The sequence below is a fragment of the Adiantum capillus-veneris genome, chromosome 3 (assembly GCF_014529385.1).
Source record: "Adiantum capillus-veneris isolate H3 chromosome 3, ASM1452938v2, whole genome shotgun sequence".
Lineage (NCBI taxonomy): Eukaryota > Viridiplantae > Streptophyta > Polypodiopsida > Polypodiales > Pteridaceae > Adiantum > Adiantum capillus-veneris.
The window spans coordinates 167,840,595-167,912,683 of NC_140933.1; the positions used below are offsets into that span (position 1 = coordinate 167,840,595).

The 72,089-nt window shown below is 41.9% G+C and overlaps 3 protein-coding genes and 1 pseudogene across 7 annotated transcripts; 3 read left to right on the forward strand and 1 right to left on the reverse strand.

Moving 5' to 3' along the window:
- Positions 1-11,506: 11,506 nt before the first annotated feature.
- On the reverse strand, positions 11,507-12,401 carry LOC147462147 (uncharacterized). Its single transcript, XM_086509562.1, has one exon. The coding sequence runs from the start codon at positions 12,263-12,265 to the stop codon at positions 11,627-11,629; it is 639 nt and encodes a 212-aa protein (XP_086365688.1). The 5' UTR covers positions 12,266-12,401; the 3' UTR covers positions 11,507-11,626.
- Positions 12,402-12,748: 347 nt separating this feature from the next.
- Positions 12,749-34,258, forward strand: LOC147462148 (uncharacterized). Of its 5 annotated transcripts, none has more exons than XR_015187672.1 (4): positions 12,765-13,408; positions 17,045-17,300; positions 34,069-34,130; positions 34,243-34,258. XR_015187672.1 is itself a non-coding variant. In XM_086509563.1 (2 exons), exons 1-2 carry the CDS (start codon positions 13,247-13,249, stop codon positions 18,339-18,341), a joined length of 306 nt encoding a protein of 101 aa, XP_086365689.1. In that variant the 5' UTR covers positions 12,749-13,246; the 3' UTR covers positions 18,342-18,407. The 5 variants fall into 5 exon arrangements, 1 of the variants encoding a protein (XP_086365689.1); XR_015187674.1 differs by lacking the exons at positions 34,069-34,130; positions 34,243-34,258 and adding exons at positions 17,927-18,124; positions 18,198-18,381 and having other exon boundaries at positions 13,269-13,408; XR_015187673.1 differs by lacking the exons at positions 34,069-34,130; positions 34,243-34,258 and adding an exon at positions 31,285-31,398.
- On the forward strand, positions 34,137-37,037 carry LOC147462149 (uncharacterized). The gene is made up of 6 exons (XM_086509565.1): positions 34,137-34,305; positions 34,509-34,955; positions 35,485-35,519; positions 35,969-36,049; positions 36,552-36,676; positions 36,754-37,037. Exons 2-6 carry the CDS (start codon positions 34,718-34,720, stop codon positions 36,800-36,802), a joined length of 528 nt encoding a protein of 175 aa, XP_086365691.1. The 5' UTR covers positions 34,137-34,305; positions 34,509-34,717; the 3' UTR covers positions 36,803-37,037.
- A 326-nt stretch (positions 37,038-37,363) lies between these two features.
- Positions 37,364-38,235, forward strand: LOC147462150 (putative protein S-acyltransferase 7 pseudogene; annotated as a pseudogene).
- Positions 38,236-72,089: the final 33,854 nt, after the last annotated feature.

A 72,089-nucleotide genomic window follows, 5' to 3' on the forward strand; every position in this document is an offset into this window, starting at 1 on the left:
TAAATGCAAGTTATTCTCCAATCCAAAGCTAGAAGCTAATGACTAAGTTATTGCAAGATGATGATACTTAGTTTAGGCATATATTGAAAATTGTATCGGTTATCTATGCATCTAGATCCTACAATATATTGGTATCCAAAGAGTCAATTGATAATTCCTTAACCCATGTGCTAGTTGTATCTCTATTAGGTAGTCTTGTCATTGAGTACAAGAATTCGTTATTACTTTCATCTATCTCAGAGGTGGAATTGTAGTAACTGATTGCTTTTACTTTTTCCTTGATTTTTAAGCATCCTCAGCTCGATGCTTGGTTTTGGCACTAGTGTTTACTTCATGGGTAACTTATATAATTTTTACTTCTAACAGTGCTCGTTGTCAAGGGATATGTGTTCAAGAGGTGAGCCAGGAAGGCATGGGGCCTTTGGCTATTATGAGAGATGGAAGAGAGAGAAAAAAATAGACACAGATAGATGAATGCCAATTGGAACCCAAAATGAGTACTATAACATTAAAATTGGAATAAATTGTACAAGATGTGGTCTAATTGACCTCTAACAATCACCATGATGTAATAAATACTTAGAGTAAAGCTTAATCAATAGCTCTAGCTTTGATAGTCAATTAAAACCATTGCTTGGCTCCTAGTCGATCATAATATTGGAGTCTTCTCGATGCATGTCCAAGCACTCATAGCCGCATGCACTCGAGCACCTCAATGAATGTAGATTAGCCCTTACTCAAAACATTGGTAACTGCCCATCTGCTATCTAGCTCACCCTTTATTTCCCAAAGCCACTCTTTTCTTCTTTGTCTTTAGCATTATTGCACCCTTGAACATGGAAATTTCTCTTCAACCCTTTGCTTCTTTGAACATGCAACCCTAGCTTAAATCCTTTGCAACCTGATGCCCTTGTATCTCCAAGTATGATATAGATAGATATTATCCTCTCCCCTTCTTACCCTATTGCTCCTCATTCCTTGATAGAATTTTACATGAGTTCCTTTTCCCACTCCTCTTTTCTGCTCCCTAAGATAATCCCAGTTCCACATTATTCCATTCTCTTGACAAGGTTGAAAGAGAGTGTGAGCTTTTTGCCTTGCTTTTTATCCCCTTCTTCTGCTCACCCTTCCCTTCCTTTGACAAGGAGGGGGGGGGGGGGGGGGGGGGGGGGGGGGGGGAGAGAGAGAGAGAGAGAGAGAGAGAGAGAGAGAGAGAGAGAGAGAGAGAGAGAGAGAGAGAGAGAGAGATTTTGCTTCGTATCTCCCTTCCCTCCTTCATGCCATCCTTGAAGATCCGAGCTCCTCTCATAACTCTTGCTTCCCCCAAATCAAGAGAGAGTGATCTTGCAATCCTTCCTCCTTCGAGTCGACAGAGAGATAGCTATCGAGGATGAGAGAGAGAGAGAGAGAGAGAGAGAGAGAGAGAGAGAGCTTGAAGGCCTCCGTGCTCTTCTTTGCTTCTTGCTTCCTTAAGTTAAGAGAGACAGAATAGCTGAGCTAAACCCCAAGCTCTTCCCCCTTTGCTTTTTTCCTAAGATTAAGAGAGGAGAGTGTAGCCAACCTTCTTCTCCTTCCCTTATTCCTCCTCTTTCATCCCTTATCCCCTTAGCCGAGAACACCCCCCTTTTCCCCAACATCGGTCATATGCCGTGACTAACGTGGCATGGGAAAAGGGTTGATGACATGAGATTAGGGCTTATTGGGGTTTGTCGTTTCCTCTTTGAGTTGGACCAAAAACGGGTCGCCCTCACCCGTTGAGAAATTTTTCCTTCTTGCCTGACTTCATTTGAGCTCTGCTTTGGCCACTATAAGTTCATCTTGCACCCTTTGCTACTTGTTAAGGTTCTCAACGTCATTCTCCTTCTCTATTTTCATCCCTACTCACACTTAAAAACCTTTGGGGCAGCCACTTCCTAATAGGTACCCATACCCTTTGCCCATTTTGATGGCCATCATAAGGCCAATTGCCTTCAAGGTGCAAGCACAAGTGATAGAATTTGGTGGAAGTCCTTTCCTTTGGATTTGGTTAAAAGAGCTAGAGATTCTTGGTCACAATTATAATTGGCATATTCAACAATCAACGTGTTCCAATAGATGACATTTTGAACTAAAAGCCATCAAGAACTATATGTGCTTTTGTAAGGGCACCACATTTGACATACATCTTGACCAAAGCATTGTCAAGCATAGCTCCAACAGCCTCTCATGAACTCTCTAGCCCATGTGAAGGTCTTACATAAGGCCACATGCCTTCAAGGTGCAAGCATAAATGAATGCATTGAAGTTTGATCCGGTTAAAACAACGCTTCCCTACTACTGCTATATTGGGCATAATCTTGCAATCAATGCACTCCATGTGACAAAGTTTTGGGTAGTTAGCTCCTTGAGTACTTACTATGCTCCCTGAAGTGCCACATTTGGCATAAATACTAGCCAAAGAAGTGCCAAGCACAACATTTTCTTCTTTTACATCAATTTTCCATGCTCATGAAAGCCTAAAGCCGTAGAGAGAGTTGTAGCACCCATAATCTAAGCAATTACTGTCCGATTTGTGCACTGTAAAGCACTTACTCTAGTCCATGTCAAACATTATCATCCAAAACCCTATAACATTGAAGCCAATCAACTAAGCATGCATCTCAAGTTCGGTCCAAAGACAACAGATCTGGCCCGTGAAAAATATCAAAATGCCTATATATTCTTCATCTGGACTCCGATTAACAAGCCGTAAAGATTTCCTTGTAGAGAATTTTGAGTACTACATTATTAACCCATAAACTCTCACTTTGGTAGCTTTTGAGCATATTCAATTGCAACATAAAAAACACAATTATTGGCTCTTTAAGACCTCATTTGGCATACAGTTAACAATGCATTAGCTAGTTATTGGGCCTTGCTCACTACTTAATTAACTTGTATAATTCAATCACATTCAATTTGCATCTTTCATTCCTATTTTCCATCATGGAAGCGGAGTGACACGACACCATGCTAGAGGTATCAATAAAATCTCCCTCATTTTGATGTCAATGAATTCATTGGGTATGTTTGTTGTGTCATTGATTTATTCTCTTTATGTTCTTTGAGTCTTTGTCCATAATAGCTAATTGGTGTGTATGTGCAAATACAAGGCAAACGTCATTGAAATATTCTAGTTGAAAGTTCTCAGATGCCTCCTAAAGGGCCAATAGGCCAACATTTTTCCACCTCATAATGCCTGCACATGCCTCTTCACATATAGACTTGATCAAACTTTGAAATGGTAGCTTGGGCACACATAGCTCGATGCATTTTTTTGCTTTCCTAATTTCCCTGTAGTGCCCCAAGCTTCTTTTCTTTTACTCATTTGTAGTCCCTTCAAAATCTTCATTGGCTTTTCAGTCCCCTTCTTTTTGGTGGTTAATCCAGTCTCTAACTTCAAAGCTAAACTTGGCCCTTTCCTTGCCTTTCTTCTTGAATCTGGATCAATATCTCTCTCTCTCTCTCTCTCTCTCTCTCTCTCTCTCTCTCTCTCTCTCTCTCTACATTGACTAGCATTACGACATGTGAGGGAGTGTTTAGAATGAATCAAATGTAACCCACATGCCATTAGGACAAGAAAACACTAGTATGTGCGGTAGGGGGTGTGGGGTAACAATCATTTTTTTCTCTCTACAAAGAGTGGAATTATGGCGCACTGGGGAGCTTTTGCAATGAATGGAAGCTCACCCATGTGCCATTAGGAAAAGATATGTATGGACAATATATACACAAGGTGTTTGATATGTATGGAATGTCATATATGAATTATGTCTTTGTGTTTTTGTGTTTTTGTGTATGTTTAAAACTAGAAATATGTTTCTTATACAAATACAACATTTGTGGCTATACTGAATTTACAAATACAACATTTGTAAATCTTTTTTGTGATGCATGGGACATGTATTGGTCATTTTGAGATAAATAATGATACCACAATACTAAAAAACTAAAACTTTGCATTTCAAAAAGTTGAGTACTAGCTGGGTTGTGGAGCTTGTGAGGAAAGTCAAATGCTCATTCAAGTGATCAATAATGTAGATTACCTCTCTGAATAAATCCTTCCTCAAATAATTGGAGGTATCGTTGCTCCCATGATGTGATGGAATACTCTCTCTCTCTCTTTCTCTGGGTTTTGCTATGCCTAGATGTTGACCAGTAACTGTAACAATTACCTCTTTCTTTTGCCAAAGGGATGCTCGTTATGCATGCCGGCAAAATGTGGTATGTCAAATTTGGTGGAAATGTGACAAAAAATAATTGGACACTTACGATGTATTAAATGACCACTAGTTATCATCATTAGTCAATTGACACATGTATAATTTGGTAGTGGGCCGTGCATGATGCCAACCACCAAGTAGACTATTGTCATTGTGTGTGTGTGTGTGTGTGTGTGTGCGCGTGCGTGCGCACGTGTGCGTGTGCATGTGCGTGTGCGTGTGTGTGTGTGTTTGTGTGTGTGTGTGTGTGTGTGTGTGTGTGTGTGTGTGTGAGAGAGAGAGAGAGAGAGAGAGAGAGAGAGAGAGAGAGAGAGGTTCAAGAAAAACTTTCTTGTCTCTTTGGAACAACCAACACAAATCTTTCATAGAGGAAGAAAGAGGAAAAGGGGTTACAAATCCATGCTTAGCCCAAGAAAAGGTATTTGTTTTCGTAATTGTTATATTTTCCTTTTTATCAATCGTATAGATAGTGTTTTTGACAACAGCACACGTTTAACAAAAAACGTTTATGCATGTCATATGAGGAAATGTAAGAAGGAAAAAAAGTAGTAGTTTACTTTCCTCCTATGGTGTACGTGGGTATATTAGCAAATAAAGTAATCATCATTGTGCGCTATAGGAGGAAAGGAATATGTATGTATATATGTATGCATGTATATTTGTGTGTGTGTATGTGTGTGTGTGTGCGTGCGTGCGTGCGTGCGTGTGTGTGTGTGTGTGTTCATTGGTTTTTATTCACATAACCTTTATATATAAGTATAGTTGGAAATATATAAGTATAGTTGCTAGTTGTGTGTGCCAAAAGTTAAATATATTTGCAGATTTAAAACCGAATTGAATGTATGTGCCTTGAATTTATCTAAGAGGTATTGTTTATTCACAATTTATTTGATTTACCAAGATACGATGCTTTTTTATGAGCTGGTCCTAATTGATATGCATTATCATATGTCCAGTAAGATTAACAGTGAATAGAAGGAAGAGGAGAAAAATAGATCCATATTGTGTGTTTGGCTACCAACATGCAAAAGAGGATCCTCCTCACATTGCTAAAAGGTTCCATTACTTATATTATGGATACTATGGGGACAAAGGACCTTGCTAGATGTGGATGCCTCAAAGGTGGAATCAAAACCTTGTGCAATTGAGGAGGACCTTGTACCCCCCACAAGGTCCATTTGTAGACCTCAAAAAAGAGGGGCATGGATTTCTCTACTATTGCCATGGGGCCAATAGCCAAAAGTATGGTATAACAACAATGGAAAAAAGAAGCAAGTGTTGTATAAGAGCCCGCAGTCATCAATGAAAAACTTTTTGACTTTGTAGTGTCTTCAGAAGCTGCTAATAAATTTCACCAGGTAACCCACCCTCTATCTTTAATACGCTCTTCAACCTTAATGATCTTCTAGCTCAGCACAACAATTTCATGAAGCTTGAAACATAGAAGTTTGAGAGGTTTTGAAGGGGCGAGTCATCTTCATTGATGACATGGTTGTGGTCCACTTAAAATTTTGTGATAGTAAAGGATGGTCATACAAAAAGTACCATCATCCATCACTTTCCTACGGACCTTCTCGTTCACCATGCACGAAAGAAACTGAAAGCTATTCCAAGAAGCCTTTGGCTTTTTTATATACCTCAATTTCCTATGTAGTAATCCTGTGAAGAAGCCTAAGGAAGTCATGGAGGAAGAGGATTTTTCACCGGATGAACATAAGGATTCAAACAAGGACTACAATGAAGTGGCCAAGATAGAGGATGCCATTAACCTTGATGAATAAGCAAAAATGGTGAAATGAAGTAAAATAGTCTCAGCCAAAGCATAAAAAATCAAGCTACCTTGAGGTGTATATGGGTTCAATGAGAGACAATCTGTGTCGATGATGCCTTGTGTGCCAAATTTTAAAATTGACGATAGATCATACATTTTTCTCCATGACATTCAAAATTTTTATGTCTAAGCAAAGACTGGCCATCATCTTGAAATTCAAAGAGGAGAGGAGTGGATTTGTTTCTAAAGACAATATTGACGGTGAGGTGATGGAAAGTTCTACTAACCCATTGGAGTGTCTCAAAATCTGCTTTGAGAAGGAAAAAAAGTATAAAGAGATGCTCCTCGGTGAGACCACCTTCCAAGGAGTCCAACATAACCTTAAGCCCTCCTCAAGTAGCAATCTAGAAGTAAAGGATTGAGGGTTGTGTGAACATGAGCCACTTTTGTGGCTATAAGCATGTAGGGGGTTGAAAAAAATAATTTCATGTAAAATTGCTATTTTTTAAGAGCCATCTTTTAGGTACAATGAAACAAAAATTGCTCAAAAGTTTTGATATCCCATGTAGACCCTTAAAAACCTTAAAAGCACATTGAAACTTTTTTGAAAAATACATGGATATGTTGTATACAATAAAAATCTATGCTTATACTATTTTTAGAAAAAAAAATTGTTGACCCTTTTTTAGGCCTCAAAAACATTGTATGTTGTTAAATTTAAAAGCCAGTTTTTTGGCTTCTTGCTATTTTTAGCAAATTATTTTTTTATTTTATACTTTTCTGGGATAAATGGTATACTAGAATTTTCCTCTATGCCATAGGAACTCAATGATATCCTATGATCACGGTTTCATGAAAAATAGATAGTCTTAGAGCCAATTTTATAGAACGAGGTGCCAAGCCACTTAAGTGGCTCAAACACAAACCTAGTGTTAATGTGTCTAGTAATGGGGTCAAGTGGGTCAATGGACCTATGGAGGGATGAACTTTGGATGCAACGTGAGAGCTTCATGATATAGCCCCCCCCCCCAACCTCTCTGACTCTTTTTTGTGCCTACAGTCCTGGATTGCTAACAAGGATGACTTTCTCCATCGTTGGACCAAAGAGTATTGTGGAAGGGACGCAACACTTGCATAATATCTTGCAAAAATTTGGAAGGGATGCATCCCTAATCGTTCATAACAAAATGTCACAAGAGGGGAATACTGTATTTTTTTTTTGAAGACCCTCTAACACTTCCTAGATGGACCAATGCTGGTGCATAATGTGGACAAAGTTATCCTCATTGAAGTCTCTTACTCCTCATATGGTTCACATATTCCATTGTCTCTCTCCTATTTCTTTGGCCTTCATGAGTACTTGAGTTGTTGCATGCCTCTGATTGTTTAATCCTTTTTTCCTTATTGCATGTGCTACTGTCAAAAAGGCTCACACTTGCTTTTGCTTCATGTGGTGAAGGTTTTTGCGATTGAACCATTAAAATAGCTCTTTCAAATTGTTTGCCTTGTCTCAAGAGCCATCATGAAAATTAGGCATCCCCGGCCACGTAATGAGACTTTTCCAAATGTAATGAGTAATCTGAGTGTCTATCCATGCTATCTTGAATGATTTTTTTAGTAGATGAGTGTTCTCCTTAAACTTGTTGAGATTTTCATGTGACCAATCATCTTTGTCACACACAAAATAGAGCACGTCTATGAAACACCACACCTCACCCTTAGCGTTGCGAGTAGCCAGCTCCTGATCCTTCACTAGAGATGATGAAAGCAAGTATGTTTATGAAGTCTCTATAGGAGCTGATTGATAAGTTGCTCTAATTGTCCTTGCTATCAGCTTTCTTTTTGTATAGGTTTTACCAAGGAAGTGTTTTGTAAATCTAAAGTTTTTATATCAGTCTGGTTGTAAAGCCCTTCCAATGTATCTCTACACCCTCATGAGTAGTTTGTGTAACTATTTTCTCTTTCTAACACAAAATTTTAATCGTTTTTTACGATTTCAAAAAAGAGAAAACACAAGACTAGGTGGTGTGTGTGTGTGACTTTTCCTTTTTTGAAGCTTTGGAATTGTACCTTAGGTCTAAGCTTAATTAGCAATGGCTTACCCATTGCCCCCTCGAGCCCTGTGGGATGCCACCACCAATGGATTCTTTATGAATGATGATGTTAGTGGTTAATCTTGGCTGGTAGCCAAATACATGTAGTACCCACGTAAAATCCTTATGCTAATTGAAGTAGTTTCATTAGGGCCATATGTGATTTTTTCATGGAATTTTAGGCCATCTGTGCTACCTTTAACTAGATCAAGATCGAATTCCATTTTTGTTGCTGCCACTTGCGACCTTGGAGCAAAAATACGCTTTTGGTGGTGGTGGTGGTGGTTCCGGGATGCTTAGGTTCTGACAACTCTTTGCATCCTTTGGCCCCTGACACATTTTTCAAGCTGTTAATGTTGTTTTTGGCAACATCAACCTTGAGCAAGTGGCTTGTTCTATCTTGAGATGTCCCTGGATATAGTTTGCAGTCGTCATCTTCTATGCTTTGGTAGTGGTGACTACTAGTGCAGTTGAGTTCCGTGTCCAATGTCGGCCTCTACTCACTTTGGAGTTTCTTATTGGCTACTTCCTCCTTAGCTCAATTTTTTGGGTCCACATTTTGTAGAAGTCAAACAGAACACGCTCACCTCATCTCAATTTTTCGGGTACACATCCTGTAAAAGTCAAACAGGACTCACTCATCTCCTTGTACTCTTTGCCAGTAGCTTGCTCTTCTAATGTGCACACATAGTTTCTCACTTCAACTTCTATTACAGTGGATGATGCTCAAGGTACTTTTGCACACTCCATTTCCAATGGGCAATTGTCTATGTAGTACTGGTTTGTAGTCTCTAAATTTTGTAGCAAGACTCATCTTCAACCCTTTCACATTGATGTTTACACACCTAGTCTTTATTCCATATTCTAATGCTTAGGTAGATGCTTTGCATATAATAAAATATGCCCCCCCCCCCCCCCCCCCCCCCCCCCCCCCCGGCAAAAAAAAAAAAGATAAAGCAAAAGAACACCCACAAACAGAAACACTCAAAAAAATCCTATCTAAAAAGCTCCATAGCAGTTTATGCCAATTCATATATAAACTAGGCTCTACATTTCATGCAAAGTGGAAAATCGTCAATGAATTACATGTAAAACCATTGTAAGATCTCTAAGTGAAATTCATCTATGACTAAGCAAAGGAATGTCTATTTGTCCACATTGCCCACCAAAACAACACAGAGCCTAAATTGCCATAGGAGGAGCACTTTCAAATCTAAATACTCGAATATTAGCAATATTAAAGAAAAAAAGGGTTCAAGAATGAATCATAGCGATGGATTTATAGATGAAAAACCGGCAAACCAACAAAACTAGCTCCCTGTCAAAATTCTAAAGTAAAGCTTCAAAGAAGAAACAAAACAATTGAAAGCAAAAAGATCTACCAGATTGCTAAACAACATCTTGTTACTGGACCCTAAAAATTAGGCTCACTTTTGAAAATTGAACCACTGCATAGTAATATAGTCAACAATCAACAAAAGTCTTTCTGAGCTAAATAAAAAAAGATGCACATAATTCAAGCACTCCCCCTATATTTTGTCACACAAAGGAGTCCCATTCATTTGATATGCACCCCTAGCTTTTGTACAAAATATATACTATGATTTCTTGAAGACACAAATACTTACTAATCTTTGATAGATAATATCACCATATTATGCAACAAAAGCGGTTATGGGCTACATCCTAGCACATCCTATGGCCCTTGGTATAACCCTACCTTTAAGCACTTTCTTAGAGCTTCCATGTGTCATCTCTAATCGAGTTGGAGCCTGTGGCATGCCATGGAAATTTGATGGTTGGGAATGGTCATCCACGAACCATTCCTTCAAAAAAAGGGCTCCCACATTGAGGTGCACAAATGCTTCCATGGTCATCAAAAGTCATTGCTAATTAATTGGTTCGATTGGCCGCCCTAGATTCTCGATGTGAGAAACTCATGTTTGTTGCGCTCGTCTTTTCAAAGCTTTTGGGAAAAACAAGCAAAAACAAAATAAATAAAAATATGTGGTACATATTACCACATATTTTTATTACTACTGGCTCATATGTTAGTTTATTCATTAGTTTCTAAGATTCTTCGACGAGAGGCTCACCTCCTAAGTAGGCTCCTAACTAACTGGAGATGCCTACCCTTCAAAAGGGAACTTGCGTTTCGATCACGCAACCGCCCGCACTTAGGCTCTCGTGCAGACACCGTAACCAGGCAAGCCAACCTGCACAACTGTAATCAACAACGCTCCTCTTTATAATAAAAAAGGCCAATTGACCCCCACCTCGCTACTTGCTTCGTCCGATGCTAGCTCTCGCCCTCCCGCAGGCTACGCCCCTCCTATAGTTTGCCTCGCCTCACCTCACCTCCCCCGTCGAGACTTCTTGTTTGTCGCCATTGCAGTTCTCCATGGTGCAATCTCGGATTCTTTCAACCAAGGGTGTCTTTCAATTATTTCATGATTTTTCCATTTTCTACCATGGGGTATCCCCTACTTAAAGAAAGCAACAAAAAAAATACCTCCTATTGACACTGTCCATGCTCACTAAAGAAAGGAGCCACAATCAAATGCTCACTAAAGAAAGGAGCCACAATCAAATTATCTCTCTGCTCTAGTCCACTAGGCGATGCTAGGCCTAGACTCCGATAGCATGTCAAAGTGCAACGGGTGTAATACGTCCCTACGATTTTGAAAAAGTTCCTATAAAGTGGAATCTTGCAAGATCTCGCTTGAATAGGCGCACATCAAGCTGAACTATGGGAGGTAGTCGACGATAGTGATGCGCTGCAGGAGCAACAACAAAAGATGAGGATGCGCAAGTAGGCTGAGTTGCAAGAAGGAGATGACGTGCAAGTAGGCTCAGCAACGTAGACGAGGTTTGTGACTTTTTTTAATAAGTAACACTCGCTCTGTGATGAGCAACGAACCAGGCCAACTCAAGTGGTTAAACGAGGCGTAACTATGTCAATTTTTTGGTTGTCTATGTTCGAACATAGATGGTGCGTTTAGGGAAGCAAGAGAATATGTGGAGATTCTGCTAAATAAACAAAGAAGCTACCAGTATGCATCAAGGAGTACGTAGGAAATGTACAATTGGAAAGTGTAGTACTAAGATTACTTGGAAAGTTGGAATTTTCTCATACCTGCTAGGAGAAACTCAAAAAATTTACAGATTGAAATGACATAGGGAATTGCATAGTAACTGCATGCTTGCTTTTCAAGTTCTTTAACGCGATTTGCTTTTGTTATTTGATTACATGGATAACATGATTTTTCATTGTAAAATTAATGTGATAGGTTGTTGACCTTTCTATTCTGTTCTGCTTGTAACAAGCGAAAGAAAAAAATGCAAATAGTACACACTCTGATAGAGCTATCTCGAACAAATGCATACTCTTCTCAACCGGCTTGTGTTTTTGAAACAAATGTCAATGATTAAGCAAAAATTTGTTCCAGTGTTCTAATTCAGGGCAATATGTACAACTTTGAATAATTCAAGAAGCAAATCAGAGGTGAGCGGTGGGCCTCTCAACTATGAGCAGCGACGTGGAGCTCTAGAAAGGGGATGAAGACGCTGGGTTTCCGGGCAGGGAGGCGCCGTAGCAGCGTAAATGGCAGCGAGCTTCCCTCTTGCGCCTCCTCCTTCACGGCGATATCTGCAACCATAGTCTTTGCTTTCTTTGCTTGCCTCCATTCCCATTCACAAGCCGCCCCATCATTCTCATCCTGCTTCCTTTTAATCGCCATGTCCTCAGCCTTCAGGTGCGGCTGTTCTCGACCAGCCAAAGACAACGAGGATGTTACACAGGTCGCTGCCTGCTTATCCACGTCGAAGTTCGTCTTGGCCTTGTCCCCACGCAGCGCCCGCGCAGCAGCATCGTAGGCGAGCGCCGCCTCCTCTGCGGTGTCGAAGGTGCCGAGCCAGAGGCGGCCCTTGCGTGTGGGGTCCCGGATCTCAGCTGCGAACCGGCCCCAGGGGCGCCTGCGGACGCCGCGGTAATGAGGCTGGGGAGCGGTACCTGCATCATCGGAACGAGGGGGGGAGCAGGAGGTGGAGACATGGCTAGCAGAGGCAGCGGGGGAGCAGGGGTCGACGCCGTAGCTGGAGGGGGGGCAGAGAAGCTTGAAGGGATGGTGAGGCTGCGCGGTTTGAGAGCCGACGGCCATAGCTGGGAAGCTTGCGCTTTCTCTGGCTGGGCACAGGGTGTAGGAGATCGAAATAGCGGGTACTGGGGTACAGATGAAGCGAGAGCGGGGAAGGGGGACGCGGGAGAGAGGAGTAGCAGTCTAGCAGAGAGGGAAGTGAAGGTCAATGTGGAGGCAGACGAGAGCGAATGGGAAAGCTTTATGCAGGGCCCGTGGGAGAAGGCGGCGGGACACGTGGCCGCCCGCAGGCGGTTGCATTATTCAAATTGCCGGCTCACGCACTCTGCTCTCACATACAGAGAGAGTGGGAGTGTGGGACAGGCACACAGAGTCCAGACTCCAGTACGCATTACAGGCAGCCAATGGCCATTGCTCGGCGGTGGCGGCGCCAGTCGCGCCTTGAGCCAACCTCCACGTGTCACCCCGCACACGGTTTGGTGAGAGATAGACGGCTCTTTCCTGCTCCACGTGTCCCCCTGAACCCGCTGCCGCGTGAATTCGACAAAACAGGTGGTCCGCCAAGCCACGACACCGTGACTGCCCCCCTCACCACACGCTGTCACGCTCCTACTTTCTTGTTGAACAGCATTCAATGCTAAGGGATTATTCCCGCACGCAACTTTGCACCGGTGGAAAGTCTCCCACCGCGAAGGAAAGTTCCTGTTGGAAATGAATTGAGCTTAGCAATGGCGCTCTGTGTTAAAGATACATAGCTATGACCTAAACCTTAGCAAGAAGCGTGCTTAGCAAGGTGTAACTCCCAAGGTTACGCCCACGCCTTGTTCTTATATCATGACCAACCCACAGCCTTCGGCCTTCATCAACTCCCCGTCATCTCCAACTGTGTGGCATCCTGCCAACCCGCTCCCCCATCGAAGTGTTGTCCTGGACAACACCCCACAAGCGAACTATCAGTTCAAAACGTCCCTCTTCCAGGAGTAATTTCAGCTCTGTCCCAAGGCCTTACTCAGAAACTTAAAGCTTCATTCGCAACCCCTGGAGATGGAAACCTCACACCGACATGCCATCCCAAAACAGCTGCAGAAGGAGGTGACTCAGCTAATAAGCCAGGCTCCCATCACCAAGAAGATTGTCTTCCCAAAGAGCTTTTCGGGCGAGAAGGCGAAGGGCTTGCTTCAAGAAGCTCTCCACCAAATCAGCGAGGTAAGCCCTTCATCATTCTACTTGCTTCTCAAATCAGAAAAAAGCAAAAAGACCTCGAGGAGAGATCACTCCTAGGGCTATTAGCAGGACCTCAACCCCTGGTAGAAATACTCAAAGACTGGATCCGAAACCAGTGGGGCACCTTAGCAGTTGAGGTGGAAACTATCCAGGCATTGCCCAAAGGCCACTATTTGTTTGTATTTAGAAATGCAGAGATGGCATTTTCTGTGCTGAGCCATGGATAATGGATTATAAGCTCCTCACCTCTTAGAGCTGAGTCGCACCAGGGTGTAGCAGGGTAAGAGGAAAACAAACTCGCCTCTGGTCGCACCTGCACATTCGCACAGAGAAAGGCAAGTGGGGCAAAAAATTCGGTGAAGATGTTGCGAAAAGCAAAGTCGTTTATTGGCCAAAGCTAGAGAGAATTGCGCTCCTACGCTCATTTTCTGAACTATAGCTTAACCATTTCTTTTTTTATGGGGTTATCGCAAGAGCAGTAGGGCTTCTACAATCTAGCAGAGAAAATTGCTATTGCTAAACTTGGGTTCCTCCATCCCCTCACTCCCCCCACTGCAGCTGGGTGCGACTCAGCTCTTAGCTTATTCCATTGGCACAAAGAATTCAACCCTCAACGCTCGGCATTGGTCAATTACCCCGTCTGGGTAGAGTTTCCAAATCTCCCTATGCACTATCATGCTTATTTAGCCGAAATAGGAGCTCCTCTGGGTAAAGTGTTAGGGAGTAGGCAGAAGAAAAATTATGTCCCATCTTGGCATCCACAGATATTAATTGAAATGGACATATCTATTGACCTTCCTACGGCCATTGATATTTTTACAGACGATGGGGAGCTTTTTGAGCAGGAAATTACCTATATTTATCGAATGCTTGTTTTCATTGTGGGTATAAAGCCCACTATGTGAAAAATTGCCCAATAAAGTTCCCCCAGGCTCCCCAGCCACAGCCTGGCAGCATTAAGGAACAAGGGAAAGAGTTAGATTCGGGCAAATTTACCACAGTTTCACATGCTAGGAAGAAGAACGCCTCTCAGAACCAAAACAAGGAAAAACCCCGAGATAAACCCAAAACTTGGCAGCCAAACAGGTTCTCGGTGTTAGCTCCTCTTATTGGATTCGATGACAGTGATCTACAAGAGTCATAGGTGTCGGAATCAGATATTGAAGAATCACTTCCGACTGAGTTAGAGTCCCAAGTCAATAGGATGGATGAAGATACACTGATTGACCTCAACCTCGCTTCTCCTCAACCGGAAGCAGCTAACAAAGAAAACATCCCCCCATTCCCGCACCGATGGAGATTCAGAAAGATAACAAACGTGCTCATGAGCAAGCGGGACAAAAGACTACCAAGTCACCGTCTAGCAAAGCCAAGAAAGATAAATGTTCCCATAGCTGAGAGATTTAACTTGGAACATTAAGGTTCTCACCGACCCTGCCAAATCTAAAAGAAAATCAAAGCTTGGATTTCAAATAACCCGGTGGACGTTATCTCGCTTTACGAGATCAAGGTCATGGGTGAGGACCTGGCCAGAAGACTTAGAGAAATGTCATCGTCCCTGAGTTGGTTCTCATCCTCCCATCGTAGAGGATCAGGGGAAACAGCAATTGGAATCCCAGGCAACCTGCTCCCTCAAAGCCCCTCTGTCCTAGTAGGTGAACACTGGGTAGCGGTAAGCATTTCCTCACCAGCTAGGTGCCACAGTGTCAGTTTATGCAACAGGCTCTATAGCCCAAAGAACCCGCTTGTGGGAAGAGATGTCACAAATCAGTGGGGACATCATCCTCATGGGGGACTTCAACATGGTCGAGTCTTCACATGATAGATTCTTGGGAAAAGGCACAGTCATTAATGGCAATGAAAAAAAAGCATGGGACGGTTTGAAGGACAGATTCGACTTATGGGACATGGGGGAGGAAGGGAGCTTCTCTTGGCAAAACTACTTAAGAGGAAGCATGCCAAGGAAAGCTAGGCTTGACCGGTGCTACATCTCTCTTCCCCTTGCCGACTCTTTCACTAGGGTCAAAAGCAGGGTTAAATTCAACTCCTGCATTTCAGATCATTATCATGTTTTAACGGTGGTCGACCAAAAAGCTGGTAAGATACGAAACCAATGGTTTCATACGGACCCTGCACTCTTCAAACTACCGATAGTCCAAGAGGCGATATGCAATGTATGGCAGACTCAATTTGAGGGTTCTCTCAGCCCGTTGGTCAGCATCGGTCAGAATAAGAGAAACTGTTGTATAAATTCTCGAAGGAGGTCACAATGAATAGGAGGAAGACAAGGGACTAGACATATAGTACTCTAAACAAGCTGGAATCAAGGGCCCAAAATGAAGTAACTCTGAACTCAATTTATGAATTAAGGTACAAATTGAAATAGGAAGAAGATCTAGCCAATAACATGCTACGTTGTTCTTTAGGGAATGGTGGGCAGGCAAGGTTGATCAACCTTTCAAATAAATGTTTAAATGGGTTAGAAAGAAACATACTAGGGAATCTACCACTCTTTTCACAGAGGCGGATAGTTCCATACAATCGGAAAATGAGAACATTGCATTTACAAGGGGCCACTTTGAAAAGCTCTTCACTCCCAAAGAGATGAGCTCAGAACCAGTCAGTAGGGCAAGGGAGGAAATTTGGAAGCGTAGGCTCAAAGTTGTACCAGAAGTGTCCAAACTACAGGCCTACCTCCCCTTTTCTATTTCTAAAATCAAGATTGCAATAGAATCCCTTGCCCCCCATAAATCCCGGGGATTGATGGACTGCCGGCCGGATTTTTTCAAATGTTCAAAGTTGTTCTAGCTCCTTTTCTTCTCCAGGTTTTGGAGGAAGCAGTCACATTCAAGGCTTTACCGTACTCAATTATCACAGGCATTATAAAACTGTTGCATAAGAAAGGTGCAAGGGAAAACCTTGCCAATTAATGACCTCTGACAATGTTGAATACATGCTACAAAATTTTTTCCAAAGTGGTTGCACTCCGGATCACTCCTGGCCTTATGAAATGGATATGTTCAAACCAGAAAGGGTTTATCAAAGGGAGAAGGATCATAGAGGCGGTCATTGCCCTTTGGGAGGGAATTGAATATACAGAAAACATCGGCATTGACTATGTCTTTGTCAAGATAGACTTTGATAAGGCGTATGACCGCCTTGAATGGTCTTTCATCCTAACTAGTCTTGAAAGAGTCGGTTTTGGGCGAGGTTGGATCCGGTATGTAGCCACCTTGCATTAGGAGAAAGTTGGACTCACTTTTGGGCCTTTCAGTTCTAGAGAGAGAGTGGCGCTCGACCAATGAGGAAGAGGCTAACGTTACGTTGAAAATCGAGGAAATATTATTTTTGTTCATCAAATTGCACAATTTCACGCTTTCAAGGCATAAATGCCGTAAGTCGTACTAACTCTGTATCGAAGAATTTCAGAACTTTCATTGAAGACTCTATCTAGTATCTTTGTTCTCGCCCAAATATGACTTTGAGTAGCTCTACTTCCCTCTCAAAACTTCTTCCCTTTTTCATATTTGCGCTAACCTTTCTGTGTATTCTACTGCACACCATGACTACTTCTCGAAGGCCTATCACTACCATTGACTTTGTTAGCATTTTTAACAGTTACTACAGACGATCAAGCATGGACACCATCTCGAATAACTATCGGAAGTTTGGGTTCTACTGCAAACTAGGAGGAGTAAGAGGAGGCAACGCAATGATTTCGTGGTCGTGGAGGCTTTCAAGGGACAAGTTAAAGAGTTTGAAGTGTGTGCACAAAGCAAGCGGGTGAAAGAGGTCCTCATACAGCATGCTTTCCAGCATGCAGACTTAAGGTTGCAAACATCTCCTCCAAGTTTTCCAAGGCATCGACCCAACTGTAAGTTATTTTGAGCATCTCGCTTAGTGCATGATTATACTCGAAGGTTAAGTGGTGGATATCATCTTTGGTATGTTTCATATATTTATCCATCGAATAGGACAAATTGGCAACCAGTTGAGAGCATAGTTGAGATTTTTGATGCTTTCCATGCATTTATTGGTGAGTAAATGTACCGAGGAAGACAACACAAGGAACTTGCAGATAATGGAATTTTCTTTTATGATATGTCATATGTGGAACCGAGAACTTCCATTGGTTGGGGTCGTGTAGCTCCTTTGTCACTTCCATCCTTTGACAGCAAGGATTGGTCCTTGCCAGCTTCGCAAACTAGTGAAAGCTTTAGGAATAAGTTGTTTCAGGATATACAAAAGTCCCTCAAGTATTCAATTGCCACAAAAATAGTTCGGCTTGCACTATTTATGCCTCTTGAAGTGTTTGTAGATTTTTTCTTCGATGAGCAAATAAGAACTACCGCAACAATGTTCATTTGCAAGTCTGAGAGCTGTGAAACAATCACAGAACAAATTCTGTATTTTGCAAAAGAAGTCCATAATTTGCAAGTTCATTATAAGCTCTCAAAATTTCTTAGTGTCGTTTTACTATATTAGATATCATCTTCTTAGTGGGCAGCTTATTCCACTCGACCAAGGAATAGCCTCGAGAACAAACCTTTATCAATGGAGCTCTACTTTTGAGACAGCCTACTTACAGTGATGGAGACAATGTCAAGCACAACTCTTGCACAGCTCAGGATAGATCTTACATGTGAAGAACTTCCACTTTTGCCGGAATTGTATGCATTTAGTCTCAACAATAGAAAGGTGCTTACTAAATCGATGAATTTTGATTGTCTTTAATACATTAAGACAGAATCTAACTTTTTCTTCTTTTCAGATTCCAAGACGCAAGGAGAAAACAACATTGTGCAAGGAGTCACTAACAAATACACTTCACTTAATTGCTTCCACCGGAAGCTGGGTCACATACCTTGTGCACGCAAAGAGCTTTGATGCCATGCAAACCATGATGTACTCTTAAAAATGACTAATACAGAGACATTTTGTGGCGGTCAAACAATGTTTCAAAAATGTACATTTTCATTGTTTCAAAACTTTATATATTGTGTTGTTTCTGTCAAGATTTATATAAGTAAATTTCCCCCTTTCCCTGCTACTGTCCTCTCCCGCGGTTTGTGCCATTCGTCTCCTGTTCTCTCCCCCGGTTGCTGCCACTCGTCCCTTGTCCTCTACTGCGGTTGCTCCCTTGCCCTCTGCTCCGATTGCTACTACTTCTACCTCTGGGGACGCTGGTCTCGGGCATCCTTTTGCGTCGCTCAAAATCATGGGTCTCTTCCATGGCTTCCCATGCTTCTTGCACCTGTGAAGCTTCCCTTTGTTCTTGCTCTTGCCGTCGACGTGTAGCCCATTCCTCTACTTCTGCTGCGTCCGCATAATATTGATTTATTGCTTCTTGCATATTTCGAACTTCTTCTTGAGTCTGATTGTGGCGTTGCATCATTCCGTTAATGGGAGCGTCTTCGAACTCCTTAACTCTCGTCGCTTCCTCTCTTGTGCATCTATTTACCGAGATTATAATATGCTAGATGGCCATTACAAAAAAAATGTCGCACATCGTTGGGGGTGTAGTTATGTAATTGAAGTTCCTATAGAAGCGTGATACTGACATTTGTTGCCAAACGTTGCAGCAAACAATGAAACATCACGATTACTTACGTTCGGTACATCCATAATTTGACTGAGGAGCAACAGGGCATTCAAATAGGTTTGCCAGCCACAGCTATAGTCATCAGTCTGTGTGGGCACGGTTACCCGTTTGAGCAGGACGGTATTTCCTAGATCATGTTCTAACAAAACATGCTCTACACAGCATACAAGTTTTTTCGCGGCACTACATACATAGCCGCTTGAGTCAGCAACACATTACAAAGAGACACTGCTTCAAAATGTACCCAAATGGGCCTTACGTTTTTACACGACCGTGAAACGCCCTGCTTTGCTCGGAGTTTGCGTAGTAAACAATCTTAGCTTCCATGTCAAATAACATCAGACTCCAATGATCACTACAAAGACACCATCAAAGATGAGAAGAAAGATTCTAAATGCAACATGGTTTTTACAAGGCAAGAAAAAACTCATGATTGATTGTATGCAGTGACCAGAAAGTGCGCTAGATCAAAGTTGACTCTGCTAAACCAGGTCATAAGACTCAAAAAGGAAACTGAGTTGTTCTGCAGATAAGGCGATATCAGCGGATCTATTACGTATACTTTGTCTTGAACCTCAGGGGGCAGAAGCGAGACAGCGTGGCTAACATGAATCAATGGCAGAGATTAGACTTGAGGTATTTCTAGTTCATCAGACTCAAAAAGGAATCTGAGTTGTTCTGCAGATAAGGCGATATCAGCGGATCTATTACATATACTTTGTTTTGAACCTCAGGGGGCAGAAGCGAGATAGCGTGGCTAACATGAATCAATGGCAGAGATTAGACTTGAGGTATTTCAGCGGGTCGTCACTGCCACAAACCCATGAGTCAATACCGAGCGAGTGGAGCAGCTATGGAATTCCATCCGCCACTGACTCGCTTGGTATTGACCCATGTCTTAATGGTAGTGAGCCATTTAATGAATCAAGCGTGACTTATAAAGAAAAACTTGACGACTGCCGCGAAGACATGGGTCAATACCGAGCGAGTAGTACCACTATCCAATTCCATAAGCCACTGTCTCGCTTGGTATTGACCCATGTCTTGGTAGAGACACATTGAATGAACCAAATGTGACTTTTAAAGAGCATGAGAATTACCACAAAGCAATGTTGACGACCTCATTCGTTGCGTTGGAGTTGGTGAAACTGTGCATGCACAGGAAGTCTTGTTGATCGAGGTTGAAAATGCAGGCCTCCTCTGACCTTCCAGGCAGCAATATCTGTGCATGCAGAGGAGAGGCGCTGCGGTGAACAGAACTCTCAACTCCTCTTCATTCTCTTCGTTGATTTGCTCTAAAATAATTGACTTATTTGATACGTTGGATGGCCCTTGTGATGCAGAGCCTTCCCCTTGCCTTTCTTGAGCTGGCTCCCTGGCTGCCTCAGGCTCCTCCCTAACAGCCTTAGGGTCCTCTCTAACAGGCACAGGCTCCGGATCATTTTCCTTCAATATTGGTTCCTCCATAAATGCCTCAGGGTCCACCCTGGCCTGCTCTTGCCCCTCATCAGCCCTTATTGGTTGCGGATCCTCCATGACTTGCTCATTTTGGTGTCTAGCTGGCTCCTCGATAACTGTCTTTGTTTCTTCCATTACTGCCTCGGGGTCCACTCTGGCTTGCTCATGCCCCTCTGCAGCTATCTCAACCTGCCCATCTATGTCGTTTCTCTCGACCTGTGATCGGGTCCTTCAGCTGTTTGTTTCAGCCCTAGACAGCTCTGTCTGTCGTGCTCGAGGATGGAGAGGGGGGATGTTGAGAATATCCATGGTTCTACTATCCCGGATAGGCACTGGCTGAAGCAGCCCATCGTAGCGGAAACGCAGCCTTTGAAGAGTATCAAAATCCCACGGCATGATAGTAACGTGGTGTGCATCGGCAGCCAGGATATATCCATCGTTGAAGAATTCAACAAGGTAGTCTTCTGCAATTTCTTGAAGTTGGCCCATCGCATGCCGACTCTCCACTGCTCGTAAATCTCCTGCACTACTCGCTGGAAAGGGAGACGTGGAATAGCAGGTTGAACGTGTCGTTCTATCCTGCGCAGCTCTTGCAATACACCTTTGTGCGCCTCATATCGACGTCTTCTTGCTTGAGCATTCAAAGATTCACATGTTGCCCTCCTAGATGTGGCCTTTACACGAGGATCTCTACAAATAGCATAACACAAAAAGACAATTCATTTGTCAGCACAAGGGACTTCAGATTTCAGAAAAGGTCAGTACCAAGCGAACAGGTGTGTTGGAAAGAGTTTGCCTTCCCTTATTCGCTTGGTCGTGACCTCAGAAAATAGTAATAGCAAACATCACTTATATTTTCTGAGGTCAGTACCAAGCGAGCAGGTTCATTGGAAAGAGTTTGCCTTCCCTTATTCGCTCGGTAGTGACCTCAGAAAATAGTAATAGCAGACATCACTTATATTTTTTGAGGTCAGTACCAAGCGAGCAAGTGCATCGGAAAGAGTTTGCCTTCCCTTATTCGCTTGGTAGTGACCTCAGAAAATAGTAATAGCAGACGTCACTTATATTTTCTGAGGTCAGTACCAAGCGAACAGGTGCATCGAAAAGAATTTGCCTTCCCTTATTCGCTGTGTAGTGACCTCAGAAAATAGTAATAGCAGACGTCACTTATATTTTCTGAGGTCAGTAACAAGCAAGCAGGTGCATCAGAAAGAGTTTTCCTTCCCTTATTCACTTGGTAGTGACCTCAGAAAATAGTAATAGCAGACATCACTTATATTTTCTGAGGTCACTACCAAGCGAGCAGGTGCATCGGAAAGAGTTTGCCTTCCCTTATTCACTTGGTGGTGACCTCAGAAAAGTGTAATAGCAAGCGAACAGGTTTGCATCCTCTGCAACAAAATACCAACGTGAAGGAGACGTTTAAGTCCATACGGTCCTAATTGTCATGTCGTTCCCTCCCATCACCTCCCCTAATCTAGGGGGGGTGGTACCATTGCTTCTCTCTCCCACGTCTACCTCTCATGAAACCGCATGGCGGTACCACCCCACACAGACCACTCATCAGCCAGAACCCAGGCCCTGCTTTTCAGGCATGTCCATCTAGTTTATTTAACCAGCAGCTTTTTTGAGAACCTCCCTCAGAACAACTACAAGAAGCTTAGGATAGTAGTGATGCCTTTCCAAGGTATACTCCCGCAACGCTACAGCAGGACTGCATCCGAGCCCTCCTCAGGAGGTCCCCCCTTGGCCCTCCCCCGATGTTACCCTTAATGTTCTCGACCGACACAGCTCGGGAGTGGCTGCTGTCAATACAGGAGTCAATTCTTGAGGTAAGCCGCTGGTAATTCTTTCCTTTCTATTCCCAATTTCCAAGCTCCTAGTTTGAAGAGCTTATTTGCTAAATGCTCTGTGCAGGATGCTAGCCTGAAGCTAGAACAAATGCTGATCGTCAGGCACAGACTCTCAATCCTCAAAGACTCTCTGGAAGCAAAAAGGCCTGAAGACCTACAACGATTGCTCGCGGAGAATGGCTCTGTAGAGGCTAACTATAATTGGCTACAGGAGATGAAGGATGAAGTGTTTGAGCTAGCAAGTAAATATGAGGAAGCCATTAACTTTCCAACAGGCTTCAGGAAGAGATAGTCTGGCTGTGAAGGAAAAGGACTACATGGTTATTGCGAATCCTAAACCCCCGAAAATTAGTAGGCCACTCTTTGTAAAGTCTGAAACTTGGCCTTTGCGTCTATCCCTAGTGTTTTCTAACTCAAAACCCCCTACATGGGTGTTAAGTTGTAATTTTTCTTCTCCCTTATAAATTCAAAACGCGTATTTGGTAAAAAAAACCCTAAACCCACAACAAATAGGGTTTACCTTCCCCTTATTTGCTTAGTATTGACCTCTGTACTAGCAGACATCACTTATATTTTTCGAGGTCAGTACCAAGCGAACAGGGGCCTCGAACAAAGTGGCCTTCCCTTATTCGCTTGGTACTGACCAAGGAAAAGTGTAAAAGCAAACATCCTATGGTAAAGACGATGGTCAATACCAAGCGAACAGGTGCATCAAATAGGGCTTACCTTCCCTTATTTGCTTGGTACTGACTACACAAAATACAAGTGCACAAAAGGGTAGTAAGTAGAATACCTCTTCACTGTGTGTAGAGTTCTGCGTCACTAAAGCACTGCAGAACAAGAGTAAGAGAAGGATGCGCGAGAGAAAGAGGTGATGCGCAAAAAGAGTTGGGATGGTTTGCTTACCACGTAGCATCGATGGGGGTAGAGTTAATTAAAATGATGGGCAGTAGAGGACGCAAAAAGAGGTAGACTAGTTGAAATGTTTGGCGGGGTACTGCCTCTAAACTTAGAATGCTTACCTCGACGAGGGTGACAACTTCACTTATGCGGGAGATTGTGGTTGGTAAATCGTATTGCATGGGAATCTGAGACCATTTATTACTGGTTGTCGTTGTGAGCACAGCCCACGTGCCTTTTCGAGTGACCGTTTAGGGTCAGACAAACGCCAATCGCCCTTGCAGTCGCCATCTCCATTTCCAAGTGGAACAAACAGATCACCGTTGCCTTTGCCTTTTCTGTGCTCTTCCCCTTGGCCAGCACTCGTGATCCTGCGTTTAGAGTCAGACGCCGATCGCCCTTGCAGTCGCCATCTCCATCTCCAAGTAGAATAAACAGATCGCCATTGCCTTTGCCTTTTCTGCGCTCTTCCCCTTGGCCACCTCTCATAATCCTGCGTTGAGAGTCAGACGCCGATCGCCCTTGCAGTCGCCATCTCCATCTCCAAGTAGAACAAATAGATCACAGTTGCCTTTGCCTTTTTTGCGCTCTTCCCCTTGGCCACCTCTCGTGATCCTGTGTTGAGCGACCTTCACTCGGTCGAGTCCTTTGCTGCCGCGTCGCCATCTCCATCACCACCTTCTGGTTCTTGTTGTCGACGGCTTGCAACATCACCATCCAACTCGGCGCCATTGATATTGTAGAGACAATTTCTTTCTCCCTGCCTCTCTCCCCTTCCTGTGTGCTGTTAACTGTGTGCGCACCGAAGCCACTACGTTAGGGTAAGATTAAAAGTCTCAAACCGCATGGTTGGAATAATTACTCCTTATGTGACCGTGCCTGAGTTTGGGCATAGTGAGTGAGTAGGCCTATATATCTATCACTGATAACATTAAATGCTATGTTCTTATCCACCTGTTCCGAATGCTTGGGTTAGAACCAAGCGAATAGGGCCCTTCAGAGATTCTTAGGCCCCTATTCGCTTGGTTCTGACTCAAGTGACGTCACCTTTTATGACATTAGCACACAGGACAGAACCAAGCGAATAGGGCCCTTCAGAGATTCTTGGGCCCCTATTCGCTTGGTTCTAACTCAAGTGACGTCACCTTTTATGACATTAGCGCACGGGACAAAACCAAGCGAATAGGGCCCTTCGGAGATTCTTGGGCCCCTATTCGCTTGGTTCTTACTCAAGTGATGTCACCTTTTATGACACTAGCGCACGGGACAGAACCAAGCGAATAGGGCCCTACGGAGATTCTTGGGGCCCTATTCGCTTGGTTCTGACTCAAGTGATGTAACCTTTTATGACATTAGCGCACGGGACAAAACCAAGCGAATAGGGCCCTTCGAAGATTCTTGGGGCCCCTAATCGCTTGGTTCTAACGCAAGTGACGTCACCTCTTATGACATTAGCGCACGGGACAGAACCAAGCGAATAGAGACCTTGAGGGGTACTCGAGGCTCAATATTCGCTTGGTTATGACACCAAATAGTTTTGGCTTTCTTTTTCTTTCAGTCATGGGGATCATAGTTTTGGAGATAGACGTTGTGAGCGAGGATACATGTGAAGAAAAACTATTCACGTTCTTATACAACGCCCGTGCTCATCACCGTGCACCAGAACTATCAGGAATGTTTAATGCAGAGTTTTTTATACAAAGAATTATAGATTGCTCATGTGAGTACCTACAAAACCATTTGCAACAGTATGAGGCAGTCACTTGTGACAATTCCATGACAGTTGATGGCATGAGATATGTGCACCAGCCGACCTTGACCCTGACAAGAGTCCTTCAAGGAGACTGAATCGCTGTCTAGAAAAGTGTCCCTCCAATGCACTGCTTGTACAAGACAGGTGTATGAAGCACTTCAAAAAGTGTCGCTTAGTGGAATTCTACCACGGGTTTGTCTGTTACTTATACTTGCAGACAGATGGTGAGTAAGAGACTTCCCAGTCAACAACTTTTGGTAGTTGTCCACTGGCGCCGGAGGTAGAGGATGTAGAGGTGCAGTTTGACCCAGAAGAAGAGCGGGTAGAGGTATTAAAGGAAACATTTGATGCGGGCTTAACTCTTGCTTCTCTTGCGGATGCAGCAATAGAGTGCAAGCAAGAAAGTCCAAGTAAGGAAGTGAATTTGCCTCTGAATTGTGCTCCCAGCTTTGCTATGGCAGGCAACACCCACTATGTTCTGCTCACAGATATCATGCATGAGCTCAATATACGGGAGGACTACTGCCTACCTGCAATTTCAAATTTTGGTGAGGCAGACATAGGGTTTGTGGATGATGATGGAGTGGACCAGCATCTTATTGCTGACACAGTTGTCCGCGACTCACAGTTCACTTCAGGGTGGCAACTGATCAAAGATACATTCAATGAAGCGAAGTCCGGAGAGGCCAATTTTCCAATAGATGAGCAGTTTGAATTGACAACAAAACAACTCGGCTTGGAAAACATGGGTAGGCCCGTAGCACCCAGAGATCAGGTAATGAATAGTCAGTCTATTCTCTTGTGGGGGAGGTCGATGCTGGAAATGGACGAGAATCAGATGGTAACTTTTGTCGTGCATTTAGATGGTATTGGAGATGGCCTAGTGATAAAATATCATGATCATTTTTTTTGTTGACAGGTGCTAGTGTATAACGATAGTTTCCTTAGAAGAGCGGGAGGCTCACGGCAAGGGCTTGTCATTACAGTTTTTATGTAGTCATAATATACCACAAGGAATACTCCGATGACAATGCAAATTTCCCACTGTTTGCAATGAAAGTTATTACAAGATTGTGCGGTGGACACCCCCTCCCACTAAACGTAGAAAGACTAATTCTGATTGAGAAACAATTTGCTCTACGCGTATTTGGCATTGGGTATGGGTGCCAAGCACTCAGAGCCCTCTATTTCATGTCCTACATAGCTCAGGCTCTGGCTGCAGGGGTTGAAGACCCAGAAAGCTTAGATCCATACAACAAGCGGCTATTTTTTAGGGAAAGAAGACGCATGATGCCCGTGGGGATGTTGCCATCAACAGAGGAACAAGCTCGTCTACAGAGCTTGCACATCGAAGAGGTACGAAGTGAGGAAGAAGGAGGTGCATCGAAGAGAATAAAAACGACGGGCTCAAGTCCATCTTCTCCCGCTCCTGACTCGCGACCGTCGCCACCTCGCATGGCGCTCCGCAGCATTTGAAGCTCCCCAAGCCATCTGTTTCTTCTCTTTGCCGATGTGTTGTAAAGACCGTGTAATTTCTGAACTCTTAAGAAGTTCCTTCTGCCTTGCTCTATGAATTAGTCGTCCATAAGTCCATTGGTGTAACTCTAATAGGCTATTGGCTTTATCTTTTCCTCCCCCATGTCTAGTGTGCTTAAAATAACCTGTTCTTGCCATGTAGTGGGTTTTTTCCATGCCTTGTGTGGACCATATTGATAGTGAGCTATATGTCTTGGCAAACTATGGACCATGGTTGAATAGTATGTGCTACATTGAAATAAAACAAAATGGTCAGTAGAGTACAATTTAAAATTTTGTTTTGTATACGTAGAATGCCAACCCACCATGTAATGTGTGATATGTTGCCCACCCCACCGTGTAAGGTAAGCCTTTTTCTAATCCAGCAAGGCTACTTGAGATTATGTGAGCTTACTGTGGTCCCAAGAATGCTGCTCAACGTAGTGGAAAATTATATCTAGTGATTTCCACACATTCGCCTTGTGATTTTGGATTGCCCCACCAACAGCATTGTCTTTAACCACTTTATGTAATTGTTTCCATTTGTCGAACAGGTTTCTCCTTTCTTTTCTATCTGAATCTTTGAGGCTAAACCCAAGAAACCTTCTTGCCTTCACTCTGCCTATCGATGCTTTCCTTGGTACTTTCTTGTACCGACTTTGAGACATCTTAGGGTTCTCTTTGATTTTGACATTGCCTCCATGCAAACCAATTTCTGAGAGCACTTCCTCTAATGCTTTCATCACTCTTTTCGACTCACTCTTTGGCTTTAATGTCCATGTAAAACATATGTACAAATGAGCCACCTTTTCAATTATTCGACAGAGTGCATGAAGTGTACAGACGTGAACTTTACTCAGAGGAATATCAGTCACCGGTTTAAAAGTTTTATCTTGAATATGTCTATTGGGAGCTCTATTCCATTGCACACTCTCAAGAGATTGTGCATCAGCCATGCAATATAAGCATGGATTTGCCACATCTACTCCATGTGTTATGTTGTATATACAATTTAAGAGTCTTTAAGTCACCTACCATGTGCCATTCCATTGTGTAGTCACCAAATCCTTCCACTGAAAGAACGGCTCTGTTTCTTTGTTCACTGATGATAAAAGGAATTTGGGTTTGACTAAAAACCCAATCGAGGATTTCAAAATTTTCCTTATCAACCTACAGTGAAAAACGAAAACACAAAATACACAACCAAATAATCAATATTTTTGTTATCATAGAGTGAATGAAGTATACCTCAAATGATCCTAGAGTTAGAATGTTGTTTTCGGATTATACGACACTGAAGTATCGTGGATCCTCTTTCGTTATTGATGGATCCAGAGCTTTGTTCATGAGGGTAATGGTGACTCTCTCCAGCTTCTTGTTCTTCAGGACCTCGCACTCGTCGAGCTTCAAAACAAACTTGAGAAACCCACCGCACTCCTCTCGACTGATGTCAAAGAAGTGAATTGTATACCTTTGCAATGCTTCAAGATCAATGAAGAGGTTGTTGTGCTCGTTAAACTGTACCTCTCTATCGCCCTTGCCTAAGAACGTTGCTTCAATATGGAATGGTGACCCAAGTTTCTCAAACACCTCATCGTTTACGTGCCGACGAGAAGTCTTTACATGTGATGGCTTTGGCAACAATGATCCTCTCTATAGTTTATTTTGAGACTTTTTAGCTAATGCTTTGAAAAGTGTCTTGTATCCCATCTGCGAGATGCCACTCTCATCAAGTGTTGCTTGCACTTTCATTGGTTCCAGCTGATTCTCATTCATGAAGGAGGTAAGGAGCCTCCCTTTCAACTTACAAATTTTTTTCTGAGTTATCATCTCTTCAACTACTTCTTTTGGAACTAAACGACTGTAATGCACTTTGGCAATAAAGCCTGCACCGTTCGAGTTTGGATGCAGTAAAGACCTGCCAAAAAAGCACCATGCATTATGATCATGTACAGGAAAGTGTATCCATTTCTTAGTGAAGCACATTGAAGAAACAAACTTCGAGTTACCTTAAAGCTCGTATTCATTTTTTCAGGCCACCACTACCAACCTTCATGTTCTCAATGTTGCACAGATCTCGTTTTCTTTTTTGACTACAAGCACGGTGTCTTTCTCTCGCAAACTTGTGATCTTATTCTCAAGGCTTTGGATTGTCTCTCTGTTTGATGAAATCTTTTGAGAGCATGCTTCATTAAGTTTCTTCAACTGCATGTTCTCCATCGCCAGGAAGTTTCTTGCCTTTCTGCATTCAATCCTCTCATTTCCAAATGTTCGGTGTATCCCAATAGCCCATCCTTGCCATCGCCTGTGAAATGTAAGAGGTTAGTTATATTAGCAAAGGGAGGTGGCTCATTTGTCATAGGATCCTTCGGATAAATAGACCCATCGGTCCACAAATCCAAATGATGTTCTTTGTTTGTCCTTCTAAGTTCTTTCTCCCATTGAGATAAGAAAGACTCCCTCCTACGTTTCTGCAACGGTGCGGACTCTTGCAATACATCAACATAAAGATGATGTGTGTTCTTTCTTTGGGTAAGTGTTAAAGATGAAGGGGCTGAGGATTGCAAGTTCAAATTAGTGTTTTCATCAGAAAAAGAAGCGTCTTCCATTCCTAGAGTTGATAGAGAAAAAGACGGAGACTCGAAACTCATGAAATATCTCAGGTTTTGGGAGGGAAGGCCATATTCTCAAGTTTAGAGTTGATAGAGTTCGTATGGCTTATGTTTTTGGAGGGAACGCTTGTAAGTTGGCATTTCAAATCATTGGTCATATGGTTAGTTGGATTCCTGACAAGAGAACGAAGGATAAGAATGATAAAGACGACGGCTACCTACCAAAGAATGTCATTTTGGCTTTTTGTTGCGTAGAAAAGTATCACATCAAATGCACAATTTAACATTTTCATTTTCTCTCTCTAAGCCGACGTGGCACTTCTTACAGGGCCCAAAAGTGAGTCCAACTTTCTCCTAATGTTTGGACATGCAAGGGCAAGATTAGCCATGAATGGAGTCCTCTCTGAGTGTTTCGAATTGAGCAGATCCATTCGGCAAGGTTGCCCCTTGGTTTCTCTTTTGTTTGCAATCAAAGCTGATATCCTGAACTATTTAGTCACAGGAAGGATGGCAGAAGGCAAAATTAAGAGCATTCCTCTACCAAACAGTGAGCAACAACAGTGTCTGTCTCAATTTGCTGATGACACTAATGCGTTGTTGTGCAATGAAGAAAGGTCACTACAGCATTTCTAGCAGGCAATGGAAACGTTTTGCAAAGCCTCTGGCTCAAGAATCAATCACAGAAAGACATGGATTAGAGCCTCTATGTTTCCCCTCCTTGACTGGCTGCTTACCCAAGGATGTAAAGTTCTCCAGGATGGAGAAGTATTTAGACTTCTAGGGATCCCATTTGGGTTTAAAATTAACCTTAAATAGCGGTGGGAGTGGGTCATGGAAAGGTTCAGATCCAAATTGGAAAGTTGGAAAGGTTTTCAATCCTCTCTAGCTGGTCGAGTAGTGGTAATCAATCACTTTCTCGCCTCCTATGTCCTCTTCCTCCTTAGCTGCTGGAGACCACCGAAGTCTCATCTCGAAATGGTTAAGAAGTATTGTAGAAACTTTCTTTGGGCGGGTAACCCTTTCAAAAAAGGGGCTGCTAAGGTCAGGTGGGATGTATGCTGTCTTCCGATTGACAAAGGAGGACTAGGAGTCAAAAACGTCAATAGATGGGCAGATAAAATAGCAATTAAACTCATTATCCGGGCATTAGAAGATCCCCCCTGCTTGCTATTAAAAAATCTCCACAAATTTGCCCTAGTCAAATGCAAAGGATGGTCAAATCTTAACTGGATAATTATGTTCTTCGGGCCTCATATGATCAAGGCTAAGGGCTCTGATCTAATGGTTTCTCTTTGGGGAGCCTGGAACCACTCCAGAGAGAACCTGACTGTCTTTCACAACTCCAACATTTCTATCCCAGTCTCACACTTGGATTCAGTATGGTGGCCTCTGCCCCCTATAGCCTCGGTCAATGAAAGTCAGATAAGAATAGTACTACGTTGTCATAAGAAAGGTGTTTCCTCTTAAGGAGACCTGTGGAACTACAGTCTCCACAGATGGAAAATGGGAGAAAAATTGTTAACTCAATTCCCCCTCCAACAGTGGGAAATCATGCTGATTCTTAATAGGATTGCTCTCTTTCCTTCTGAGGACTGTTGGAACTCTCAAACATCGACTCTGCCCAACTTAAGGCATTCGGGTGGAAAGGGGGATTTAAACTTCAACATCCCCAGATATAGTGGTAAAAGATATTAATCCACCTTTACACATCACCCTTAACAAAAGATGGACTGCGAGTCTGGACCGAAGGCAGTGGTATTTCAAATTTAGAAAAATCTGGGATAAAAGTATACGACCAAAAAAATCGATACTTCTATGGCTAATACTACACAAAGCTATTTGGACAGGGGATAAAATTCTGAAAGCTAGAATCTCATCAGAAATCTGTTCTAGATGTAAAGGAGGAATAGAATCTATTGCCCACATGTTCATGACTTGTCCCCAGTCTGACTATTTTATCCCCGCTTAGGACAATATTGCTTGCACCAGTATCATCATGGAGACAGCTTTTGCTAGGGGATTCAATTGGCATTTTAACCAGCTATTGGAACAGAACTAGGGTAGAATTCCTTTGGATTATTTGGAAATTGAGGAATTGCTATGTGTTTGAAGTGGATTACCAGGCTCCGTGCCTGAGAGCTCTTTTTGTTGATTTCAACTTGCAGGTATTCAATCTGAAAATCGCTCAAATCAACATTTACTACCTTCGGAACAGAATCAATCAAGATGCAAAAAAAGTGCTCCTTACTTTGTCGGGAGAAGAACAAGAACTGCCATGTAATGATTGGAAAAGGCGGGAAATCCACAACATGATTGTTGCTAGCAAGCAAGCAATTGAGGAGGCTTATGCGGAGGTGGCTAAAGCAGGAGAATTTGTGGAAAAGCTGCAAGGCTTGATCAACTTACTGCATGGGTTTGGAGTTGAATAGGAGTCTGATGGTTATGTGTTGGGTCTTGGAACTCAAGGTTGGTGGTATTTCTATCTCAGAACTATATTTTGTATGGGAGAGTCTCCCGGACGTGTTTTGTTCATCTTTTTTGTCCTCCTCATCGGGGTGGGGGGACAATCTTGTAATTACTATTTCTTCCTTCTTTTAATATAACCGCCTCTGCTTTGCTGGAAAAAAAAAACTTTGCACGAAGGAGTAATTTTTGTTCTTCTAATATAATTCATCAGCGCCCCCCCTTTATGGAAAAAAAAAACTTTGCACGTAGGAGTAATAACTCACTTGGGAAGTTTTTTCAATCACACAGAGCGTGCTCACACACACCGCACCACCCGTCTTCATTTTGTTGAGCTCAGCGGCACTCAAATTGACAAGATGCAAGAAGAACAATGTTTGTCGTCTCTCTCCAAACGCTACCCTGCAAAGCCAACTCTGCCAAAATGGTAGAGTAGCCTCAAGCAAAGCTTTGTTTGGAGCTTCAAGCTCATAATGCGATGAGCTATCCAAGCTCTTGCAACCTTTTCAGCATACTCTGAAGCTTTTTCAGCGTAGAAACGACGAAATTGCTAAGGCTTGAGAAACCGTGCTTGTTAGGGCGTATGAAACCTACCATAGTCACACTAGAAAATAGTCAATGATAGCAACTACCCAAGGTCCTTTCATGCTTTCTGTGAGCAATAATCTTCCATGGGAATGACTCCGAGCATTGGCTCAATCATATGATTGTGTGGGATCTGGGATGGGATGAATACGAGCCATACATCTCACCAACTCCATCTCCAAATATTCTCAAGTAAAAGTTACTCGCGGGCATCACATACTTGAGATCATACCCCATATTTTGAGGTAAAAGCCACTCTCAGGTACCCGGTACTCGAGATTACATTGCCCCCCGGGGGATTCACTATGGATTTTCGTATGGTAACACGTGAGTGTACAAGAGGGGGGTTTTTAGAGGTCAGACATAAGCGTATACAATAGGGGTAGCCCCCCGTTATTTTATGCTCGTACCGTATGCATAAGGGAGGGGGGGGCCTACCCCGCGTCGGGGGGGGGGGGGAGGAATATTAAGTGCTTATGCCATAAGACACATACCCTAACAAGCCAATTAAAGAATCTTTCACATGAGGGTGTTGTTCTTGGTATTTCAAAGAGTTAATTTACTCCACTAGCAAACTAAGATAGCTATACCAATGAGAAAATATGGTACCTCCCTGTCCTTTCCCTTAGCTAACATCTTTAAGACTTGTTCAACAAGCTTCTAGATTTGTTGGGGTTGATGCTACCATAAACTTGAGTAATCTTATTCTGTGTAGTCAGTAGGCATCAATATCTTGGACATTCAAATCCTCATTAGCCTCTTCAACAACATCATCATCAATACCATCGTCTGCATAGCCTGTGTCTCCACATCTGCACCCTCATTTAATTTATTGTTTTCTTCTTGCACATCGTCTAAGTCACTCTTCTCTTCTTCTTCTTCTATGCAAACTCAGTAGCAACACCAATGGCATGATCAAGAGCTTCTCCTGCACCCATGATACCAGCTTTACAACCATCATTGTAATCTATAATAAGTTTCCCAATCTTTGCCTGTGCGTGCATTGTTTAGTAGATTTCCAAACTCTTTATTCTCATCTAGATCCTTGGTGTTGTCATTCTTAATTAAGGACAACTAGAACTTTATTAGCTACCCTATGTAAAATATCTTACGGTTGATCGCCATATATGTTGTTGCGTTGCACCAAGGTCAAAACGGTAGAGAAAGCTTCCCAATGTAGAAAAGCTAAGTAAATGTTATCTCTCTCTACACTATAGACAAAGGGGGAGGGAGTTCGTAAAAATGTACAAACATTAAAAAATGCTTGTAATCATGGCACTATTTTCAAGGGCATAGCTTCTTCATTGACTTGGTCTCTTATGTCCACTATGAGCTGCAATGAGGGTGTTAGAGTTTTGGCATCTCAAGTGAACTACCCAAAGTGATCCCACTATTTATTATGGCTTTTAGGTATTTGTTTTACTTATTTGTCAAAGTCTGGGTAGGGAAATTTATTGATTAGCGCACTTGGCAAGCAATTAGCATTTTTGATGAGCCTTGTGGCATTCTCTAGATCTGCCTAGCATTTTTGTTGGGTAGTAGGGGCAATCTTGGGCGACCTCTCTACGATGCAATTCCCTCCTCTGGACAACCTTACATAGGCTTTGTGGTCATGTAGTCACAGAGTGTAGACTGAGGATCTATTCGGAGTCGACTTGTCCACTGGATTGGAGGCTAGTTCATGGATTTGCTGTGTGTAGCCACAAACCCTCACTCGTTGTACATTTTTTGCTATTGCCCAGGGTCCTAGTTTGAATTTTCCTTGCCATATGTGTGAATTTGGATGCATTTAGTGTTTGAATTTTCCTTGCCATATGTGTGAATCTGGATGCATTTAGTGTTTTATCCTGAAAATTTGTGAGGGAAGGTGAACGTTGCAAACCTGGTCGCTTTCTATGCAGGGGAGAAATGATGGAGCGGGCGAACTTAGGCGAGCAACAAGCGCAGAAGGGGCATTTCCCGAGTATGTTCACCTCCTGCGAGAGAGAGAGAGAGAGAGAGAGAGAGAGAGAGAGAGAGAGAGAGAGAGAGAGAGAGACCCCTCCACTCTCGCACCATCCTTCCCTCTGATGTAGCTACTCAAAGGATCTACTGTTGCGAGAGCCGTCATCGAAGTCAACATCGTTCTGCTGCTCGAGGTCTTTGTCTCTTCCTCTCGCGCTGTTTGTTTTGTCAACCCTTGCTTCGTTTTTTTTTCTGTTGTTTTTCAATTTGTTGCAAGGGTTTCTTTGTTTTTGCTTGATCTAAGAGAGAGAGAGAGAGAGAGAGAGAGAGAGAGAGCGAGAGAGCGTTGTGACTCCAACACAATGAGCTCATCACAATGCAGTTGTTTGTTTTGCAGGTAGGTAGAATCATGCCTTGCGCGCGCGTCTCCAACCATGTACACTCACCCAGCGTGGATGTGTTCATTGATATGGGCCATCCCTTAGTGTGGATGGATTCTTGAAGATCGGAGCGGTTGGTGCTGCTCATGCAGCTTCTCAGGAAATTTTTGCTAGCTTGAAGAAGGAAACTGTTACAAAGCATGATTTGCAACACACGGCAAAAAGGATGGGCAAAGAAGGAGTACAATGGGGGGTTATTGCTAGTGTATATTCTGGGATGCAATATGGAATGGAAAGAGTCAGGGGAAAGCGTGATTGGAAAAATGCTTTATTGGGAGGTGCACTGACGGGAGCTCTTCTTAAATTTGGGGATAAGTCGTACAACCGGGATAAAATGATTGAGGGGGCTATAACTGGAGCCGCAGTTGCTACTACTTTTGAATTTTACCTGAATACTCTTGGAGGTTGAAATTCCAAATAAGGTTGGCAAATGTATTGGGCTTGTTTGAAGCTCCCGAGTTCACTCATGTGCAGTGTCTTGAGAGTTGAACATGAACATACATACACTGGTGCTTGAAGATCCTGCATTAGCAGCTGTATTTCAAACTAGAGAACTCTAGTAATTACTCTTTATGATTGTTATTGTAGTTTCTTCCACACCTATTGTCTGAGGTAGCATCCAGGGCAATTGGTTATGTGAGGGTCTTGTCTGTTGGTCAAGCACGTGCTAAGGCAGTTGGAATTTCGGTTTTGATCTATTTTATTACTATTGAATGTATTTTTTAATGCTAAGAACTACTGGACATACTCGATCCACATCCAATATTCGAGAGAGAGAGAGAGAGAGAGAGAGAGAGAGAGAGAGAGAGAGAGAGAGAGAGTTTTGCAGGTGATACCATGTGCTGTATTTGCTTTGTTCAATAAGGTTCTCTGGGCATTACTTGGTCAATAAGGTTCTCTGGGCCTTTTGTGTCTATCTGGAGGCTGTTTCAGTTCTGCCTCAGCTTCGAGTGATGCAGAACACAAAGGTGAGTCACATCTTGCAGAATAACATGAATCTAATTGGTTTATTGTTTTGTTGTCACACCCTGATGCTCAAGTCTACACTTAATTCTTACTACAGACATTCTAATAGTTTTAGTGGTAAAGAATTTTATCAAATGGTTTTCAAGGGGTAGGAAGGCTGTACAATACATGGGAGGTAAAGTGATGTCACAACTTGCAGGGTATTTATACACCATATACGCGATAAGCATGCTGGGGGTCAAGGGATGTCACAACCTACAGGGTATTTATACACCATTTACGCGATAAGCATGCTGGGGGTCAAGGGATACTGCAGTTTAAGCTTCTTGTAGTCTATGACCACAAAGGCAGGTGGAGAGCCTGCTTCATGAGAGTGAACCTCTTGGGCAGTTAGAATGGAAAGAGTTTGTAAGTGTATTCACCATCATGGAGACGTATCAAAATGATGCAGGTTATTGAACCTTTTACTGCCCACTATGTTTTTGCATTGGGAGTGGTGAGGTTTTTGAGCTGTCTCCATCGGATTTTCCAGGTGAGCTTCTATCCAACCATTATCGTCGTGTTGTGATGGCTTCTTAATGTATACACTTACATTGGTAAGTATTGTGCTCACAAATCTACGAATGGTATTGCTCATCTTCATTTGTCTACACCATAATTAAGCCAAATCTGGTGTAAGATCCCCGATCTTACAGGTATCTAAAACAATTAGATAATTATTTTAGAGTAAATTTGGTCATACAAGAAACATTAGACCTGTTTTTCACTTTGAGCACTCTCTACAGTGAACACACCCACATGGCACATTGTTTTTTGATTTGTTTCAAGTCTCGAGCTTACTTTTTACTTTTGGTTACTTTCTGTACTTTATATGATCTAAGTATCCGTTTACGTCTAGGTAGTGCTAGATGTTTCAAGAGGATAGTCATATTGAGGCGGATTTACAAAAACCGCTTAAAAACAGATTTTGTGAAATCGGTGTGGTCTCACTGGGTTCTATGTCTCACAATTTGATTTCTTGTTCAAATTTGTAGGTTATAGATACCCGTGGCCTACTTCTTGTTGCTTTAGGAAGAGGAGCATGGCCTGCCCCAGTGTTACTCTCAGAAGTTGTACAGACTTTTATCTTGGCGGACTTTTGCTATTATTATGTAAAAAGGTAAAGTTAGTTTGAATGTTGTTTTGAGACTTTCTTTTGATTATTTTGCGATGCTGATGGATGAAGATTTTGGGCAGTGTCATTGAAGGGAAGTCTTACATGCGATTGCTGACAGAAGTTGTGTAGTATGAAAAGCTCAGAAGGATGTTACGGTCCCGCAGCTGAACCGTTTCTGGCTTGGAATTTCAACTTGTACATTTTAAGAAGAGATTTGTATAACTTAATCTTTTGTTAGGTTGCATCAGGGCATACTTTAGGAAGCAATTGTTCTTGTCTCACATCTTTGAGGATAAAAAAACATTTATCCTATAATATATGTCTTAACATCTTCTAGGATAAATGAGCTTGTTGATTTTTTTTACTTGTTTCTGTTTCTCCTGTTTTACGTTGCTCAACATGCATTCCTAGTATTTTGGAATCTCCCCCCCTTCCCCCTTCCCCCCCCCTCGGGTCCCTACTTTACTACTATTAAGTCTGTTATGTAGGTGGATATCAAAGTCTGCGAAGGGTAGTCCATTGGTAGCTCATTTGTCTGAGTTGGGCCTCATCTATTGCAGCATCGTTGTTGACAGTACTTGCAACATTGAACAACGAAAGCAAGGTCAAATCCCCATACTTACCGCTTGCATGTCTGACTTCTTATATGAAGTTTTCTGGCGTTGTTCAAAGGGAATCTCGTTAAGCTAAATGCATGTAGCTATTGGACAAGGCCTGATGCATGGGGCATTGCCTCTTCGTGCAAAAATGCCCACTTTGGAGAGTTAGCAGGACAAGGTCCTGCTAACTCAGTCCTGCTTGATGTTTGCAAAATGGATATGCAAACAAGATCGTAGCAGACGTTCAAAGGCTGCCTAGCCTTGCCAAAACTTTAATTGATGTTAAGCGTGTCTATCAGACTTGGAAGGGTAGCAATAGGTTCCTATTTGGCGGAAGGCTGATTTTGGGCTTGATGTTGCATCGTTGCTATTGACTTTGTTCTCATCCTAGTCCCTGTATTGGTGTTTGGTATTTTTGTTGGAAGGCACCTTGTGAAAGATTTTTCACACTTTGGTGGTATATCAATCCTGGTGGTTACATTAGCTTTTACATTTGGTGTCTTAGTTTTTCTCTTGCTGACATCCGGTAGGGACCCTGACCCTGGTATAATTCCACGTAATAAACATCCGCTTGAACCAAAGGAAGAATGCTACTCATCATCCGAGTGGAGTGGCGGGCAAACACCAAAGCGAAGGCTTTCGCCAACAAAGGATGCGACTGTGAATGTGATGGTTGTGAAAATCAAGTGTTGTGACACATGCATGCTATACAAGCCTCCCCGTTGCTCACATTGCTCACATTGCTCTATTTGCAATAATTGTGTGGATCACTTTGACCATCATTGCCCATGGGTAGGACAATGCATTGGATGAACGACTTATGAAAACTTCCGCTATCGCTACGACAAGAAGGCAAATCCTTATGATCAAGGAGTTTTTCACAACTTCAGGAGCATTCTTTGCTTGAGTTTTGGAATGTCCAAGATAACTTTTTGTGCACAAGTTGAAGCAAAGGCAACAAATTTTGGGATGCTTCAGACAAAACCAAATAAAGTTGATGATGCTTTTGACCATGGCAGCGAGAAAAGTTATAACAACATTGAGATTAGAGCGAAAGTCCCCTGGATGCCTATTGCTCTTGATGCTTCTGTTCAAGAAAGGAGTGTTATTCATCAGACCTACGGGTGTTATTTAGAGAACGATCCATTTCATATGTGCCTCAAATCCCATGTGGGAAGCCTATTAAGTAGGTGGCTAGTATCATTTGTTTTGAGATTGAGATTTGTATCAGTTTACATGGGAAATGATGTTCGTCTTTTTACAAATTACATTGAATCGATTGGTTTATTATAATTTAGTATTCATTTTATTTGTTTCTTTTCATGGTTCTCTCAACATCTATTGCAAATGAAAACACACTACAATCTACACTTCTGTTCATTTGCACGTCAACATGTATTTTTGCAAAAGCATGTGCTTCTAAAATTGTTATGTTACTAATGTACATAAAATAACAGGTCATGACATTCCGTACGAAATCCGTATGAAGGGGGATGGGTCATTGCGAGAATGTCCGAATCTTGTCCGTATGTAAGGGGGTAGGTTAGCATGTAAGATATCGTACATAGGGGGGTTTCTCTACTTTTGATGCACGTAGGTGACATCCCCCCATTATTAATAGTGAATCCCCCGGGCATTGCCCCTCCCCTCGGTGCGATTAAATCCACGACATAGGCATCAAGAGGAGCATGTCTTAACCTCATTGCATGCACACACTTTCATAATAGATAGCATCCATGTTTACTTTCGGTGTGCAAATGTGTCACGAGGATAAAATATTGTACTTAGGTTCAAAAGAAATACACAAGATTACTCGAGATTAGTTCACTTTAAAAGTAATCTTAGATAACCAAGTTTACTTTTCCATACAAGATCTACAATGCACGACTGGTGTTGACAATCAAGATCGGTATGAACCCTTGATCTCAATGACTCACCCACTCTCGTATTAGTTGTGACTATGGACGCTTCCTAATGATGAGAACATTCCACATAGGCCCAACAAAGTTTGAAAATTTTTGCATGCATTTCCTGGTCAATGTGCCTTTAAGAAAATTATGGACATATGTACAAGGTATGTAGAGTCTGGATCTCTACTCATAAGTACTCGACAGTGTGAAAACTTCTCGGAGGGTAGACCTTTAGCTAGTAGATCAACAAGGTTATCATCTATGTGAATCTTGACAAGCTCTATACGCTTGTCCTCAAGCACCTCATGAATGAAGTGATATTTCACATGAATGTGCTTTAACTTTACAGGAAACACTTGATTCCATGCTAGTTGGATAGCACTCTTACTATCGCAATGAAGATTGGAACATCTACATTGATGCCCATACTCCCACTAGACAAGTAAGCCATGTAGCTTCTTTGATAGCATTTGACAAAGCAAAATACTCTACTTCCGTGGTGGACCGAAATGTACAAACTTACAAACAAGATCACCATGAGTCACCATGAGACTATGCCACCAGAGAATGGAAAGACATCACTTGTCTTAGACCTTTTGTTGCCCTATATTCCTTGCATAATCTACATTCATGTAGACATCTACACATACATCATTGCCTCCAAAACAGATACAAAACTCTTTTGTACCATTCAATCATCTCATCACACCCTTCACTCTCTCCCAATGCTTCTTGCTAGGATTGGTCGTAAATCCGCTCCCACTGCAAATGCAATGTCTAGATAATTCCTAATCAAGGGGTACATCAAAGGGTCAACCGCAATTGTATAAGTCATCTTAGCCATTAGGGCCCTTTCCTCATTAGATTTGCAACAATCCTCTTGGCTCAATTCACATATAGAGGAAATGGATTATACAAAAGCTTTCCCCTCTCCATATGGAAATGCTTAAGTATGTAGTAAATGTACTCTTGTTTACGTGTAAATCTTTTATTTGTAGAGGCCGATCATAGAGTATCGTGCTAATTCAAATCGTCGAACCATTCAATAGTTACCTGTATATTTGTACAAATGTAGAGATGTACCTTCTTCTTCATCATGATTACGAAGTAGAGAGACCTTTGCTGCTTGTCCAATGTGTTTTTTCATTCAATATGAGGGAGAAGCATAGTGCATGCACAATTACACAATCGTTTGGCATGCACAACACACATGTTGGTCCTTGCAAGTTGAAATCCAACACTTTTAGTGACCACAATTTTTGAACCAACATCACAAAGTGGTCATAGTAGGAAAGATGTATGAAAAGTCCCTATGAGCACTTAAAAAAAAGTAGAGACAATGGGTGGCCCAATTGTAGGTCTTGGTGGGTGAGGATGAATTCATCAAAAGTAAAGCACAATGTTGCGGTCAAGGAGTAATCCTTGATTTGAAGGATGCCATCAATAAACCAGATGGCATCTCAAAATGGCCCATGCCAATGGTGCCTGTGCAAGACTAGTCTAACTCGGGAACTTCTCCATTGGTCGATAATCAGTAGGAAGGGAATGGGATGTAGGAGGGCCTCTTATTTTCCATGGGATTAAAAATGAGGTTAAGGAATGAGCAAATGGAGGACTGCCATGTGGACTAAAATGGTGGGTGTGGCAGGTCCTAAAAGTGGGTGGACAAACTTATAGGCCTAGAGAAGGAGGAGTATTTTCTTCAATAAAATGAGAAAATGAAAAACTTTGAAACTTTTTCCACAAAGTTGGGGTGAAAACCCACTCTTTCTCTTTCTAGAGGCTGCTAACTCCCCCCTTATCCCATTAGGAAAAATATGGACTTTGCATGGGCCTTGTAAGGAATCCTAATTTTTAGGGATTAAGGCTAATTTTATGTAGGGTTGTGGGGACAAGGGCATTAAAGAAGCTAGTTTTGAATAGACTTTTTTAGTTTTTTTTTTAAAGACGCATGTAGGGGGACCTATGAGGTCCCTTTCTCTCTCTAGCTTTTTGAAAGTGAAGGGAGTAAAGGAGTGTGGCTACATGATAAAAAAACGTGCATAACTAAGGGTCAAAAATTGAAAAAAATTTTAACAAATAATTTTTACGTATTATGACTTAAAACTCTACCGCAACATATAGAATATCAAAAAAACCATTTTTGGATCTTTTTTTTGGCATACAAGCATTGAAAGTCCACTTTTCCAAAAAAAAAAAAACTACAAGCACTGAAAGGAGACTAAAATTTCACTATTTCAAAAATCTTTTTCTCCAACAAAAAAAAACATTTGTTCTCTCCTGCTCCCTCCTCTCCCCTCCTTGCCCCCTTCTCTCCTCCTCCTCCCTGCCCCCTTTTCTCCTTTTCCTCCCCTCTCCCTCTTTTTATCCTTTGCTTCCTCATGCATCAACTGCTACGGTGCTCACAAACATAAAAACTTATGTGCCTCCACCACCATGTACTCCACACATCAAAAGAGTACATATTCGTTTGCTTATGAAGTTTGCACCGAAGGCCGCACGTGTGGGTGAGGAGAGGTCATCAAAAGAACATCGCGTCGCTGGTGAGAATAATGTCGACATTTGGGTGGATGGTCATTTGTACCCATACAATCCTATAAGCCACTTCCATCATCATTTCGATGTTTCTTCAATATCTTGGGAGGGGAGAAGTAGGCTTGTTAGGCGCTATTGCAAGTTGTTATCTATGGATGCATGTGCTTCTTTGCATTCATGGATGCACCAATGTCAAGCTCTTTAGCTCAAGACATCAGCATTACACGAAAGAATTACCTCTTCGGAGAGGGAGGTTGAAACTCTCCAACAACAAATGCAGGAAAAGGATGACAACATTATAAAGCTTGGCAACATCATCACACATTTGAATGAAACAGTCCTTGGTGAAAGAGAATGCAAGCGCGTGTTTTCCTCCCTTGAAACACTTACACATATGGGTGAAGCATGAAAATGATGAGTGACGGTCACAAGGTGATTTGTTATTCACTTGCAAGAGACATTTCTACGTCACACTATTCGCTAACATTTATCTTGTTGGTTGCCAAAAAATTTATTCAGGAGGCATGTGATGGAACAAGCCAAAATAATTAAGTTAACCTTCTCACTAGTTGTCTCAATACCCATTATATGATTTCTATCTTACATTCACCCGAGGAGAAGCACATCAAGGATGTAGTCAACGGGGAGCTTATGCACAAATTGGCAAATGTGGTTAGTGAAGATGACGTGCAACAAGCTTGTGATGAGGTTGGGATCAACACCAAAGCCTACAAAGCTTGTGATGAGGTTGGGATCAACACCAAAGCCTACAAGGCTATTTTTCAACTCTTAAAGGACGCCTTGTGTGAGCGTGGTATCGTGAAGAACTCGTTTTCCACTCCACACAAGGTCAACCTTGCAAATAATTTCACCAACAAAGATGTGTTCTCTAACGTTGGGACATACCTACAGCTTCACTTTATGCTTCATGCACACCAAAGGCAAGGGAAAAAGCTAGGCAAAACTCCATAATATCTTTGGAGAAGGGCTTTCCTTACACAATGTGCAATAATATATTTGTGGATCTTATAAGGCTTCAATAATTATACTTAGATTCTATGACTTACCTCAAGAAGGTGACACAATATACAGGCTTAATTTGGGTTCTTTTCTTCTTATCATAGATTTTGAAGTCAAAGGTCTTCCCTCTACTTGTTTTGCAGTGCTTGACACAAAGGTCGCTTTTGTGCTGAAACTCTTCGAGTGTCAAATAGTGAAAGGTTGAAGGTTAGAGAGGTTAAGTGTCACTCTAATGAATTAAGCCTTGTTGCAAACCAAGCGAAGGGATTCAATCCTGCCATCTCTCACCCCATCTTTCAATGAGCAAAATCAAAGAAAGACATTTCGTGGTTGGGTGCTATTGAGGTACCCAAACAGACCACTGGAGTACTTTCATGCAAGTTTGAGAGACTCCATAGATTACAGAGGTACACTCCCAACTTGCAGGTGAGACGTTGAAGGTTAAGGGTTGTGGTAGCTTTGATATGGAGTGGCACCTGGCAGGGGACTTAAAGACTATAAAGTCTTTGCTTGGCTACAAACAAGGGCGTTCTTCACTCTATCCTTCTCCATTTTGCACTCAAGAGTATAAACCTAACAAACAAAAAGCACAAAAGAACTCTACAAAGAGCGGTTCAATGCTTCCATGGCAAGAGGATGGAGACGAAGCATCGGTCAATTTTGATGTCGGAGATGAAGGTGGGGAATGGGAAGCGTCTATTTTGAGATGCCCCATGCTCAATGCCTCAAATCGTGCTCTAAAGGACCAGGCTTGGAATCCAATCTTTCCATTTTCTCTATCTAATGTACATTTTTGTACATTATAGAGGGTGGAGGCACTTCTCAATTCCATTGGCTGTCATGGTGGAAATGTGTCAATTGTTGCTACAAAGAATACAAGGGAGGCCCATGAGATAGCCCAACAAGTGTCAATGAGTGGACAAAAATCCAGACACTTCTTGAAGAAAGAAACACATGGAAACCCATGCCAACATGACACTCAAAACAACTCTAAACACAATGTAGCTAACCTTTGGGAACTCTAGAAGGAATTACATGATAAGCCATGTCACATAGTGAAAGTCCTATAAGAGATTGTTTTCATTTCATAATTTACATCAGTTTCTCGTGTGAACAACATATAAGCGACTGCATATCTTGAATGAAACTTAACGTATAGTTTTTCTTGGGAACAGTAATCCATTGATTAGAATATGGCGTTCCCATTTGTAGCTTCTCATTAAGCAAATTGATAAGCTTTGGCAAGTGAGCTTTAGGAACTGGAATGGGACGTAAACTCGATGGCATGTGAGGAACATTGAAGATAACCATGGGTGAAACAACACTTGGATCCACACACCCAATCTCACTTGGCTCAAAAGCAAAAGCTTTACCGTGTTTTTCAAGCATACCTTGAAAACACTTGATTCCCTCTTCGTTGAGAAAACCATCTTCTCCAACCTTCAACTGCTACAATGTCTCCTTAGTAAAGGGTGATCAAAGAAGCTTCTCAACAGCCTATGCCTAATGTTCTTTGGATTCCTGAGCATAGGCTATTGAGAAGCTTCTTTGATCACCCATCACTTCCTTCTGTTAAAGGTGTAGCCATTGGTCTCACTTTCTTTGCAACAGTCTTGTACTTTGTCTCTACCTATGCTTCAACTGCTTTATCTGAATCATCCTCAATATGCATAAGTGCTTTATATATACCCAACTCTTCATACATGTCCATTGAGTAGACCTTAACCACTTCAATTCCACTTTGTAACCTATATTGCCTGATCTCCTCAAGCTCTGACATAGTATCTACATAAGATACCTCTTCAAAGATCCTAAAATCACATCATTTGATTCAATCACATCACATCCTTGCAATTCACTTTGTATAGTTGAAACATACTATTTTCCCACTTTGGTAAATCATTAAACTTTTTGTACTATATTGAACCTTTAGATGTTAACCCCACAAACCTGAAGAGAAAGCTTCTCTTTGCGAGAACTTCTCCTCACTTGTACCACCTTAGTCCCGCTTTATAGTGGCACTTTGGGAAAATCTTGTGCAAATTTGTGTTCTTTGAACTCCTTACGTATCTTTGGCAATGGATGATCACGTTGTTCCTGGCATGGTCAACACATAAAGTCAAGAATTGAACCACTTTCTTACCATCTTGGCTTTGAACCCTGGCATAGGCTGAGCCATCATCCAACACCTTGGTTTCCATCTGCACAGCCGTAGTAGGGTTGTCCCAAAATCAATGGATAAGAGGAATGCTCCTAGATAAAGATAATTTGCTCATCACAGACATCCCCTACTGTTACCTTAACATTTGCATATGCACCATAGAGGTCGCCTAGAAGCATGTTGGCAGCTCATATCCGCCAATCGTGGTCTACATCAATAGGCCATTTTCCCTGTTTTTGCAAGCTTTTTGCCATCAAATTTATTTTTGATCCATGATCTATTAGTGCTAAGACCGATGTTGCCAAGCTTCACAACAGTTTCATTTGTTGCCCTTGCCCAATGAGTCCTTGAAAAGTGACTCTTGGGTATAATTTCATTGTCTTCCTCATCATTAAAATGGACATGTCTTACCTTAGGTACAATTGGGTTTGAAACCAACATAGATCTTGACTCTTCTTCTTCAAGATCTACCAAATATTCTTCATAATCATCCAAAATTGCTTCAATGTGCCGAACCGTCTGGCTCTTAACTAATTCTAGTTCCTACTCACTTGGTATCTTCCTCTTCCTCTTGATAATATCAATAATCTCCTCATGGAAATCGTGTTTGGCAATTCCCAAAATATCACCCAATGTGTGCTCCACTTTGCTATTCAGAATGCACTCTTCAAAAACTTTCTTTAGATCTGTAGCTAATTCATTATCAGATTTTAGCTTATACGAAGGTCCCCTGGGCTTACCTTGCTTTTTGTCCTTGGGTGCTTCCTCCATAACCACTTCAAGAGCGGGCTTAGGAGTAGGACCTTTCTCTTTCTTGCTGCCAGATCTCGTTGCCCTTTTTTATGTCCCTACAAATTCTTCATCCCTTTTTTGTCTTTCTTCCACCATAGCCTCATTAGCTTGAGACTTAGCAATGAATGCATATACTGAGAGGGAATCCACTGGATCAGTCCACCCTGTGGTTTCTCAAATAGAATTTCCTACTTGTTATAGCTTCCCATAAGTTACCTTATCTGCTTCTGATGTCTTCAAAGCATAAGGCCACAATTGGCCCTTTGTACCTGCCCCATCATCATCACCCTTTCCACAAACCTTCAGCCCATGTGTAGCTGCTTCCACAAAAGAAACATTATGTTGTATTTCTTCAACTAGCTTTTTCATGCCGCCCCTACCATAGTTCAAGTGGAGCATCTCACCTGTTTCCCTAAGGTGAATCTTCTTGTCCTTCTAGAAAACCTCATTCCTTTTGTAAGCTTCATCAAACTCATCACATTCCTTAACATACATATGGTTTTCACTATCGCACCACATGCATCAATCCCAGCCTTTGCGTGGAAGTTGTTGCTACCTAGGCTCAGAAGTAGACCCCTTTGTAGCTAACCCTTCAAATTTTACAGCTTTGAAATTCAAATTTAACTCTTGAATACCTTTCACCAATTTGTCAAGAACTGGCTCCTCCACTTTGGGTATTGTTGAGGTTGATTTCTCCTTAGTTTCCTCTTCCACCACATCCATGACATCAGCCACAATCAGCTTATCAACTCTCATCTGTCGTTTCAAGATCGTATTTACTGCCTCAGTAACTATCTTCCAGTCAGACGTTAAGCCCAATTCACCTATTGAATCCTCTAGAAATTGCACCAGACTCTTCTGAATCCATGGAACAGCAGCCTGAATAAATAGTCCAACCTTATGATCCTTCATCGAAAATGTTGTTTAGTCGAGGACAATTGACCGAATTTCTTTCCAAACTCTCGCAACAACTCTCATACAGATAAGTTTTTATTTTTCTTCTACATCCACTTCATGAAGCTCTGTTGTTACCATATACATGTGGTAGTGATGTGTGTGAACACACTAGGACCGCCGGGGCATTTTTTCCCTCTTTAGGAGGTTTTTTCCCCCGTGCATTGTATATACGCCCATCACTCTAGGGCTATCTATCTTTCCATAGCACACTAAGTAATACACTCTCTATTGTGTGCCTTGAGCTTCCTTCGTCTTCTCCAAGCTGTGTGTGTTTCTCTGCAACCCTAATTCCAACAATTGGTATCAGAGCAGGTCACGTCCTCCCGGGCTTAGTCGCCAGCTCCTCCAGCACACGCCTGCTCACTTTCTCCGATTTCAGTGAGCTTTGCTGAGCGTTCGCAGGTCGACAAAAATTTTGGTACAACTCGAAGAGCTAGGTCTGCTCAGAATTTTGATTTGGGCTCATTTCGGCCTCCGTTTCCACTACAGGCAGTACTGCACAGGCTATTTCATGATTTTGTGCAGAATTTCTGTCAGTACGGTTTTCTGCATAACAGGTGCCTTATAGTCTTCTACGGTTTGTGCTATATAGCACAGGTTGTTCCCGCTCCGTTTCTCCTATTTTCGGGCAGTTTTCACATCAGGTGCAACATTTACCATGGCTGACAACAACAACACAGATGTGTTCACTATGTGGGCTTATATGATGCAACATGTTCTTGTGTCAAAGGGTGTCTGGAACATTGTGCAGGGCATTGATGTACGTCCTGGTTCTGAGGATGTAGGCGATGTTGAGGATGTTGCAGGTCTTGCTGCAAGGATTGCAGCTGTTAGAGTTGTTTTGCCTACGGCAGAACAAGCTCGTTGGGATGTTAAGGATGCGCATGCTCATGCATTGATTGCGTTGTCTGTGAAGCGCACCATTGTTCCTCACATCCGTTCAGCAAAATCTGCAAAACAGGCTTGGGATATTTTAGCAGGTCTTTATGCAAGCCGCAATGAAGCTAAAATTGCTTTGCTGCGTAAAGAGCTGGAGTCGAAGATTATGCATGAGGAAGATGATATGGACACTTTCCTTGCTAGTGTCAACTATATCAATGAGCAGCTTATTTCTGCAGGTGAAGTCATTTCAGATAGTTCCCTTGTGCAGACTGTTCTTGATACCTTACCAGATTCCTACCAGACTTTTGCTAGTACTTGGAGACTTATGACCCAAGGAAATCCTGAAGTTGTCAAGTTTGATGCATTATGCACATTGTTGTTGCAAGAGTCACTTTCCAGAAAAAACAGGACTAGGTAGCGTGCAGTTGAACAGGCTTTTATTATGTTCCTAATGCTTCTGCTGGCAGTACTTCGTCTGGAAATTCTGGTGATAAGGGCAAAACGAAGATGCGTTGCCATTATTGTAAATCCAATGGTCACTTGATCAAGTCGTGTCCTAAGTTGAAGGCCAAAGAGGCTAAGAAGAAAGAGGGTGGTTCCACTGCAAATGTTGGTTCCACTACAAATGCAGCCATTGTTGAGTCTTCTGTGAAAGGAGACTGTGTTGCTGATGTTGATGCAGAATGGGCGTTTAGCGCAGAGTGCACTTATAATCCTGCTGTCCATGATGCATGCTTGTCAGTTGCTGCAGATTCACATGTGTGGTATTTCGACAGTGGTGCTACAAAGCACATTACCTCACATCGTGACTTGTTTACCTCTCTCGAGTCTGTCCCTCATGGGAATTCAGTCACTTGTGCCAACAATGCCTCTTATCCAGTTCAGGGAGTTGGAAAGATTGTGCTTACTACTGCTAATGTCAGTTCTTTCACACTTGTTGATGCACTTTATGTACCTGGGATCAAGAAGAATCTCTTGTCTGTATCCGCACTTGCTAGACTTGGACTTGTAGTCAAATTTGTGGATGACAGATGTACAGTTCATGATCTCAGTTTTGGTGATGAAATTGTTGCATCTGGCCTTTTGTGCCGAGGGTTGTATAAGCTAACTTTGTATGACAAGTGTGGACAAAATTTTGCAAATGTTGTTGCAGATTCAAGGGCTATTTCAGATGCAAAACTTTGGCATGCACGTTTTGGTCATCTGAATTTTGCCAGTTTGTTGCGTTTGCAGAAATCTGATATGGTTGCTTCTTTGCCACCTCTTGAAGCACCTGTCAAACATGTTTGTGAAGGTTGTATTTTGGGTAAGATGCAGCATTCTAAATTTCCCAAGGATGGTTCAGTTAGGGCCACATGCAGGTTGCAGCTTGTGCATAGTGATGTTTGTGGGCCCATGCAAACTCCGTCCTTGGGCAATTACCTGTACTTCGTGACTTTCATAGATGATTACTCCAGGCATGCATGGGTATTTCCGCTTAAAGCGAAGTCCGAAGTTTTTATGTTCTTCAAACAATTTTTGGCTATGGCTGAAAATGTCTCGAAATGTACTATGGGCACCCTCCGTTCTGATCGAGGGGGGGAGTATATGTCTCATGAATTTAATGCATTTCTGGGTAGTCGTGGGATAAAACACCAATGTACAGTGCCTTATACACCTCAGCAAAATGGTGTTGCTGAGAGGAAATACAGGTCACTGACGGAAATGGCACGATGTATGGTCAAAATTCAAGCTTTGCCGCATTCTTTTTGGTTGAGGCCATTATGTGTGCCACTTATGTACTTAACAGGTGTCCTACGAAATCTTTGCAGTCTATTACTCCATAAGAAGCATGGCATGATAGAAAGCCTTCTATTGAGCACATGCGTGTTTTTGGTTGTTTGGCATATGCTTTGGTGCCACAAGTGCAGCGCAGAAAATTGGACTCACATTGGGCTAGTTGTTTTGACACGCGAGTGTCCACAAGTGGTTTTTGTTTCATGCTTGGCAGTTCATGTATATCATGGTTGAGCAAGAAGCAACCTATTGTGGCCACTTCGAGTTGTGAGACTGAGTACAAGGCAGTCTTCACAGCTACAGTTGAGTGTGTATGGCTCAGACGCCTTATGGCTGATTTAGGTGTTGGACAGGACACTGCCAACACTATCTACACTGACAGTCAGGGCGCATTGGCAGTTGCGAGGAACCCAGTTTTTCATGCTCGCACAAAGCACATTGAGGTGCATTACCACTATGTCAGGGAGAGGCTCTCAGCAGGAGAGATCAGTTTGGCTTATGTGCCAGCACAGGACAACCTTGCATATCTTTTCACAAAGGCATTGTCTCGTGAGAAGCTTGAAGCTTTCTGCAAAGCTTTGGGCTTACTCCCCTTTGTGGACTGATCCTGTCCTCAGGACATGGCACTTCCCTTTACTCATGTGCCAGCTCTCGTTCACCGCATCACTCCAGGGGGGATTTGTTACCATATACATGTGGTAGTGATGTGTGTGAACACACTAGGACCGTCGGGGCATTTTTTCCCTCTTTAGGAGGTTTTTTCCCTCGTGCATTGTATATACACCCATCACTCTAGGGCTATCTATCTTTCCATAGCACACTAAGTAATACACTCTCTATTGTGTGCCTTGAGCTTCCTTCGTCTTCTCCAAGCTGTGTGTGTTTCTCTGCAACCCTAATTCCAACATCTGCTTGGTTACCCTTTGTGAATCCTCAAAAAAAATATTCTTCATGTAGTGACTTCTTAAATTCATGCCAATTTTGAACTCGAGCCGCCTTAATCTCTTTAACTTGGCCCCTAATTTTATGCATCGTAATTAAATGAAACCCTTCCATTGCATTATGATCATGGATTCCATTATCTTCCATTGCCTACTCATAGATATTGCAAAGTTTACTTATATCTTGGCCTTCAAATCATTGTAATTTATGTGCAATTGTCTGTCGATCTTTACAAATCTGCTCTTGCAGATTATACTCATGTTGGGCAACAACTTGTTGTTGCATATATGATGCAAACTGCTGCATCATTTGCTGCATGGATGCCTCTTGCGGTGTCAACATCTTCCTCCACAAATTCTTCCCACCTTGGCTCATTCATGTCGGGTGCACCAAGATGTCAAAGGATTTGTGTTTGACAGGTGAGCTCGGAAGGTGCGGGGCCTTTGGCTGTGAGAGGTGTGAGAAAGAGAGTTGAAAAAACACAATCAATGTAGACAAAGCTTAAAACTGACATCTTGAACAAGATTCTGAAGCCGGATCATCCAAAAGCGGACAATTAACAGTATCGTTGCTTACATTAAATGCTTATTGAGGAGTTTAAGATCCTTACATCGGTCTAACCTTCCTTAATTCAGGTGATAATAGAGAAAATCAAACTTCAGCTATCTCAATGATGATAACGTTGAGGTCGATGATAATGATGTTGTTATGCTTTTCCCTTTATCTTAATTGGACTGCCAAGCTTGCCTTGATAATATTCCTCTCCTTCGTTCTTCCTCTGCTGCTTCAAGGTCGAGAGAGAGAAAGAGAGAGACCCTAAATATGATTAATTATGGCTTATGAAAGAGATTATGGCTTGGGTTATGGCTTCATTCCGATCAAGATAAAAATATTGGGCTTAACAATATAGCCTTAATAGATTTCAAGATTTTGGGAGAGAGCTTGACGGATTTTCTCCTCCGAGAGAGCTTGCAATTCAAGTCGGCTATGAAAGGTTGGCTTAGAGTGGGCTATGGAGGGTTAGATTAGAGTGGGCTTAGGAGGGTTTTGATTAGAGTGGGCTTAGGACGGTTGGATTAGAGTGTGCTTAGGAGGGTTTAGATTAGAGTCTGCTTAGGAGGGTTTTGATTAGAGTTGGCTATGGAAGCTTGGCTTGCGAGTTCTCAAGGCTCATGGCCTCTAGAGAGAAGAAGAAAAATGAGGCCTCATTCTTATCTTTATGAGATACAACCTTGGGAATCTTTTGCTTTGCATGGGTAACTGTCCTTTTCTATTTACGGCCAACCCACTAGCGATATCGCTAGTGAGCAAGACCCCTTGATGAGGTGGCATGGCCGAGGTCGAGGTGCACAAGATCCGGCGGTGATGGGGCCGAATCACAGCACAAAGATTAGCTGAGCATTTCTCGTCTCATGCTTGTGCTCATTCAAGCCTCATACAGGCCATCGCGCCTTCCTCTCCCCTGCGCCCTCATTGGCTTCCGCCCTTGCCATTCCCTTCTTTATTTCCTCCCTCCACACCTTAATCTCAAGTTAGGCGGCCATTGGTTGCCATGCCCTTGGGTTTCTTGGGCGGTCAAACTTCCTTGGGCGACCATGCCCCTTGGGCCCTTGGTAATTTATGGCGGTCGGCCCCTTTAACACTAGGTTGGTAACCTAACAGGATATAAAAGTGTCCTTTCAGGGTTTTGAAAAAAACCTCCAAAACCATAGTAGATCCACTCATTTTGTAAAATCCTTTCATGAGGTTATAGTTCAAGGCCTACTACACATGGAAAAAATAAGAAACTTGTAAAATTTCTCATCTTTTGGTCACACCAAGCCTCCAAAGTTGATGGACCAGTACATTTTCATCAAAAAAGTCATTTCTTACGTTTTGTTGCATAAAAATAAGATTAGGGATTTTTGTAGGACTTGAGATAAATTCCCTAGTGAACTTCAATGGGTTGGTGATCAGAACATATGATTGCTTCTCACTCACTATTTTTTGTTTTGCCAAAAGAAATAGGTACAAAAACATTGAATTTTTACCATTCTGCAAACCTATCATCAAAGTTTCTATAGCCACGCTCAATACAAATAGTATATGCATGTTTTCTTAGTTCCCTATTGTCCTTTAGGTTCATAACGAGACATGGAGCATGTCAAAAGAATAATACATCTCTTACCAAGGGGAATCTTGGGGACAAAGATGAAGTGCTAAATACAGCAAACATGAAAAAACTGGGTTCAACATTATGAGTTGTAGAATCCCATAGAAACTATTCAAGATCTAGCCAAATTTGATCCTTATGACTAGATATGGTTACTACCTACAAAATGCATGTAATTGTCACAAGAAACTAACAATATTGAAAAAGCTATACTTGATATACTAGAATGTTTCGTTTTCTTCTATAATTGAAAAAATCAACCATCGTTGTCTACTACGCAAAATAGGGTATTAGGTGCCCCAAAACTCAAGGAATAGTATCTTTATGTTACAATATGCGACATAGAAAATCAAAACTGCATTTGGATATCATGAAAGCCACCAAAAAAATCATAGAAGAGCTAAAATTGGCTAAAAAACAGGATTTGACAATTTTTGTAATTTGGTCATAACTTACAACTTTAACATTTATTTCTCCCTAGAAGCATCAGGACATGTTGAGGACTACTAAAGATAGATTTCTAGCATTATGGACCTCACAAACATGAATTCTGGAGTGGTATAGTTGCAAAAAGTTGAAAAAAGCCAAAAACAGGACCCGTTTTTTCACACAGTTTAGGTTGTGAAATGTTGTGCAAGGACAAGGTTAAAGATGGAATTGATATTCCAAAAAAATGTCAAGTTTTTTTTAGCTCATGAGACAACTTTCTAGACAGATAGCACCTCAAAATCCATTTTGAAACTCTTGACATAATTCAAGGAAAATGGTCACTTAACAGGACATAAAAGTGTCCCATTACCAACCTAGTGTTAAGGCATCACATTTGGCATACATAGTATCACATGTAGCATGTGTATCGTCCAAAATATTGCCGTGTAAACCGTTCGAATCTCAGCAAGTTCTTAATATGTTGTTGTAAAAGAATCACATTTGGTGTTTACATCATCCAAGGCATATCTAAGCATAGCATTCGGCTCCGATGGCTTCTATGGTTAGTGTAAATTAATCTGAACTTCCCTTGATATTTCCCTTTTTGGCATATGTATCGGCCAAAGCACAGTTAAGTACATCATGTTTCTTCATTAGCCGTCCATGGAATACAATTCAATTGAAGCACCAACTATCAATGCACTACAAGAGATGAAATTATGAACAAGATACCATTTTCCCAGAACCTGGCTGAAGCTCAAAACTCCCATATGAGGAACTAACAAAGGCGACCAAAGCGGTACGGAACTAGTTGCCGGGTGAAATTTAAATTGGCCATATCTTGACAATCGGAACTCCGATTGACGAACTTAAAAGATCGACGCACTCTTCAAAGTGAGCACTTCATGCCCATGCATTCATATCATCTTAGAACTTTTATTAATAGCTTCCCAATCCGGTACGGATCTACTACTGACTCAAACTTTAAACTGGCATAACTTCCTATTTTTAGCTCTAATTGACGAGCTGCAAAGATAGGCCTGTAGAGAACTTCAAGTACTAAAATTATAGTCAATTAAATCCTAGCTATGACCACTTCAAGCATACTTTTTGTTAGCGTTCACAAGACATCTTGTGGCCCTTTAAAGCCTCATCTGACATCCTTTTAGCTTAAAATTCTCTTGTTATCAAGCCCTTATTACTGCTGAATAATCATATAGGATTCAAATAAACCTTATTTGCATCCCTTTGCTATTTTCTCATCATGGAAGCGGAGATGCACGACACCGTGCCCCATCTGAGTCGTGTCCCTACATATTGACATTATGTTAGTGCCAGATAGGTATGCTACAAACGTCCAATCACAAGGACGTGCTAACAACTTCTCATCGCCCTCATCTACCTCTTCCCCATAATTCTTTCTCCCCACTGGTGTTTTTGGGACTTGTGAAGAAGAGTTACATCATGGAATCATGAAGCTAATCATCTTCTTGGTTCAAAGAAACCTCCACAAGAGCACAAGCTTGTATTTTGACTAAAGATCTCTTTGAGAAAATTATAATACAAAGTCCTTTTGGAGGGAGGATCGGCTCCGAGAAAATCCGGTCCTCATCAAGTTGTCAATCTTATTTATGTTATCCTCTTCAAGTTATGTGCATAATTTTTAAAGTTCTAACGTTTAAATGTACAACAAAGTCAGCCCCGCACAATCTCCAATCTTATTTTTAGAATCCTCTTAAGGAAAAACTCTCTCCCTCCTTTCATGAATTAAATTTGATGAATCTATAAGAAAATTCTTTGATAGAGAATCACTTTATCAACTCCTTACAAAGTACATCATATGTATCTTTGGTTCCATAGGTCATATATGACATTCAAGGATGATAGTGGAATCTATCTATCTATCTCTCTCTCTCACACATACACACACGCACAAGAACACACAATCTCTCTCTCTCTCTCTCTCTCTCTCTCTCTCTCTCTCACACAATGATGCTCACACTAGCACTTCTCTCTCTTGTTCTCCTTTTGCGCGCGCGCGCGCGAGAGAGAGAGAGAGAGAGAGAGAGAGAGAGAGAGAGAGAGAGAGAGAGAGGGTCTTTAGAGTTTGAGAGAGGAGGGGGGTTGGAAGTTGGTGGTGCAACATGGAGGAGCAAGAGGGGTTGCAGTGGCTCAAAAAAGGGCCACTTCCCACCGATGGTAGAGGCGGCAATGGGAGGCATCTGGTGGTAGTGAGCAGCAAGGGTGGAGGGGAGGATTAAAGCTCACTTCACAAAGCTCACTAACTATCCTTTCCCCGCATTATGGGAAACACGCTGAAAAAAGTTCTTTAATTGTCACAAAAAGAGTTTTTGTATCCCAAGGACCAACATGTGTGATGTGCATGCAGAACTATTGTGTGGCCGTCCACGTGCCACCTCCCCCATACTAAATGAAAAGACACAGTGGACAAGGAGTGAAGGACTTTGTATTATATAATCATCAAGAAGAAAAAGATACATTTGTATGACTATGTAGGCAACTATCAAACAAGTTCGATAGATTTGAATCCACACCGCACCGTGTGCTTGGCCTTAACAGTAACGAGTTTATCCATTAGCACTTGGCACATCCTATGAATTCTAAAATAAAATTTGAAGTCTCAAGCCCACTCATCTACCAAGCGCAAAAAAATCTATAGGTGTACAATTTTGAATAAAGTTTAAATTTTTTGCATCATTGGAAAGCCTAATTTGCAATAGGTTAAAAGACTGCAACATACTTAAGTTCTACATGTAATTTAGACAAAGGTATTGTGATACACCCTTCATCTTTTGTAATCGGCTTCAAAGTTTCTCTCTAGAAAATATGACAAAAAGAATCTACAAGGCTTAAAAGCAAGTGGCTCTATGAAAATCTCCATTGTGCCATTACACTTATTACTCAAGGAGTAGGGCAAGGATTATTCAAGATCCTTGGTTTCTTCTACCCCTTCTTCTTCATTGTTAGGTTGAATTGATGGCACAGTAGTGGTGGTGGTGCTGGAAGAGGACCATGTGGAGGTGTTTACTGCTCAATGATTGTTTTAGCTTGACACCACTTTTGTTTGTATCAAATTTAGCATAATCGGCAAGAGCAGGGTGTCTTGACTCCTCTATTTGCTTGGCAGATGTTTCCTCTTGCCATGTTGGCACTACTATCGCTTTTGTATTCGGGTAATTATATTGATGCCTTGCTCCTTACAAAACATACACTGCTCAATATACTTGATGGCATTATGACCAACTTCACTAGTATTGGGTAGCATGAGTCCACCAGTCATGACAAGGACTAGTGAAAAAGGTGCTGGATTACCTAGCTCTACTATTGACATTGCATTCACTCCTGCCCGAAATTATTAACGTTTGGGCCAAGTTGCTAAAATCTAGTTGCAATCGCTCCTTGTCTCGCGCAACTTCATGCTCCTGCGAAATGGTCACTCATGCGTTACATGGTTAGGGTCATTGCAATAGTAGAAACCTTGGTTTCTTCATCTATCATTGCAATTTCCATTGCCTCCATTAAATCTTGTATTGAATTCTTGATAGAAATTAGCTCCACAGACTTCACCTTGGCCCATACCGATTTGATTCTGACCTTGCTAGATCAATGCTTTTGCATTAGGAAGAGAATGGGGTCTAGGAGGGCCTCTTTATTTGAAAGTTTAAGGGAGTCAAACCTCTCGTGTTGAGAAAGCAATCTAAGGACATCTTTTGAATTCAAACAGGAAAACGGCTAGTTTATTTGAATTCAAGTTTCACCCCAAAATGAAATTTAAAATCTAGTGGGCAAAACCATATCATGTAAAATATCTATGGAAACAGCTTGGCATGTAGATTACAAATCTATGGTCTCCACTCAAATAGGAGATTGTAGTAGGAATTATGGAAGGCCAAAAATCATAAAGTTGTCCATCTTCTTTTTTGGGGGAAAAAGTGCATCCTTTGACCACTCTTACACCTCTGTTACACACCCACCATTCTTGCACACATGACATGCATCTATTTATTAAAATGTTAATCACATTCATAATCTCATAGCAAATAAAGAGGCCCTCCTAGACCCATCGTCTTCCTAATGCCTTAGCAACTGTAATGACTCGCAGTTGGTGGTGGTGACTATACCCATGACCACAATTCCATGGTTGGTATTGTTTCATGTTCAAGGTTTGTACGTATTGTTGTGCTCGAACAATGATGGCATGGCTCGGCTATTATGCGTATGCTACTACAAGTTGTGGTTGGGCATTCACAACATATATGGGAGCTTGGGTAACTCCAACCATCCAAGGAGGTGGGGAATTATTCTAAGCGTATCCAGGCACCATCAATTTAGGGCTACCCATTCTTGAGCTTCATCCATTATACACACAAACCTTGATCATATGTGTGTTATTGCGGTACATTTATCACTAAGGTTCTATCGAAAACATTTCATCTCAAAGTGTACTTCTCTTGTGCACTATCCACACCAGCTACTGCCAAGTCAAAGGACTAATATCACACCCTTATCACTTGTGCTTTCGGAGGCTACACTGCCTACATTGATTTGACCCCCTCGGCCGATTGTACATGGGAATTCTTAAGCTGCATGCTATGGGGGAAAATCTCTAGCATTGCTGATCAAAATACCAAATGGCTAGGTGATCGGGGCCTTAATCCTTTGTGCCTTGAATACTCTCTCCTCTAAAGTATTAAGCATATGATTAGTAAGTTCAATGTTGATATATGAGTCATTTTTATCAAAGCCATGAATGACGGTTTTGCACTGTACTAGCATTGTCAAATCCTTTGCTGCATCAACCCAATTGACAAGCTTGCAGATATCAATTGCATATGCATGAATTGTCCTCCCATACTACTTCATGTTATTGAGGGAATTTAAAATATAGCTACAGTTGGATACATTCAAAATGCAACAAGAAATTCCTTCTACAACTTCTCGTATGCATACAATGCCATGTATTGGTTTGCCCGTGCTTGCTTGACATCATGGTTGTGGTAAATAATCTTTGGCATCTCCAACTTCTCTTATGTCATCAAAGTACTGGCAAGAATATGTGGATTGTTCAAGTAATATGTTTCCCCAAATGTAATGATGCACTTATAGAAAATGACACATGGAATTTATGATATTTGCCTCCTGGAAAAAAGGCCATTGGTACAGAGTGGGCTTATAAGTTGAAACGCAACCCGGATGGCAAGATTGATCGTTATAAGGCTTGACTTGTTGCAAAGGCTTATACACAACAAAAAGGTTTATATATGTAGAGACTTTTGATCCCACTTGTGTTGTATGACTACTGTGAATTTTCTATGTGCATTGGTAGCTCATTTTAGTTAAGATGTACATTAGTTAGACATTGTTATTGCTTTCTTGAATGGTGACATATTTGAGGAATTTTATGTAAGCAGCCTCGCAGTTTTGTCAAGAAAGGACAAGAGGATAAAGTGGTCTAAACGTTGGTAGGCTATCAAGAGGATTTTTGCTACTTGAGTGGCACTTTAAATCTTGGCTTGTTTTATCCCAAGGGGGGATCATTGCCCCCAGATTTACATGCTTTTATGGACTCAAATTGGGCTGGTTGTTTTGACACACGAGTGTCCATGAGTGGTTTTTGTTTCTGCTCGACAGTTCATGCATATCATGGTTGAGCAAGAAGCAACCTACTGTGGCCACTTGTAGTTGTGAGGTTGAGTACATGGCAGTCTTCACAGCTACGATTAAGTGTGTATGGCGCAGACGCCTTATGGTCAATTTAGGTGTTGGACAGGACATTGCCAACACTAACAACATTGACAATCACAATAGATTGGTAGTTGCGAGGAACCCAGTTTTCCATGCTCGCAAAAAGCACATCGAGGTGCATTATCACTATGTCAGGGAGAGGCTCTTAGAAGGAGAGACCAGCTTGGCTTATGCGCCGACACATGACAACCTTGCAAATATTTTCACAAAGGCATTGTCTCATGAGAAGTTTGAAGCGTTCCACAAATCTTTGGGCTTACCCCCTTTGTGAATTGATCATGTCCTCACAGGGAATGGCACTTGTCTATACTCTATGTGCCAACTCTTGTTCACCACAAGGGGGTTTGTTACCATATACATGTGGTAGTGATGTGTACACACATCGGGGAATTTTTTCCGTCAGTAGGAGGTGTTTCCCCCGTGCATTTTACATACACCCATCACTCTAGGGCTATCTTATCTTTCCATTGCACACTAAGTAATACACTCTCTATTGTATGCCTTGAGCTTCCTTTGTCTTCTCCAAGTTGTGTGTGTTTTCTTGCAACCCTAATTCCAACAATATGAGGCAAGATCTCAAGGTAAACACTATGCATATAACAACTTGTCAAGGTCTGGATGGATAGCTTCAAAGCTACCTATAAAAGATTCCATTGACTCCCACTCTACAAACTTAGATGGAAAAATATGTCAAAGAAAAACATACCAAATCATGCACCCATGTGAAGCAACCTAAGAGGTAAAAAGAATAAACGGGATAATCCAAAATTCAACTAGAAGTAGGACACATACAGCTTGCAAAAAATCTAGGTTGAGAGAAGAATGTGTCAAGATTCAACTGAGAAGCTATATACTCATGTTGTACCCTTGCTAGCCACTTGCCATCTTGAGTTTCCTTGGAATCCATGATTCTCCCCTTCCAATGGTGTTTCTGAGAAGCCAATGTCTTCTTAATACCTTGAGTACACCTCTTGAGCTTGGCAAGTTTTGCATAAATGATTTGTAGTCAACATCAAGTCAAGAACCACTACCATCTTGCACATTGCTACAACTTATGGACTCAATAACACTCTCAGGTTGACGAGCACCTAGAGAATCCATGAAAGAAATGTAGCACACCCTATAAACAATAATTAAGATTAGTTCATATATGTGGTTATTCTTAGTGTAGCATAACCATCAATGCTCAGATGTATTCAAAGACGGACAATGGCACCGCTACAAATCTCTACATGGAAGATGGAAACAAAAACCAACTTTATGGTGAGCAAAATCATGAAAACATTAGATGGAAACAAAACCCAATATGGTGAGCAAAATTATGAGAACATTGAAAATAGGAATGAAAATCATTATTCTTAGCAATATATATCCCGAAAGAAGCCTAACGATCTACTTAATCATCAAAATGATGTTGATGAGTGAGGGGAGACAATTTTGGGTCTAGATGAGGAAGAATAATCAAAGAAGGTGTTGAGTAAGATACTCTAAAAGTAGCCAATGCATCGGATCTACTACTTTATGTAGAGGTGTGGAGTTGAAGTTGAGTGATCTATGGAGGAGGGAGGTTTCAAACCTGTGTTGCAAGAGTATTTGGAGAGAAAAGTAGACTTGAAGAAGGAAATGCAAGTTTCATAGTTGGAGAGGAGAGAGGATAGAGATAGCAGCCTTGGAGAGAGTATAGAGGAGAGAGAGGCTTGAAGAAGGAGATGTAGATTTCATAGCTGGAGGGAGAGAAGATAGAGATAGTAGCCTTAGAGAGAGTAAAGAGAAGAGAGAGAATGTTAGCACGATTTTTGAAAGAGCCCCTTCTAGAGCATAGGAAAAATATGAACCCTCTAGCGACCCTTTGGGATTAAGATTAATTAGAGGCCAGCCAATAGGAAGAGGGTGGTGGACATGCTCTGTCCTTAAACTAGTAGAGGGACAACTTACTCTTACCTAGTGATAAGGTGAGGGATGGAGGTTGGGGGCTGGGGGAAGGGGGGGGGGGGGGGGGGGGGGGGGGGGGGGGGGGGGTACTTGGAACCTCCAAGTTCCCTCCTTTTTGACCCGATTTGAAAAAACCCAAAAATTTGAAATTTTAAAATTTTTCAAAAATCAAAGCTTATCTTCTTAAAACCCCCCTTAACTTATTTTATGGTCAAAAAAACATTTTTGACCTCCAAAAGTCAAAACGTGCATCAAAAAACCCTAAAATTTTATTAAAAAAAACTTTTGAAACATCATCTTTTACTCTCCAAATCCCCCCAAAACTATTCCATACCTAAAAAGTGATTTTCTCTCTCTAAAACCCCTTTTCCAAGCCCTCCTTGGTTGCAATCATCACACTCATTCTCTACTCCAACACTATCTCTCTACTACCATTTCCATTGTAGCAACAAGGAAGCTCCTCTCTCCTCCCCTCCCACCTCTTATTGCTACACCAAGCAAGGGTTATCCACCTTCTCCCATCTCCATTGTGGCACCAACCACACTCCTCCCCTCTCTGCCACTCTCACCTCCCATTGGCACACCAAGCAAACTCATTCCCTTTCTCCCACTTGCATTGTAGCAACAAGCACGGTCCTCCTCCTTTTCCTAATTTTCTTTACTCATCACTGATGGTGAGCTCTACTCCGCAAAGGCGGCCAAAGGATGAGGTCACAACACTTCCATGCCACAACACAAGAGGTATAGATGGTGAGTATGTGCCATAAGAGTTCACCAAAGGTGCTTGGGTATACATACAACCATTTGCTATCGACCCCATCGTGCTCAAAACCGTGAAAACTTGGATCATCATTGGAAAGGAAACCTCCTTGGCTTTAAGAATTGCAAGGACAAGGGGACCGTAGCCATTATGCAACATGTTTTCTCAATGTCAAGCACGCAATTGTAACAACCATCTCAATTCCCAGTGCATTTTAAATACATGTTTTGAGAATACAAAGCTGGGTTTGAAGTCACAATGGAATGTTTTTATGGCTTCATAATTATGTTTCAGCTTGCTTTTGCACTCAGATTTCCATCTACACTGGTGAAGGAGAAGCCACTTCATAGCCTTTCTAGCACATTCAATGCTACACACGCGAATATTGGAGCAACAATTTTTGCACACCTTTGCCTATCCAATTGGTTCAAAGAAGAATTTTCTTCTATTCTCACTCTTATATTGTACCTACTTCTACGCAAGGTTATGTGAAGTTTGAGCCCATCAAGGTATCTTCCTTATTAAGTATGGAGTGACCACATCCAGATTTATGGTTGGTAGCATCTTTCAAGCAAAAGATGGTAATAGATGTCCAAAACTCCTTGAAGTATTATAAATCTTCAAGGTCTGTGGGCTTGAGTTGGTGTTTGCTTATTCATTGTCTTGTGCATATCTTTAAAGAGTTTGCATTTGCAGAGACAACCACAACTCTTGTATGTAAAAAGGTCATGCACAATAGATATCGTTGTAAGGTTGGAGTACATACGATTTCACTATGATCGTTGGATGTGCAAGCTTGGAGTGTGGACCCTTTACAATGTGTAGATGGAGCTATTGCAAGCTTTGACATTATAGTGAGGATGTCCAATGATGCTTTGAAGTTTTTGAAGCGTACAAGCATTAGTCTCTCTGTAGCGTGCGAGAACATTTGGCCATTATGGGTTTTGAGGACCTTAAACAAGCTCGATTCGTCTCCAAGGTCACAAGGTGAGGATCCTTCCACCAAATTTTTAGTCCAAAGTTTGATGGGATCATTGCCTACTTATTGTTGAATGTCTGTAGATTGGAAAGAGAATGAAAGACAAAATGAAGGTCTAGGATGATTGGGGCATGGATGGATCTATGTTATCGTTATTATAGCTTTGTGACTCTTACATTTTTGGAAACAATTCCATTTGTAGTCAATTTGATTAGCTTTGGAAAATTTTGGACTTTAAATACGACTTTTCATTCTGCAATAGCGCTCTTGTGTACAACTTGTATAGGTACCATTTTTACTTATTATTGAAATCTACGAATGACAATGAGACAAAAGTCCATTTTTAAAAAAAGTGCCTTATTTAGAAAAAAAGTGTTTTTTTTTTTCAAAAGGCCACCATTATAAAAGAGGGGGCTCGATAACTTTTCATTTTCACAACCCTTGAGCCGTTCCACTTTTTGTTGACACATCGAACTAGATATGGACACCTCCACAGCCTCTGTTTTTGCACCCACATCCACCCCTTTGTCATGCTTCATCTTCTTCCTTGAGGACACCAATTGCAAGGGAAAGTTGGAACTTCACAACTTTTTTACTCATCTCCTTGACCTTGACACCACAATTGCCCTCCACATGGACGTATTTGTCAAGATTTCAACATTCATGGAGAAGCACATCATAAGATATGTGGTAACTATCCCCCACATTCAGGGATCTAGGTGCCTTGCAATCTCTTGAGCTACATCCACAAAGGTGATTTCCTATTCTCCAAGCGGTTGAGATGGTTCCAAGAAATTTCCATCAATGCAGGCCATTTCTTAGACGAGCAGGTCCCAAGGGTGCCAGCACTGAAGAAGTGCAAATTGGGAGTGGATTATCTTTCTTGGTTGGCTACGTTCATCCCTCTTATCAGCAAGGAACCCGTTTTAGAGGAGGTGTGACTGCCACACCTTTGGTTTTGGTTCGTCATCAAGGATTTCAAGGAGCAAGAGGGTGTCCCATGAACCCTTCGGCCAAAAGCCCAGTACTTTAGCTCGAGTACCCTAGGAGGCTTGAGGAAGTCACTTGAAAAACCCATCATTGTGGTTAGCACTAGTGACATTCCAAAGGATGCATCACTGACGGATGAGACAATCCCATAAGTAGAGATCAGTCGCTTATCGTCAGTGGTAGTGGACGGGGAGGAGTTTCTTTTTTTGCATGACTTGGAGAAAGCATTGGCCTACGCATGGATGAGTGCCTGAGTGTGCTATGCACCAACATCTAATTTTCCCTATATCATCCACCAGATGCCCTTGAAAGCAAGCTCCTGCCACTCGGTGACTCTATCACTAACCCTATTGCACTTGTGTGTGCGGAGGTTCTGCCAGCAAAGCGGTTGCATGTGGCCGAGGAAGATTTCCAAGCCACACAAGCCAAGGTTGTGGCGGCAAGGATGCCTATTCTAGTGCAAAACCCCCCCTCTAATAATGAGCCAAAGTTCGTGGATATGGTGAAGTCATGCATTGGCTTGGATGCCAAGGGCAATCGAGATGAGGAGGACAAGGAGCAGAAGGTAAATTCTACCCTACTTTCAAAGTTTTTATTCTCACTTTAATTATCTTTTTCTTACCCTTGATTGGTTTATGATAGGATGTCCTGGATCTTGATGAGTTTGCAGCACGGAGGGGCGGTAGCAGATGGCCTTTGGACCACAATACTCCCTTGCATATTACATAGGAAAACTTTCCCTTGGCAATGTTGCCATTGTACACAATGAATTTACTCCCCAAGGCCATTTCATGACATGGTCTTTGAAAGCTTTGAGAAAAGTTTTGTTCTTATGCACAATTTTCCAAACTAATCATCTTGTGGTCCTCGTGTGTAGATCCCTTGTATGCATTGCATTTGGCACTGGCTTCCATGGCAAGGTGCTTGCCCAGATATTGATACATGCATGGCTTGACTGGCCTTGAGTGATAGCACATCCCTCTTGGCTCCGGGGAGTTTCCTTATGCGCAAGAGAGACACCAAGAAACGGCTAAGAGAATTATGGGAAACTCAAACGAATGATGTAACTTTCTTGCTTCTCAAAAGTAATGAAATGTGTGGAGTTTCCTCTCTATCTTGTACATTTTTCAGTTACATTTGAAAGTGTTTAAAAAAATTCATAAACTTGGTGTTGTGATTTACTAAGGGGTTTCCTTTTTGCTTTACCTAACAACTCATTGTAAGCGGGGTCACAGTCAAGGGGGAAGGACAGAATGGGTGTGTAGACACTTGAATTCAAGAAAAATCTCAGGGTTTGGGGTGCAGACAAGGCTGAAAAAGGCAAAAAGAGGGGTGGCCACAACCCTCAGATTTTGATTGAATTTAAGTGTCCACACAATACTTCACCCCTCCTCCCTGACACTATGTGCAATTCAAACAAAATATGTGCTTACCTGGAGTGCAAACAAGGCCAAGAAAAGAAAAAAGGGGGGTGGCCACAAGGGCAAACAGATCAACCAAACAGGAACCCATGTTTGGCAGATCTATGCGCCCTTGTGGCCACCCCCCTTTCTGCTTGTTTTTTGGCCTTATCTACACCCTAGGACAGCAAAAAACCTCAGATTTTGCTTGGATTCAAGTTTTCATGTATCAACACACCCCCTTCCCCCTTGAAGCTTGTGGACCCAAAGGTTGTTCAATACACATATATCAAGTTTAACTTAAACACATTAAGAAGCTAAAAATCTTAAATACATAGAAGGTACAAAACTCTCAATCCATTAATCATTGTCAAAATGTTTGGATACAAAAGTAGGGTGGATAATACAAAAGATAGGTTTCTCTTCGGCTAATGCTCGAAGTCCCGCTTCAATTGGTGTGCAAGTTGCATGTCCTTTGGTTGTATAGTCACTCTCTTTGCATGTATGGCGCAGAGGTTGGTATCCTCTAACACAAAAATGATTTGGACCTTTGTAGCTTCTTGAATTGCCTCCAGCACCATTGCTTGCATTCTATATTGATCCCCATAGCTTTGGAGCACCTCTTTCACCGTGCAAGCAAAGGGGTTCCTCGAATGAGTAGCTCGGTTGTCTGATGGGCAGAGTTTGATTTCCGCAAATGCCCTTACTATTTTGCAACAACGTTGAGGTTGTCTGGGGGGCACTTGCACATTTATTGGTGGATGGTGCTTGAGCTTTTGATTGGTGATGATTTACATGCTTTGTCATTGGTGGTTCCGCCTCCTTCGAGTCCTCATCACCCTCCTCTCCCCTTGCCTCCCAATGTGCTTTTGTAGGGAGAGCTCCTTGCCCATGGGGTGGTGTCTTCCCCGCCACTAGCACCCGCTGTGTGCTTGGTATCTCAACACACTGCCATGGTGGCTTTGTCTCTAACTCACTGTCAGTATACACCACTCGAGTGCTAGATGGTCCGGCTTGCTATTGTTGTCATGGAAGTTGTTCCCTGTCACTTATGGATAATGATTCGAGTTCTTCTTCCTCGCCATTGTTTGACGCATTGCTTTAATCTTTGATGTGGTGTCTGCTCTCCTTGCTACTATTGCTACTCTTGTACCCATTATGAGTCCGCTGCCCGGGTACCCTGTCGAGTGCTTGAGGAGCACCAAGAACGGCCAGGTGTTTGCGGCCGTTTTCTTGTGTTTTTAAGCCACGCCAAATTCTTGCAGCCTTGGAGAGTGTTTTTGTTAGCAAACGGATGCTCTTTGGCGGTTTGTTTGGTGTACGCCATGAGGTATGGTGGGAGCTCACCTCTAAAGAAGAAATAAGAGACTAGTGAGTAAATCTTATATTTAAAAGGGCCCATTTTAAAAGAGCCTATTTTAAAAAGACACGTTCATAATATAAATTTCCTTTGGAAGCTATTAATTTAAAAAAAGGTGCCCCCAAATTTTAACCAAAAAATATGTGAAGAAGAGTAGTTATTAGCATTGAATCCACCTCGACCCTTGTTGGACCCTGCATTGGTGTGTAGTTACTGGCATTGAATCCACTTCGACCCTTGTTGGACCCTATGTCGGCACCATTCAACATGCTTGGCGGGGCCTTGTGACATTTGAAACTTGTTGTTGTGCTCTTGACGAGTCAATTTGCACACTTTCCTTGCAATCTTGGATTGTCGTGCACGCTCCATGGAGGGCTTACGAGCAAATGTCGTGCAAAAGAATTAGTTGAACATCTCTTCCAAATAATTAAATTGTACCATACCATTACCATGTCGAGTATTTTTAAAGTACACCCCCTAGCTTGATAGTGGGACTTCTCCATGCCTTGAGTGCTAAAAATCTCAAGCGAACCATATTTGTGCATAGAAAAGGCTCCACGCACAAACAACGTTACTTAGATGGGTATATGTGCACCCATTTCCCCCATTGTATCATGCATCATAAGTGAAGATGGTCAAATCCCATGGATCTCTCTTCTTAGCTTGCCTCCCATTTCTCACCACCATCATTCTCACTACAAGAAAAACCATAAAGCGCATCAATTTCAATAGGAAGCAATTTTAGTATTTTATTGTCGACAAGTATATATGAGAAATTATGCAATTGTTGGTCCAAATGAAGAAAATTCAGCGTTCTACATTATGAAATGCATGTCTATGCACTATGTGTTGAAAATTGAAATTGCTCAGAGCTTGCCATAGTAAGAAAATTCACCTTTAGCCTATCTATGTACCCACTACGCAAGCAATAGTGCAGCATGTGTGTGAAGACCATGAGTCTCAACAACCCTACAATAAGAGTTAGAGAGAAAGAGAGAATGGAGAGCTCACCTAGTCTTGCCTTGGGAGCCTCCAAGTCCAAGCGTGAATCATGATGAGACTCTAGCTTAAAACCTCCTTGTGAGGATTTGTAACCCACAGAAAGCTTGAATTAAGACTCTGTGGTGCACACTACTCATATAAGTGAGCACTAAAAATGATGAGGATACGCCCCAATTTCAAAAAGGGGTAAGTTTTTTCCAAACATTTCACTTGCCGGAGTTTTAATGGGGCAAAGAAAAGTTGCATATGTTTTGAAACTTGTTTCAATGTGACACAGGTTACATTTATATTTTTAAACAAAAACGAGGAGAGACATGTAGAGATTGTGCTAGCCATATGAAATAGTATGTAGCTAGATGTCCTAAGCTAGAAATGCCTGGAGAGAAAAGATTGGTTTCCTTATTCTTGAAAGGGCCCATAAAGAAAACGGTGTCCGCTACCTTGCATAGCATGAAATATAGGACTTTGGAATCTTGCATTTTAGATGCAATTGACCTAGGAGACAATTGTGAAATGTATGGAAAGGAAGAGGTTAATAATGACTCAAAAAGTGATAGGAGTTTCACCTATGCGAGTGGGACCAGCAATTACACCTTAACCTTCTACATTTAATTACAAATAATTGATGAAGGAGTTGAATTAAATGGTAACAAGTCTGCAAAAACAACTACAATTATGAGCAACAGGAAAAGGGACACGACCATCAAGTTTAGCCAATGGACCAACCAAATTAAAAATGGTGTGCCATAGAACAAAAATGGACAAACCATGAGACCCATGGGTGCTACTATAGCAATAGGAAAACAGACACCACCATCAAGTTTAGCCAATGGACCAACCAAATCACAAATGGTGTGCCATAGAACAAAAATGGACAAACCATGAGACCCATGAGTGCTATTACAAGCCAAAGTATAGGGGAAATGTATAGTATGTGCCAATGAGACCACAAGGGTAACATATGGATAGGTATCCACCAGACATGGCTCAAATGAAAAAACCTCCAACGGGCATGGAGAGACCTCAACCTGTTTTGTGTCAACAACCTCCGTTACCAAGCAATAATGCTATTCTCATTAAGCTCATGGAAGTTGAAGAGCCTATGGATGAGAAGGCTCTAGTGCCAATAACAGCCTATGAAGTTGGATTCAAGTATAATAGAAGTGGTACACACCAAGAGGCGACAAAAGCCAAAGCTTACATCAGCTATCAAGCACTAAACGGCGTGCAAGAAGAGGGCAAGTCAAGCTGGTGCAAGACCCAAAAATTTGGGAGCTTGGTGTAGGTAGAAACACAACAATAGCAACATGTTATACGAGGGCAGCAAAGTGCAGGTCTGAATGGGTGGGTTAGGTTATGACACGTCTGTCCCACTTGCTTTCATAGAAGCTTGATTGCCTTTGAGCCTATGGATTTAGAGTCAACAACCTAACTTAGTAAGCTAACCCACTTGGCCTTACAACTTGCATATAGAGAAATCCCAAAAAAATGCGGTTTATGATTATCTTGCTATCTAGAATGTCGTCTCTTTGCATTGCATTGAGATCTTTTGGCTGCATTAACTTGATATGAACGGATGTCCTTTCTCAAAATGTAATCACCTATGCTTGCACCTAGAAGGCTTGTGGCCTTCTTCAAGTTAGGGGCACAAAATAGCTCTAGGCTATTTTCAAATTCAAAGGGAAGGCCCTTTTCCAAATGCATTTGCCTATGATTCCACGTTGAAAAAATGTGGCTTTATGCAAGACCTTCACATGGGTGAGAGAATTCATAATGGCATTGCCTAGGAGGCATGGTCTATTGGAGAAACGTGTTGTGCTTGGAAATGCTTTGGGCAATATGTATGCCGATTGTGGTGCCCTTACGAAAGCACACAATGACAAAGTTCATGATGAGATTGCTAGACATGTGCTTGGCAATGTTTTGGTCTATATGTTTGCAAAATGTATAGCCATTATGAAAGCACATAGATTTATCGATGATCTTTATGTCTAAAATGTTTCCTTTCCAACACATTGATTGCAGGATATGCCCAAGCAAGGAAGCTTTGGGTTGTTCTAGCTAGACATGAAGGGATGGCCTTTCTCAAAATGTAATCACCTATGATTGCACCTTGAAGGCCACTGGCCTTATGTAAAACCTTCACATGGGTGATGGAGTTCACAATCAGATTAGGGGTTGGTGGAAAAACATGTCATACTTGGCAATGCTTTCGTCGATATGTATGTCGAATTTACATCAAGTTATTGATGAGCTTTGTGTTTAAATTTTTGTCTCTTAAAACGCATTGTGCGAAGGATATGCGGCATGCCCAACATGATTGTGGAAAGGAAGCTCTAGCATATTTCAACTAAATGTAAACAAAAGGCCTTCTGCCAAATGCAATCACCTACGCTTGCACCTTGAAGACCTATGGCCTTTACAAGCCCTTCACATGGGCGAGAAAATTCACACTGACAGTGCTAGACTCCACCAATAAATAATTAAACTTGATCTCTTGAACTCGGTTTGCAATTCCAATATCGTTAAAAGGGGCACTTTCACACTGTGTAATTTATTCTAATTTCTATTGTCATAAATTCTAATATCTAAACAACCCAAATGATTTTCTCATATTAAATTGATCATTTAATGTGGGAGAATAAACGGGAACAAGGGTTAGGATATAGACATGTGCTTATAGATCTATCTCAACACGTGGCCAATGGTAAAGGGGCCCAAATGAGAGATGGTTTGTCAAAGAGCAAGGCTATCCATATGGTTAGCTTCATTGAAGACCTACAATAGTTAGTGTTAAAAGTACTTTGACCTTAGGTAAGCTAGGGTTGTGCTTGAGGTGGAAACCCGGCCCAAGCTTAAGGTGCTTGTTGTGCTTGATGACTAAGGTGCTTGAGGTGCTTGTCGTGCTTTGCAACTAGGGAGCTTGAGGTGCTTTATCATGCTTGCTGACTAAGGTGCTTGAGGTAAGGTGAAGTCAATCACTATCCCTACAAGAAGGGGACGAGCCCTACAAGAGGGGGCTAGAGAGATAACACACACACCCTCACACAAGGCAAGCTTGGTACAAAGAAAGCAAAAGGGACACTTGTCGAGCTCCTCCTCATGTTTTCCTCATGGTGTCCCTAAAACCTATTGGTTGGCCACCCAAGGGGTCCAATGAAAAATTAGTAGATTTAATTAATTGTTTTTTCATTTATCAAGCCCTCTCTCTCAAAGGGGAAAGGGGGACACTTGTCCCAAGCCCTCTCTCTCAAAGGGGAAAGGGGGACACTTGTCCCAAGACTACCCTTGTTGCTTGTAATGCCTCTTGCTTGAGATTAGCTAGGCCTGGAGGGGTCCAATGAGCTTCAAGCATGAGCTATAAGGGGGGGTCGACCAAGGAAGCTAGGGGAATTCTTGGGGGGGTACACTCTCTCTCTCTCTCTCTCACACACACACACACACACACACACTCATTGTGTATTGTGCAAAGTGCAAGAGCTCCCTCTCCTTCTCCAAGAAAGTAGAGAGGTTGAGAGCCTACAACAACACTCTTGGCTATGGAATGCAAATCCAACCAAGATCCATGCTTCAATGCTTACGCTTTCCATCTTCTCATTACTATGCTATTATGTATGCTAGCAAGAAGAGTGATGATAATTGAGAAACTAATTCTTTCTCCTATGAAATGTTTCTTCTTCCTCTTCCCTACCCTCATTCCCTGCTAGCTCTCTCCACCTTTGAAGGTGTTTGTGAGGTCTTGGAACTGAGCTTGGGATAGTTAATGCTTTCACAAAGTTTATGTTATGCTTGTGATGCATGCTTTCCATCATCATTGCATCACCTAGGTCACAAGGAACACAAAGATTACATTGTAACAAGTCTCTCTTGATTTGAGAAACTGTAATACAAATGCCTATTGGAGGGAGGACTGGCTCCACATAAATCCAGTCCTCCACTATTGTCATGTTCTCTAAACTCTCTCTCTTGCAAAAGTATTTTTAATGCCAAGTTAACTAAATGTTGTGTTTATGGTGCTACCATCATTTAAATTCACCTCCTATGCTCACAAAGTAATTTCCTAAAAAGTACTTCTCTATTTTCCGCTACTCTCAAAGCTAATAGGCCATTTCCAATACATTGGTATCAGAGCATTTGGTTTCTCTTTCTTGCTTAATAAGAGAGGTCCTTAAGTAGCCTACAAATGTTTGATTTCGTTAATTATATTAGGGTAAGTGGGAATGGGATCTATTATCAATTTTGTTTAGACCACTATGTGGGATATGGTGCACACATTGGGAGCTTTGAACTTAATAATGGGGTGCCTATGGCTTTACCATTATTGAGCCATAAGAATTCTGAAAGGAGCTAGCCCTTTAGCAATTTTGCAATATTAGACCCACTCCACTACTCTCTATAATAAACCACTTTGAGTTGTGGGTGTAGATACTTAAGTGCCAATTTTCAAAGGCTAAGAGGAGTAGCAACTAAGGTTTTGAATTGCCAAAGCATACACTAAGTAAGTACACAAATTTTGTTAACATGGCTGACAATAACCAAGAGAGTATAATGAACATTGATAGCTTTGATTTTTCACATGAAGGTGCTAATGATGATGCCTCCATGTTTGTCAAATATCTTGTTACTAGGTTGCAGCAAGCTATGGGAAACCTTGCTTTGCAAGCCGAAGTTACTCAACAACTTTGCACCTATGGGATTTCCCTTCCTCTCCAAGAGGAGAGAGAGCTTAGGAGGCCTCTTGAAGAGACCTCCAAAAGAAAACCCTCTCCCATATTAGAGGAGGAATCCAAAGAGCAAGAAAGCAATGAATCTTTAAGTTCCTTTGAAGATGTGGCTCAATGAAGATGGTGGTCTAGACGATCGCCAACTCCTCCCAAGAGGAAAAGATCAATACACAGTCCTTCTCCTCATCATTCTGAACGGGAAGAGAGGAAAAAAATGAAGAAAATTTCAAGAAAGAGGTCACTTTCTTCTCCTTCTTCTTCACCTTTCTCCTGTTTCGACGAAATCTATGGCTATTCTCCTAGAGAATACAAGAGGGGAGGACATCACAAATCATACCCTCCATGGCG

Coding starts and splice junctions, on each gene's coding strand:
- LOC147462147 (XM_086509562.1), bottom strand. CDS start 12,265: ATGGCCGTCGGCTCTCAAACCGCGCAGCCTCACCATCCCTTCAAGCTT.
- LOC147462148 (XM_086509563.1), top strand. CDS start 13,247: ATGGAAACCTCACACCGACATGCCATCCCAAAACAGCTGCAGAAGGAG. Junction 13,409..18,197: donor CTCTCCACCAAATCAGCGAG/GTAAGCCCTTCA, acceptor TCTTCTTTTCAG/ATTCCAAGACGCAAGGAGAA.
- LOC147462149 (XM_086509565.1), top strand. CDS start 34,718: ATGGGCAAAGAAGGAGTACAATGGGGGGTTATTGCTAGTGTATATTCT. Junction 34,956..35,484: donor TTACCTGAATACTCTTGGAG/GTTGAAATTCCA, acceptor AGGCTGTTTCAG/TTCTGCCTCAGCTTCGAGTG. Junction 36,050..36,551: donor GTCTCCATCGGATTTTCCAG/GTGAGCTTCTAT, acceptor TCAAATTTGTAG/GTTATAGATACCCGTGGCCT.